A 60,948-nucleotide genomic window follows, 5' to 3' on the forward strand; every position below is an offset into this window, starting at 1 on the left:
GACAGAAGTATATTGGATATACATTATATGAATGTGTACTTTACTAGTACTCCTAGCAGCACCAGGGTATTAGATACCGGTTCGGTTGCTAAGTGTTAGTAACTCGAAATAAAAGCTGCGGAATAAACGGAGACTAGCTAAAGGTGAGATGACGATATGTGTTGGAAGTGATTCCAAGGTTGATGTGATCAAGCATTGCATGCTCCCTCTACCATCGAGATTGGTGTTAAACCTAAATAATTGTTATTTGGTGTTTGCGTTGAGCATAAACATGATTGGATTATGTTTATCGCAATACGGTTATTCATTTAAGGAGAATAATGGTTACTCTGTTTATTTGAATAATACCTTCAATGGTCTTGCACCTAAAATGAATCTCGATCGCAGTGATACACATGTTCGTGCCAAAAGATATAAAATAGTAATGATAGTACCACATACTTGTGGCACTGCCATTTGAGTCATATTGGTATAGAACGCATGAAGAAGCTCCATGTAGATGGATCTTTGGACTCACTCGTTTTTTTGAAAAGATTGAGACATGCGAACCATGTCTATTGGTATATATGCATGAAGAAACTCCATGCAGATGGATCGTTTGGACTCACTTGTTTTTGAATCACTTGAGACATGCAAATCATACCACATGGGCAAGATGACTGAAAGGCCTCGTTTTCAGTAAGATGAAACAAGAGAGCAACTTGTTGGAAGTAATACATTTGATGTGTGCAGTCCAATGAGTGCTGAGGCATGCAGTGGATATCGTTATGTTCTTACTTCACAGATGATTTGAGTAGATGCTGAGTGCATTTACTTGATGAAACACAAGTCTGAATTATTGAAAGGTTCAAGTAATTTCAGAGTGAAGTTGAAGATCGTCGTGACAAGAGGATAAAATGTCTATGATATGATCATAGAGATATCTGAGTTATGAGTTTGGCACACAATTAAGACATTGTGGAAAGTGTTTCACAATTAATACCGCCTGGAACACCACAATGTGATGGTGTGTCCGAACATCATAACTGCACCCTATTGGATATGGTGCATACCATGATGTCTCTTTACCACTATCGTTTATGGGTTAGGCATTAGAGACAACCGCATTCACTTTAAATAGGGCACCACACAATTCCGTTGAGACGACACCGTTTAGAGAAACCTAAGTTGTCGTTTCTTAAAAGTTTGGGGCTGCGATGCTTATGTGAAAAAGTTTCAGGCTGATAAGCTCGAACCCAAAGCGGATAAATGCATCTTCATAGAATACCCAAAACAGTTGGGTATACCTCCTGTTTCAGATCTGGAAGTAAACAAGTCCTTTCTCGAGAAAAAGTTTCTCTCGAAAGAATTGAGTGGGAGGATGGTGGAGACTTGATGAGGTTATTGAACCATGACTTCAACTAGTGTGTAGCAGGGCACAGGAAGTTGTTCCTGTGGCACCTACACCAATTGAAGTGGAAGCTTATGATAGTGATCATGAAACTTCGGATAAGTCACTACCAAACCTCGTAGGTCGATAAGGATGCGTACTACTTCGAGTGGTACGTAATCCTGTCTTGGAAGTCATGTTGCTAGACAACAATGAACCTACGAGCTATGGAGAAGCGATGGTGGGCCCGGATTCCGATGAATGGCTCGAGGCCATAAAATCCGAGAGAGGATCCATGTATAAAGCAAAGTATAGAATTTGGAAGAAATACTTGATGGTCGTAAGGCTGTTGGGTGCAGATGGATTTTAAAAGGAAGACAGACAATGATGGTAAGTGTCACCATTAAGAAAGCTCGGCTTGTCGTTAAGATGTTTTCCGACAAGTTCAAGGAGTTGACTACGATGAGACTTTCTCACTCATAGCGATGCTAAGAGTCTGTTGGAATTGTATTAGCAGTTACTGCATTATTTATGAAATCTTGCAGATAGGATATCAAAACATTGTTTCCTCGACGATTTTCTTGCGGAAAGGTTGTATGTGATACAACCAGAAGGTTTTTGTCAATCCTGAAAGATGCTAACAAGTATGCAAAGCTCCAGCAATCCTTCTAAGGACTGGAGTAAGCATCTCGGAGTTGGAATGTACGCTTTGATGAGATGATCAAAGATTTTGGGTTTATACAAAGTTTATGAGAAACTTGTATTTCCAAAGAAGTGAGTGGGAGCACTATAGAATTTCTGATAAGTATATGTTGTTGACATATTGTTGATCAGAGATGATGTAGAATTTCTGGAAAGCATACAGGTTTATTTGAAAAGTGTTTTTCAATGGAAAACCTGGATTAAGCTACTTGAACATTGAGCATCAAGATCTATAAGGATAGATCAAAAACGCTTAATAGTACTTTCAAATGAATACATACCGTGACAAGTTTTTGAAGGAGTTCAAAATAGATCAGCAAAGAAGGAGTTCTTGGCTGTGTTACAAGGTGTGAGTATTGAGTAAGACTCAAGACCTGACCATAGCAGAAGAGAGAGAAAGGACGAAGGTCGTCCCCTATGCTTTAGACGTAGGCTCTACAGTATGCTATGCTGTGTACCGCACATGAAGTGTGCCTTGCCATGAGTTAGTCAAGGGGTACAATAGTGATCCGGGAATGGATCACATGACAGCGGTCGAACTTTTCCTTAGTATCTAGTGGACTAAGGAATTTTCTCGATTATGGAGGTGGAAAAGGAGTTCGTCGTAAAGGGTTACGTCGATGCAAACTTTGACACTAATCCGGATGACTCTGAGTAGTAAACCGGATTCGTATAGTAGAGCAGTTATTTGGAATAGCTCCAAGTAGCGCGTGGTAGCTGCATCTACAAGATGACATAGATATTCGTAAAGCACACACGGATCTGAAAGGTTCAGACTCGTTGACTAATAACCTCTCTCACAAGCGAGATATGAACAAACCCCATGGGTGTTGGATTCATTACAATCACATGGTGATGTGAACTAGATTATTGACTCTAGTAAACTCTTGGGTATTAATCACATGGCGATGTGAACTAGATTATTGACTCTAGTGCAAGTGGGAGACTGTTAGAAATATGCCCTAGAGGCAATAATAAATTGGTTATTATTATATTTCCTTGTTCATGATAATCGTTTATTATCCATGCTAAAATTGTATTGATAGGAAACTCAGATACATGTGTGGATACATAGACAACACCATGTCCCTAGTAAGCCTCTAGTTGACTAGCTCGTTGATCAATAGATGGTTACGGTTTCCTGACCATGGACATTGGATGTCGTTGATAACGGGATCACATCATTAGGAGAATGATGTGATGGACAAGACCCAATCCTAAGCCTAGCACAAGATCGTGTAGTTCGTTTGCTAAGAGTTTTTCTAATGTCAAGTATCATTTCCTTAGACCATGAGATTGTGCAACTCCCGGATACCGTAGGAATGCTTTGGGTGTACCAAACGTCACAACGTAACTGGGTGGCTATAAAGGTGCACTACAGGTATCTCCGAAAGTGTCTGTTGGGTTGGCACGAATCGAGACTGGGATTTGTCACTCCGTGTAAACGGAGAGGTATCTCTGGGCCCACTCGGTAGGACATCATCATAATGTGCACAATGTGACCAAGGAGTTGATCACGGGATGATGTGTTACGGAACGAGTAAAGAGACTTGCCGGTAACGAGATTGAACAAGGTATCGGGATACCGACGATCGAATCTCGGGCAAGTACTATACCGGTTGACAAAGGGAATTGTATACGGGATTGATTGAATCCTTGACATCGTGGTTCATCCGATGAGATCATCGTGGAACATGTGGGAGCCAACATGGGTATCCAGATCCCGCTGTTGGTTATTGGCCGGAGAGTTGTCTCGGTCATGTCTGCATGGTTCCCGAACCCGTAGGGTCTACACACTTAAGGTTCGATGACGCTAGGGTTATAGGGAATAGATATACGTGCTACCGAATGTTGTTTGGAGTCCCGGATGAGATCCCGGACGTCACGAGGAGTTCCGGAATGGTTCGGAGGTAAAGATTTATATATGGGAAGTCCTGTTTTGGTCACCGGAAAAGTTTCGGGTGCTATCGGTAACGTACCGGGACCACCGGGAGGGTCCCGGGGGTCCACCAGGTGGGGCCACCGACCCCAGAGGGCTGCGTGGGCCAAGTGTGGGAGGGGACCAGCCCCAGGTGAGCTGGTGCGCCCCCCCCCCCCACCAGGGCCCAAGGCGCAGGGAAGGGGGAAGGGGGGAAACCCTAGGCTCAGATGGGCCTAAGGCCCACCTAGGGTGCGCCCCCCTCTCTCCCCCTCTGGCCGCCCCCCTAGATGCATCTAGGGCTGGCCGCACCCCTTGGGGGGGAACCCTAGATGGGGGGCACAGCCCCTCCCCTCCCCTATATATAGTGGGGGTTTTGGGGCTGCCATAGACATGAGTCTCCCTCTCTCTTTGGCGCAGCCCTACCCCTCTCCCTCCTCGTCTCTCGCAGTGCTTGGCGAAGCCCTGCTGGAGTACCACGCTCCTCCACCACCACCACGCCATCGTGCTGCTGCTGGATGGAGTCTTCCCCAACCTCTCCCTCTCTCCTTGCTGGATCAAGGCATGGGAGACATCACCGGGCTGCACGTGTGTTGAACGCGGAGGCACCGTTCTTCGGTGCTTAGATCGGATTCGGCCGTGATCTAAATCGCAACGAGTACGACTACCTCATCCGCGTTCTTGCAACGCTTCCGCTTAGCGATCTGCAAGGGTATGTAGATGCACTCCCCTTCCCTTGTTGCTAGATTACTCCATAGATTGATCTTGGTGATGCGTAGAAATTTTTGAATTTCTGCTACGTTCCCCAACATTAAGGATTGGTAACTACGTGTTTCCCTCAGACCTAATAGTATTGGAATCGCAAGGACTGGATGTGATATTACGCACGGATTGGTTATCGATGTATGGCGGAAACATCGACTGCGCTAGCAAGACGATTTTGCTTACCACCCCAGAAGGAAGAAGGATCAAGTATGTATCCCGGCATATGCCGAACAGGACTCAAGTAAATTCCTTATCAGGAGTTGTACAGGAGGAAGTACCAGTGGTGAAGGATTATCCTGACGTATTTCCATAAGAGTTGCCAGGTATGCCACCGGATAGAGACATTGTGTTTTTGATTGAACTTTTGCCAGGCACAGGGCCAATATCTAAGAGACCGTACAGGATGCCCGCAAAAGATTTGGAGGAGATTAAGAAGCAGATTAAGGAGTTACTGGATAGGGGATATATTCGCCCGTGCTCTTCACCTTGGGGATCGCCAGTGCTTCTAGTAGAGAAGAAGGATGGATCACTAAGGATGGTTGTTGATTATAGAGGATTGAATGAAGTGACCATCAAGAACAAGTACCCACTGCCAATGATTAACGATTTGTTTGACCGATTGCAAGGAGCTAAGGTATTTTCCAAGATCGATCTGCGATCGGGATACCATCAGCTGAAGATCCAAGAGCAGGATATACCTAAGACGGCTTTTACCACCAGGTATGGGCTGTACGAGTATACCGTTATGTCATTCGGTCTGACTAACGCACCTGCTTATTTCATGAACCTGATGAACAAAGTGTTTATGGAGTTTTTGGATAAGTTCATCGTGGTGCTCATTGATGATATTTTGGTCTACTCAAAGAACGAAGAGGAGCATAAGGAGCATTTACGATTGGTACTCGAGAAGCTCAGAGAACATCAGTTATACGCCAAGTTCAGCAAATGTGAGTTTTGGCTGAAGGAAGTTGGATTTCTCGGACACGTTATATCCGGAGAAGGAATAGCAGTAGACCCCACCAAAGTTGACATAGTAACTAGCTGGGAATCACCCACGTCAGTTGGAGAGATCCGAAGTTTCCTTGGACTTGCAGGGTACTATCGGAGATTCATTGAGAATTTCTCAAAGATTGCAAAACCCATGACGGAGCTGTTGAAGAAGGACACCAAGTTCAATTGGACTGAGGAATGTGAAGCTAGTTTCCAGGAGTTAAAGAAACGTTTGGTTACGTCACCAGTGTTGATTCTACCTGATCAGCGCAAGGATTATGAGGTATACTGTGATGCTTCTCGTCAAGGACTTGGAGCAGTATTGATGCAGGAAGGAAGAGTTGTTTCCTATGCCTCACGACAGCTTAAACCCCATGAGTTAAATTACGCTACGCATGATTTGGAGTTAGCAACCGTAGTGCATGCGCTAAAGACATGGAGACATTTCCTTATAGGAAACCACTGTGAAGTATACCCGGATCATAAGAGTTTGAAGTACATCTTCACGCAGAAGGAGCTGAATCTCAGGCAGAGGACATGGTTGGAGCTCATAAAGGATTATGACATGAGATTGCATTATCACCCCGGGAAGGCTAACGTAGTAGCAGACGCGTTGACCCGAAGAGCCATGTCAACACACTAATGACCGGAGAGTTACCGAAGGAATTAGCCGAGGATCTTCGCGAGTTATGTTTGGAGATAGTTCCGAAAGGTTATGTTGCCGCGTTAGAAATTCAGTCCACTTTGATGGATAAGATCAGGGAAGCTCAGAAGACAGACAAGGAGATTGCCGAAATAAAGGAAAGGATGAGGAAAGGAAAAGCCAAGGGGTTTCGTGAGGACGAGCACGATACCTTATGGTTTGAGGACCGCGTTTATGTGCCCAATGACCTGGAGATCAGGAAGTTGATTTTGCAAGAGGCCCATGATTCACCATATTCGATTCACCCAGGAAATACCAAGATGTATTTGGATTTGAAGGATACTTTCTGGTGGACCGGAATGAAGAAAGATATTGCGGAGTATGTAGCAGTTTGTGATGTATGTCAGAGAGTGAAGGCAGAGCATCAGAAGCCAGCCGGATTGCTACAGCCATTGCCGATACCCGAATGGAAGTGGGATAAGCTAGGTATGGATTTTATCACGGGATTGCCCAGGACTCGTTCAGGCTATGACTCAATATGGGTTGTAGTCAATCGTTTGACGAAAGTAGCTCATTTCATCCCAGTAAAGACCACTTACAGCAGTGCTAAGTTGGCAAAGATATACATGACCAGGATCGTATGTTTGCATGGAGTTCCAAGGAGTATCGTATCAGATAGAGGAACCCAGTTTACCTCAAAGTTCTGGCATCAGTTACACGAGACTTTGGGTACGAGACTAGAGTTCAGTACAGCTTTTCATCCACAGACAGATGGACAGACCGAAAGAGTGAATCAGATTTTGGAGGATATGTTGAGAGCCTGTGCGCTAGATTATGGATCTAGTTGGGATGACAATTTGCCATATGCGGAGTTTTCTTACAACAACAGTTATCAATCTAGTCTGAAGATGGCCCCTTTCGAAGCTTTGTACGGAAGGAGGTGTAGAACACCACTGTTATGGGATGAAGTTGGAGACCGCCAGTTGTTTGGACCGGATCTGATTAAGGAGTCTGAACATAAGGTGAAGTTGATTCGCGATAGGCTCAAGGTAGCCCAATCCAGGCAGAAGAGCTATGCGGATTCAAAACGCAAGGAGACAGCCTGCGAAGTCGGAGACAGAGTTTACCTTCGTGTATCTCCACTTCGAGGAGTTAAGCGCTTTGGAGTTAAGAGAAAGTTAGCGCCACGATTTGTAGGACCATACAAAGTTTTGGAACGTATGGGAGAAGTTGCTTACAAGTTGGAATTACCTGAAGGATTATCAGGAGTTCACGATGTGTTCCACGTTTCCCAGTTGAAGAAGTGCCACATAGAGATGGCTGATATACCGCTGAGAGATACCGTGCCGTTGGAAGCGATTCAGTTGGATAGTGATTTGACCTACGAGGAGAAACCAGTTAAGATTCTCGAGTATGCCAGCCGAGTCACCCGCAGCAAGGTTATCAAATTTTGCAAAGTTCAGTGGAGCCACCATACTGAGGATGAAGCCACCTGGGAGCGAGAGGAAGATCTACGGAAGGACCACCCTCACCTATTTTCTAGCCAACCCGAATCTCGAGGGCGAGATTCATCTTAAGGGGGGGGGGTAGGTTTGTAACATCCCAAATTTTCAATTTGGAATGTTATACATTAGAGCATCATTGCATATCATATTTTGTTCGCATTTTGGTTTGATCCTAGAAATTTCACGCAACTCAAGGACCCACGGAGAGAGTTGGGGATTTCGTTATTTTCATATTTGAGATTTATCAAATTTTGAAAATAGGATCGTTTGGTTTTATTTATTTTATCTTCAACTATTCCAATTATACAAATATGAGAGAGGTAATAAAATGACTTTCCCAAAATATAGGAATATCGAAGATTTAATAAAAAATCAAATAAGATTTTATTTCAGAGTTTTTCGATATTTTATTTGAATTTAGGAAAAATGTGCGTTTTTCAAAATTGCATCTAGGCCCCAAATAAATGTTCATCTGGTCGCTACAGGTCATCATGCCGGCTCTAGGTCTCTCGTGGCTAAAGCTTTTCGTCATGGATTTTATTGGCTGACGGCTCATGCTGATGCAGAGGATTTGGTCAGTAAATGTGATGGTTGTCAGAAATTTTCACGACGAGCTCATGTGCCGGCTCAAGAATTGAGGATGATTCCAATTACTTGGCCGTTTGCAGTATGGGGGCTTGATATGGTTGGGCCTTTCAAAAGGTCCAAGGATAAAAAGACCCACCTTTTGTTGGCAGTTGACAAATTCACAAAGTGGGTCGAAGTAGAGCCGGTCAGTAAGTGTGACGCGGCAACAACAGTTCAGTTCATTAAAAAATGATTTTCTGTTTTGGTTTTCCCCATAGCATTATAACTGATAATGGCACTAATCTGTCCAAGGGAGCTATGAAAGAGTTTTGTCAACGTGAGCATATTTGACTTGATGTATCATCATTGGCTCACCCCCAATCCAATGGTCAAGCTGAGAGAGCCAATCAAGAAATTTTGAGAGGCATCAGGCCCTGGCTTATGGTTCCTTTGCAGAGGACGCCGGGTTGTTGGGTAGAGGAGTTACCCTCCGTGTTATGGAGTATCAATACTACCCCCAACAGATCTACGGGTTACACGCCTTTCTTCATGGTTTACGGAGCAGAGGCGGTTCTCCCTAGTGACATCCGTCACGACTCGCCCCGTGTGGCGGCTTATGTTGAAGCTGACAATGAAAAAGCATGTCAGGATGCACTTGACCTGTTAGATGAGGAGCGTGACCTCGCGGCGGCTTGTTCGGCGATTTACCAGCAAGATTTACGCCGTTATCACAACCGCCGGGTTAAAACCAAAACCTTTCAAGAAGGCGATTTGGTGCTTCGGCTTATCCAGGATCAATCTGATATGCACAAGCTATCCCCACCTTGGGAAGGGCCCTTTGTGGTCAGCAAGAATCTGAACAATGGGTCATACTACCTTATTGATGTTCGAGGCTACAAAGACTCACGCGCGTCGGAGGAGGAGACCCGCCGGCCATGGAATATTGCTCATCTTTGGCCTTATTACACCTGAGCCACTGGCTCTTATGATGTACATATTTTGACAATGTATATGTTAGGATGAATATAATAAAGCCGGCATCCCTGATAAAGCAGGGCCTCTGTCGTTTCATTTCTGATAATAATGAGTCTTTATTGACACTTCATATGGTCACGTGGGGGCTTCCTGTTCATTGAGGGAAGCTATGATTACCCTTTGATCCGGCTTATACGCCATGCTTACAAAACACTTGGGGCCTTGCTACCTAGGATAAAGGGACCAATGAGAGTCTGTTGCAAAGCACAACTCAAACATGGTACCCTACTTTGATATCATTTGGGGCGACCTGCTTAATGAGCAGAGCCTTGATTACTCTCTTGATCCGGCTTGAATGCCCTTAATAAAATGTTACTTGGGGGCTGTTTGTTCAATGGACAAGAGTTTTTATGACCCTTGTAATAGGCTTAAAAGCAAGGCTTGGAAGCCAGGTGTATTCACCTAAAAACCCAGGCTATCCTGCCTTTTTAAGTCTGCCACTCCGCCCAGGTTGACTGGAATGACCCGCCGTACTTTTAACAGTCAATCTTATATAAGACCGTGAACTTGTCAAAGTTAAAATGACGATTGGTCATGTGAGGCCCGGCTTGTAAAGTTTGTATGAAGGTTTAACTCAGTGGCTGTGCGGCCCTTTGAAAGCACTTGAGATTTAGGCTTGGCGGCCTATGAAAGCCTTGTTTTTCTGCTTTATTATTTTTTCTATTCGAACATTTTTGGGTTCATCTTTGTACCATATTGACATATGGTTTAAAAACCGATTCAGGCCATGTAGCCTTAATTTCTATCGCTCATCTTTGAGTATATCCATGGTTTTTTGATAACCCAGCCTGGCTTTGGACTATAAGTCGCCAATATATGATGATATTAAATACTTGGAAGCATGGTGCTCTAAGTTTTGGGATATTACCCCTTGCTGCATACGGCGTTGTAAGCCGGCAGAATATGACAATTAAACACAACATTATATGCTCAATCTTTTGGGTTGTTACCCTTACTGCACTGGTATGATAAGCCGGCAGTGTGATCAAATATCACAGGTATGATATTTTTGTTATGATTATATATGGTTATGTTTAAACCGGCCCTGGTCATTAGCTGTTTTAGTCACCAGTAGTTTTATATTGGGTATTATGACCCGCCCTGCAGTAAACCGCCAGGGCACTTGTGATCTGTTTGGTGCGTTTGCAAAATTGTTCACGATTTTCAAAATAGTTCATGAATTTGAGAAATGTTCATGATTTAAAGAAAGTTCATGAATTTAAAAAAATGTTCACGGATTAGGAAAAGGTTCATGAATTTTGAAAAGGTCCACAAGTTTGAAGAAAAGTTCACAGATTTGGATTGAATTGCCAAAAAAGACCACATTTCAAGTTCATGTCCGGATTTGCCACCACATTTCTTGGGCACCCAAAAATCTACCGATTTCTTTACTAATTTTCTCAATCAACAACAAATAATCGATTTGGGGCCAATTAATTCAATTTCTGACATACTGGGCCCACTGAACAGGTCTACATGGCACTAAATGGTCAACACTGTCTGTTGACCGTTAAGTTGAACAGAGGGCCCACCTGTCAGCACTGTCATCTCCCCCAAACCTTATTCTCCTCCTCGGGGGAATTCCAACGAACACCTCTATGCAGCGACGTGAGTCGACCATGGCGAGGCCGTTAGCCACGGTGGCACGCGTTGCTGCCGAGCTGTGGCCATTGGAAACCCCAAGGCGCGACTGGCGGGCTCCGGTGCCGGCAGCGCCCCATGCATGAGGCTCGTTGCACGCCAGAGGTGGGGGCGGACCTCATCAGGCAAGGGCAGGGGGAGGATCTGCGTCGTGGGATCTACTCAATCTAGTGTGGGGCAACGCGGGCGAGGATGCAGTGTTGTGGATCTCGTTGGCACGGGGAGGGAGAAGCGATGGAGGAAGGTGGAGGGGTCAACATGAGGGAGAGGAGGCGGGGTGGCAGTGGAGAGAAAGGCGGCGGGGCGGTGTCAGCCTTGAGCGAGATGAGGTGGGGCATGGTGGATGCATGGGGATTTGTTTTAATAGTCAACAAACGGTGTTGACCATTTAGTGCCGTGTGGACCTGACCATTGGCCCGTTATGTTAGAAATTGAATTAATTCGCCTCAAATCGTTAGTGTTTATTAAGAAAATTAGTAAGGAAATCGGTAGATTTTTGGGGCGTCCAAAAATGTGGTGGCAAATCTAGACATGAACTTGAAATGTAGTGGTTTTTTGCAATTCACTCACGGATTTGAAAAGAAAAAAGAAGAAAATGAAAAAAATAACAAGATAAAAGAAAGAGAAAAAAAGAAATAACCGGTTGATGGAACCGGTGGGAAAAAAAACCAGCCAGGCGTATGGGCCGGCCAGATAGGGTGCGAGCGCGAACCAACCTGTGGTTGGATGGTTGGTTAGAGGGACTGTGGTATCCCCAGCCCACCAGCGTTCCAATCCTGGTGCTCGCATTTATTTCTGGATTTATTTCAGGATTTCCGGCGATGCGCATTCAGTGGGAGGAGACGTTCCCGTCGACGACGATTTTCCTACGGTGACTTCGTAAATTTCAAGATGTTATGCCAGCTCAATCTTTCGGAGGTGCTCATAGGGGTAGGGTGTGCGTGTGTGCGTTTATAGGGATGAGTGTATGCGCGTGTATATGAGCGCTTGCGTCTGTACTGTGTTCACACAAAAAAGATAGGGTGCAAGCGCCCTACTATCTCGGGGACCTGCTATATGGCGCCAGACGCACCGGAAGCCTAGGAGCGGCCACCCCCCCCCCCCCCCCCCCCCCCCCCATATTCCCCCGAGTGCCCTCATGGGCTGGCCCATTGCGGGGCGGGAAAGCGGGAAGCCCCTTTGTTTTATTAGGCTTTTTTTTCTCTGTTTTAAGTTTTTCTTTTTGAAAAATAATTCAGGATCTCAAAAAAAGTTGTAAATTGTGAAATGTTCGTGAATATAAAAGTTGTTCATGATTTGAAAAATGTTCAGAAAATGATAAATGCTTACGGATTCAAAAAATGCCCACGGTTTCAATAAAATGTTTGTCTATTAAAAAAATGTCTACAATTTCAAAAAAATTTAATAAATTTCTATAAAAAATGTTCACAATATTCAAAAAAATTCCGGAATTTCTAAATATGTTCGCAAATTTCAGAAATGTTGAACTTTTTTTGCTCATTCAAGAAGTATTCATGAACTCAAAAAAAGTTTGTAAAAAGGAGAAAAAGTACCTGAATTTCAAAAATTATTCCCAAAATTTAAAAAATGTTCACATGTTCCAAAGAATTTACGCAATTTCAAAAAATGGCGTAAATTTTAAACATGTTCAAGATTTATTATTTTCCACGAATTTACAAAATATTTTCATGAATTTGTTCGTGATTTTAAGAAATCCTTATGATTTTCGAATTTGTTTCATGATTACTAAAACTATTCATGAATTTGAAAAGATTTTTTCAAATTAAAAAATGAAAATAATAGGAAAAGAACAAAGAAATAAAAAATGGGATATGAAAAACTAAGAAACAAAAATAAAAAGTAAAACAGAAAAATAAGAAACAAAAATAAAAAGTAAAACAGAAAATGTTCACATATTCAGAAAATGTTCACATATTCAAAAAGTAAAATAGAAACTGTTCATGTTTTTGAAAAGATGTTAACATATTCAAAAAGTTCTGTGCAAAAAAGAAAAAGAAAATAATAAAGAAAAAAAATGAAAACTAAAAACGAAAAAGAAAGAAACGATTAGAACAAAAAACTAAGAAAAAAACAGAGAAAACCGGTTCAGGGTAGGTTCTAGATCCTTACCAAAGCTGGTGAGGAAATATACCTTGAGATGGGCCGGTCCATACACTGATCGTGCGCACTCGAGGGCTGCGCGCCAGCCAATGGCAATGGGAGGGTAGCCAGGGTGGGCTCTATGATTTGGAAATAGCTTTTATGCCATATACCTTAGGAGAAAGGCTAAAATAATTAATTAATTAAATATATATGTACAGTAGCACTGCTGGCCCACCCTGACCAAGTTGGCTAGGTCCGCCAATGGCGCTAGGTCGCTTGTGATGCAAGCGATCAGATAGGGGGCGCCCTATCGCGGTAAGCGGTAAATACTCTTCTTCGTAGGGGCGAGTGTTCCAGAAGGAACACACATCGGAGATTGGAGATCTTTGTGCTTCATTTCAAATTTCAACAAAGAAATGGGGCAAATAAAACTGTATTTATTAAATACTACACATTAACAGATGCTTCGACGAACAAAACTTACATCGAAAGAATAAATGTATCAATCCATCAGGCCTGCACTCCTACGCTTATACACAGCTTCCTTACAAATTTAAACAGATATCAAACCTTCCAACAGCAAAACACACACATGGCTTCCAAAATACATGTACACACACACCACTAACAAGTCATGCACGAAATCTGTAAGTAACAATCCCAACATATGTACGCTCTGTAGATCAAGAGTGCCGATGATGCGTTCCTTGATACACGGTCATCATGCTTTCAGGAGCCCGAAGAGCTTCGTTGGGGCCTCGCCTTTCGCACGGTACTTGGCGGCCATCTCCTCCGCCATGATTATCTCCTCACCTCGCTTCGCCTCCGCCATGGCTCTCTTCTCCTCAGCCGACTTGTGGAGCATCGCGAGCTTGTTCTTCAGCTTCTCCTTGTACGCGGCTTTCTTCTTCTCCAGTTGCTCCTGCCATGATAAATAGTGACCGTTAGTGAGCTGCTAGTTTTAGTGCAGATTACAGTGACAGCTAGGAACTTTGTCATCCTGGTTGCCTACCTCGAGCTTTTTCAGCTCGGCCTCCATCTCGGCTTCCTTGGCATGCTCCCATGAAGTGATGAAGGACAGATTCTTGGCAGCCCTGATATATCGTTGAAAAAGTTAGCGGCAGATGGTACAGTATGTTGGTGAGTGTGGAGCATCAGCTCTTGTAGCAGACATGAGTGGTACGCATGTTGAGTGCATTGTAAGATAGATCCTCATTAAATCTAGCCAAAGGTGATGTGCCATCTCAATCATATATAGTGTACTGATAGTACTGGTGATTCTTGTTACTTTTAAGCAACAGACAGTTGGGTGCCATGATTAATCACCTGTTCTCGGCTCTCGCCTTCTCGCTCTCCTCCCAGGCGTTGATCAGCGTCGTCCTCTTCTCGGACATTATCTTGGTGAGATAAGCATCTGAAGAAGGACAAAATGGAACGTTGTGCACATTAAGCATGAGTCGAAGACTTGTGGGCAGGGTAAAGTGAGTAATAGATTATTTTGATCTTCTTTTTTACCTCTTTCAGATGAACCTCTTGTACCTTCAGCATCTGGGGAAAAGGAAGAGAGATGTCAAGAATTTTCAGCAAATTATTGCAAGTCGTTTGCAAATGATGATTTGGATTGCTTAGTGTGGAACCACTGTGACTACTTATTAGGTTGTTATTCGTCACAGTGCTTAACAATCAATACAAAGGGGCAAATTTTGCACCGTCACATATTGCTTCCTCTTTGAGAATCTTGAATTTGCTCTCCTTTAAATTCATTGCTTGAAAAAGGGGAAATTGTTCTTAAAAATCCTTTACAGAGAGAAGAATTGAAGTAAAAAAAAAAAGGGTTAGTGGTGTTATCTCATACAGAATCATGATTGGAGTTGGACTTATGGGAAGTGTAAATTAAATGAGAGGACCTAGTAAACGTAAACATAGACCAAATAAAACCATATGAACCGGTAAGATGAAGACAAAACCATATACTAGTATATATATAAAAAAATGTTCATATACCTAGAACAAATAAAACCATGAGAAGTGGTGATACGAAGATAAAACATATCATAGATAATTACTCTCCGTCTCTCCGATCATCTAGCTACCAAGAGCCTGCCCACCTATTTTAATTTTAATTTCACAGTATGAATTTTAATTAAAACTGGTCCACTTGTAATTTCACACTATGAATGAAGAAGCAGAAACAAGATTTTCCAGAGGACAAGTATATGACAGGAGGATTCTAATTAAGAAAAAGCATATGGCAAGGACAATAATACACAACTACAACTCCAGCTGGTACAGCTAGGCATGGAGATGGACAGACAGACAGGGGCCCTTGCCGGGAGATGAGCTCCTCCTACTTGCAGCTGGTAGAAACAGTAGTTGCATGCGTACGTACCCTTGACGACGGCGACGATGGCCTTGGAGTTGTCGGGCACGGGCACGATGGCCTTCTCCTCGGCGATGTCCTTGGTGGCCGTGGTCGTCTCCACCTCCACCTTCTTGGCCTCCTCAGCCGCCATCTGCTCTGTTGCTAGCTTGGAGTTCGATTCGACCAAGAAAAGGCCTCGGCGATCGAGATCTCACAAGCAGCAGCAGCTAGCTTAAGCAGCTTATAACTCGCTGGGTGGTGGCAAGGAGGAAGATGAAGGCTTATGTTCTCTTCTTGAGCTGATGGATCGGCCGGCTATATATGATCTGTGGGGAGGGGGGGAGAGAGAAGAAAGGTAGACGGCCGGAGAGACGGGTTGAGAGCACTAGTGGCAGCTAGCTAGCTACCGTTGTAGTATCATAATCAATATATGGTGGCTTGGCTAATTGATTATCAAAAGAAGTGTAGAATCAAATGACGGGCCGGCTGTTCCAGGCTGGGGTGGGCCGGGTTCGCCAAGCAACAATATTCATATTCATGTCACACACGCATAGCCGTGCTGTTCATTCGTCCTGGCTGTTCACTGTTGGCGTTCAAAGCTTTTCTCTAAGTTTTGCGTGTGCTGGCCAAGGAAGAAAAATAATTAAGGCAGCAGAATCAAGCTAGCTAGCAAGATAGCGAGGAGCGCACCGGTACGGCGTTGGTGGCGGGTGCATGCATGTCAATGGCGTCACGGCAGCTCATCTCAACTCTAGGACTCCGGTGGCAATGCCAACAAAGTACGTACCAACCATCGCCGTCGTCGGGGTGGGGATGGCCCGGACGGACCGGGCCTGCATGCTACTTTGGCGAGGACAGCCGCCAGCTCGGGTGTTCCAGGTTGCCATGCATGCATGGGCCGCTTGATGACAGCCACTTGATGCTCCTACCAGGATATGGATACCACGCCTTGATACGTAGAGCGCACACATGCACAATGATGCGTCGTCGTTAGTGATGGAAACCTTTTTCGTCGATCAGGTTGCCTTTTCGCTCTCATGAGCGAGAATCATCGACGCATGATTAGTTTTTATTATACTAGGATATTTAGCCAGCCAGGTACTAGTTAGTTAGTGCTAGTTGCACCAAACTAACAATTAATGCAGCACTATCTGTCAACTTTTTCATGATATATACTCCAGCTAGTTGGCTCTGGAATATACCCCCTCCGTCCCATAATGTAGAGTAAATAGCATAAAACTACTACTTTACAGGCTATGGTTTCAAAAAACTACCGATTTTTAATTTTTCTCAGATAACTACCAAATGGGTGGTCGGCTGTTTCTAAAAATCCAAATCGCTGAGTGCTTATCAACTGATCACGATTATGACAGGTCAGGTCCACACCTAAACAAAGCGTTAGTTTGACTGACATGTGGGGCCCACATGTCAGTGTCTCTTCTTATCTTCCTCTTCTCCTCTCTGCCTCCCTTCTCCTCCACTCTCCCTGCTCGTCAAGAACAGCACAGAACCGCCATGGCCGCCGACCACACTCCACGCTGCCGTCCTGTGCCATGTCCGGCCGCCGCCCTATGCCACTTCGAACCCCACTCTGCTGCGGTTGATGGTAGGAGCTCGCCGGACCTCCTGGTGGCAAGGTGGAGACGAGGAGGCATGCCAGAGGCTGGCGACCCTGCCGCGCGCGCCGTCTGGAGTCTCCGCCGCGCGCCATGGGGCTTCGGCAGGGGTTGCCACGCTGCCGCGCGCCATTGGGAGGCGCTGAGGGCCGCCGCGCCGTCCGCCATGGAGCTCCCCTCGGGTCACTGCGCCGTCGCCCGCCATCTGGACCTGCTGGGGGTCGCCGCACGTCATGGGGTCACCACAGCTCGCCGCTCGCCATGGGGTCACCACGGCTCGCCGCCCGCCATGGGAGCCGGCGCAGAGAGGCGGCCACCGGCACTGCGGCGTCGTGCAGCACAGGTTGGTGGGGGCGTAGATAGGCAGGGAGAGAAGGAGGTGAGGCAAAGGAGCGACCAGGGTTGAGCCCCGGTGATCACCGGCGGTGGGCGCTGAGCGGCTCGCCGGCCGGAGGAGGTGACGTCGCGAGGTTCGGTCAAGATAGCTCAGGGGCGAGAGGAGTAGCGCCATGGCTGCCCTGATCTGGAGCAAGGACCTGATTGCTTTTTGCAAAGAAATGCAAGGACCTGATTGCTTTTTTAAATTTGTGTGAGGCCCACCCCTAACGGTCAGACAAACGGTCAAACAATCAGAGCTCTTACGCACGGGGCCGACTTGTCATAATCCTGATCAATTGCTAAGCACCCGGCGATTTGGGTTTTTTGAAACAGCCGACCACCCATTTGGTAGTTATCTAAGAAAAATTAAAAATCGGTACTTTTTTGGAACCATAGCCTGTAAAGTAGTAGTTTTATGCTATTTACTCTATAGTGTAAGACGTTTTTTGATACTAGAGTAGTATCAAAAAACGTCTTACATTATGGGACGGATGGAGTAACAAACATATACTACGTACTAGTATATACTATATGCCTTGTAGAGCTAAGCTAGTGCATGCCCCCTGGCGTGCGTGGATCATTAGCCAGCCAGCTAGTATAGCTAGCTGCTGCTCTCCTCGCTTTCTCCAAAGTATCCCCTAAACAAATTGACCAGTCCAACACATTATAAGATAATTAAGCACCAAGGGGAAAGCGTCGGTACATCTCTACGTGCGTACCTACGTGAGGCGTGAGAGAATCTCAGCTATGAACCGGGGGCCGGTTGGTTTAATTAGGAACGAAGCAATATACGCACATCAGCATCATCAGCTGAATTAATCAGCGTCCTCGCAAAAAAATATATAAGAAATCAGCGTAAGCTGTTTACCTTCGTTGTGCGTGCGTGCGGTGGCCGGCGACAGCGACGCTCGACGGCCAGCGAATCGGAGCTGTACGTGTTGGCCTAGCTCCGATCCGCCGCTTTTATGGCGCGGTGCCGCTTGCTGTTGGTTGGCACGGGCCCCTCCCTAATTACACTGTTATTAGGAGCCATGTCTCTGCTTAATTAATTAGAGCCCACCCTGCATGGCTACATATGATCGATGTGGGTGCATAGGATAAAGGTGTGGCTAGGTCTCAGTCGACTCAGACTTCACCAACTCACAGTCTACTTAGTATGTAGGAAGAAGAAAGAAAAAACTAAAAAAGGAAACGATCGTACGAATATCAATGCAAGATCAAAGAAATATGGCATCTACTGAGACATAATAAAGTCTCGGTCCAACTGAGACTTGGCAAAACTGGTAGGATAAAACACAAAAATTCGACCAAGAAAAACTCAAACGCCGATCCGAACATTTTTCAAAAATTCGAACACAAAACATTTTTTTCAAAAATAAAAACGTGAATGTTTTATCAAACGTGAACAATATTTTTTTTCACAAATTTTGAGAAAACTCAAACATTTTTCAACACACAAACGAATTTTGGAGACGCGAACATATTTATTAGAACAGAAACATTTTTTAAACTACCCAAAAAACTTAACAGGAACAATTTTTCAAATTCAAAAAAAAAATTGGAAACACGAACAACTTTTGCAGGCGAACATTTTCTGAAACTCCAGAACAAAATTTGAAAAAACGAACATTTTTAAAAATTTGCAACAATTTTGGAAACGGAATAATTATCAAAACTCCGAAGAAAACTTGTAAATAAGAACATTTTTTGAAATTTGCAAACAAATTTTGGAACAGGAACATTTTTTCAGACTCCCAAACAAATTTATGGAATTTACGAACATTTTTCAATTTGTTAACAAAATTTGAAAACATGAACATTTTATGAATTTGTGAACAAATTTGGAAAGCTGGAACACTTGTTGAAATTCCTAAACATTTTTCGAATGCAAACAAAATTTTAAAACATGGAAATTTTTGAAAAATAGAAACATTTATTGAAACTCATGAAAAAAAATTGAAAAACAAACATTTTTCTAAAATATGCGAACAAATTGTGCAAAGTTGTGGAATTTTGAAAAAAATAAAGAAAAGAAACAGAAACAAAAAAAGAAAAGAAACAGAAAATGAAAAAAAGGAAATAAAAAACAATAAAAGCCGAAAAGAACTAGAAAAAAACGATACAGAAAAGAACTCGGTTCAGGGAACCTTTTAGAAGGTTCCTAAAACCGGTTGGACGCACTATGTATAAGTGGGCCGGCCCATGTCGGTCGCTCGCAGCGCTCCTCTGTGCGATTCCTCGACAGTTCGCTGCAGAGAGCGGCGAATAGGATTTTCCGTTGGCGACGTGCTCCTCACCCAGCAGCATCGTCGGACGCCCGCGACGAGTTGTGAGGCAGCAGCTGAAACAACCATGGCCACAAAATCGTAAATAGGCATATATAAGCCCAATAGGCCCAGTTCATGTCTTCCGGAGCAGCCCCTACTTCTCCACGCAAGCTCGTACGGGACGAGAGAAAGAGACTCACGCATCCAACTTTTCTTCCCCGCATGTATAGAGTGAGAGAGACACGTGTAGAGATTGAAAAAGAGTTGGAGATACAACACGATCAATTCCATTGCAATCAGCGGTGTACATATACACAGGATGAGCAACTCTCGACGCTCAACTAATCTCTACAATAAGCTATTAGCTGAGTGGAGCTAGGAGATGTGGGAGAGCTAGCTAAGAAATAAGAATAGGGTGCAGCTGTTACAATTCCAATGGAATAATATACTGCCTTTGTAACTTTTTATAAGACATTTTTAGAGTCTATGACAGTCAGTGTCAAGAAAGTCTTATATTGAGTTACACAAGGAGTAATATACATGCATGCACACGATTCAGCACCACGGACAAGGCGGAGTTGCTGCAACCACAACACCCACATGTTGGAACCAACCGATGAAGAGATGCAAAACGGCAGAAGCTGAATCTTCACAGGCAGCCGTGCTGCAATTCCGACTGCCCCGCGGTGAGAGGCGACAAGTCGGCAGTGCGGCTGAGCACGCGGCGGTGCTGCAACAGGAAGGCGAGGCGGTTGTCACGCTGGGGATTGGCGGCCATGAGCAGTGGAGAGAAAGGAGGGGATGCACGACGTGTTTTACCTAACGAGGTGGAAGAAGACCAATTCGGGGCTGCATCCAATGGCTAGGAAGGGGCCAATCCGACCATAGCAAGCAATTCCTGAACGGCCGGCCCTAATGTTGGCCTAAAGTATATCGGCATCTTGCCGCTGGCTAATCCGACCATAGCAAGCAATTCCTGAGCATTAATTCAATTTTTTCCCACACATCTTTGATCTGGAGATGGTGGAACTGCTAGCGTGTCGACGAGCGATCCTCCTAGCTCGAGAGATGAACATACATAATCTATATATATCTATATCTATATCTATACCTACTAATAAAAGGACTATTGCTTCTTATTACCATGATTTCGTCCGTTTTTGGTCTCACCGTCAAACGTCCGTCCGTATGGTTCATCCCGTATGTTACGCAATGTGGTACTAAACGAACGGTTCGTTTTTGCCTCCCTATGTAGCACGTCGACGCTCGCTGCATTGGGGCTGCTTTGGCCTGGCCCATCCCTGTGCAACTTCCCGGCCCGTCATTTATGCCGTCATCAATTTGTGCTAGCCCACAAAGAGGGTCCTTTCTACAGTCAAAATAATCCCACATTGCTCACTTACATCTAATCTCGCCGGTTTATATACGTACGACCAAGATAATCAACAAGCCGCCCTGAAATCGGGAAGGGAACGAAGGAAGGGAAAAAGGACACAACAAATGGCCCGAATCAACAAACGCCCATGAACTTTAGAAGGAAGGAGGGGCTGGCGGAGTAGGACGGAAGAGAGAGAGGGGAGAGGAGGGATCAGAAAGAAAAGATCAAAGGGAGTGGGAGAGAGGCGCAGCGACGGAGCTCACTCACCTCGCCGGCGGCGCTGGAGGGAGAAAAGGCCGAGCGATGGCGAGCTTTATGGAGCAAGGAGATAAGGCCGAGCGCTGGGCTAGCTAGATGCTGCTTTGTTTAATCGAACTTGATGGCCGCACCGATTAGAAGCTGCTGGTTTTATGGATCGAGTACTACTTGGCTGCTATTTGTTTGTAGGACCATGGTTTTTTTAACACTGTAGGACCATGGTTTAATGTTCATGAATGCATTAGTATTTACACTAATTAAAATACATGTGACGGAAATATTAGAAAGAAATATTTATTAAAGGAAAAATGGTTGGCGCGGTCGGTGTGCTCCTATTGCTGACGACAACATATGAACAAAAGAGCACCAAACAACGTAAGCACTTTACTGTCTAACCGGTCATCTTATCTTCGAACTGGGTAGGTATGAAAATGAATTCATGATAAGACGAGGAAGAATCTAACGGATAGAGAGATATAGTTTAGTACTTTCCAATATCACATGAACTCTGAAATTTATTTTATACTGTTGCAATAAACGGGGTCTTTTGCTAGAACACTTCTGCCAATAATTTGAACGCGGGTAATCAGGGCCTAAAAAGGATGGTGCTCTATCAGTTCCATTTGTTCACTAAGAGATAAATACGCAGATAGCTGGACCCCGGTTATGGAATATGCAAGACATAGAAGGAACCCGGTTTCATAACAACCAAAAAACTGTTTCCAATTTCTCGATTCCATAGAAGCCCAAAGAGGTGCATATGGTACCCAATGTCAAAAGCAGGTCACATTACACCTATTGCTAATCCTAAATAGAATGTAACAACGTAGGGATTTCTATGTAAACATAGTATCGTATTTTCATAGGCTCGAATGACCCCTTCTCATAATAAGAATGTGCACGGTCTGGTTCGGAATGGAATGAACTTATAGTCTGATGACCGAGTCGTTTGCATGATTATAAGTTCATAACCCTAGCGCCCATTCCGTAAAAATTATATTTCATTTCCCGCTTTGAAATTGCATTGTACATCTTGATAAGTAACTTTAGTGATTTGGTTTTGCATAGATTTATAAAAAGATTTGCTCACATTGAGCATCATGTGAGTGGTAATTATGCATTTCGAAGAAGTTATTTTCTTGGAAAGCAAAGGTAGTAGATTTTGATCCAAACCCAGTAATATAAATTTTCTCAATTGCTTGTGCAATATATGGAAGTGGCATATATTTGATTGATAATCTGGTGAAAACTTTATAAGACAATGTCACATGTATATCTAAATCGTATCATTTTCTATTTTTTTAAAGATCGGCATTGCATGCCAGCAGTTTCACACCAAAGGAAAGATAAGGTAGGCAGAAGCGGACTGGACGAGGTAAACTATCGAGTACCACACAAACTCTCAACTTTTTTTTTATAATATCCATTGCAAAACAAGGGATATTTTGTATGCACAATTTTCATGAACAACATATGTGTTTTGCACATAATCGAATACACATCAATTGTTCTCCCATTGCAACGCACGGGCATTTGTGCTAGTCTTATCTTAGAGACGGATTCTCAGGCGGTGGTGAGAAAGATTGTGGGCGAGCGAAAGGACCTCTCGACTAATGTGCAACTAGTTGAAGAGGCGAAAGATTTTAAGAGTTTAGGGTTGCTTGGGGGCGGCGTTGGGCCAAATAAAGTCGCACATATATTAGCTAGGAAAGGTTGCATGAACACGTAATGTAAAACTTGGCTACATGTCCCTCCGGATTGTGTTAGCTCGGAGGTTACGTCTGATCTAGTCATGAACTAGGAATAAATAGCAAATATTTCCCCTTAAAAAAATGCATCGACATGACTGCGCGAGCCCCCTTACCTATACTAGCCTGTTACAAGCGCACAATAATCCTACAACTACGGACGACGTTTTAAGGATCTTTCCAACTATTTTTCTTCCCCTCAAAATGCTACGGCGATGCTACCGCCAACCGGCGGATAACCGAGAAAAATTGATCGTCTCTCCGATCATTGGATGGACACGGTAATGACCTTTGCAACAAGAGTGGTGTTGCAGTATTTTCTGTAACAGAGGTCTTCTTGCATGATTATTTTTTCGAGATTTTTTGTTTTGAGGCTGAACAAGGCCCTTTTGCAACGAGAGGCTTATTGCAATTGCAACATCCCCTTTGTTGCAAAAACAAAACAATCTCCGGTCGATCGTTTTCTCAAGCATGCCATCGCGGCCAGTCCACCGTCTTTCCACCGCTTGTGCTTGAAGTGAGAGCCACACGAGCAGTGCTACCGCCTCTGGCGACCACCACAAAAACTCGTGCACATCGCCATCCCAAGTTCTCTGTTCTGGCCATCCCCGAGCGCCGCTATGACTGGCTTCCTCCCTCCATCAACAGGCGCCGCCTCCTCAGATTCTACAACTCTTGCCTTGCTCGGATCCGATGGTGTCTGGTGAAATTCGACGCCTAGACATGTGCCTCGTTCACCTCCGATGCCGCAACCACTTCAACCTGCCGCGTCGCTCGTCGGCCCGTGACAACCGCTGTGAGATCCAATGTGCCCGCCGACGGAAAGTGGTTGTGGTCGTCGCCGCGTTGCGAGGACGCCACCGCAGGATCCAGCCTCCGCCGCACGTGGTTGGTCTGCAACAGAGGGGTGGCTGTGGTCCGGCCTGCTGAAACACACACCAATTTGCAGAAAGTACTATGGTATAGGTTACACCCAAGCCACTCGATCAAAGTTAGACCCGACGGCCAAAAAGGGGATCGATGTGAGCAGAAACATCAGTCGGTTGAGCCAGAGCATTTCCCCAAATGATATGTGTCACCCTGCTAGTAGTACCAAGTGGTCCCCTACTTGCGTTCGCTAGCAGGCCGGTCCAAATGTCTCTGGTTTTGGGAAGCTTTTAGACCAGGTTTTTTGTTCTTTCATTTTCTGCATTCCCTGCTTTTCAGTTTTCTTACATTTGTCCCCTTTTAATTATTTTATATTTTTATTCATTTCCTTATTTATTTTCATTTTTTACTATTCTTCAATTCATGAAAATATTTGCAGTTCGTAAATAGTTTTTTAAATTCCAGCACGATATTATATCTGTGAATGTTCAAATTCCAAAACAATTTTTAATACCATGAATAAAATTGTGAACATTATTTTAAAATTCCTGAACGCTTTTGGATTCATAAATATATCTTCAATTTTGGTAACATTTTTAAAATTAAGGAACATTTCTGAAATTAGTGAACATTTATTAAATCCTTGATTACTTTTTTAAAATCTAAAAGAATTCTTTAAAATACGAAAAAAATTAAGTTCATAGAAATTTTTACTAATTTTTATTTGTTGAAAACATTTTTGAAATTTGCTGAAAAATTTAACTTTGTAAACAATTTATGATTATTTTTTAATTCATTAAATTTCAGATTCACAATTTTTACCAAATCAATGAACATTTTTTATTAAAATAAACCTTCCGAAATAAGAATATATTGTGGAAAAAATGAAAAGAAAATAAATAAAAGCGTTGGCTCGCAGGAGCTTCACGCTTGCTCGCTAGGCCGGGCCATGTAAGGGGTCTAGGAGAGATGATCCTCGGCCTTGCTATAAGCGATCGATCAGTCCATTTTTTTTAATTTGCTTGTTGTATTTTCGGTGCGTATTTTTGTTTTTTCAATATTTTCTTTGGTTTTCTTCGTTTCTTTATTTGTTTTCTTCAGTTTTTTGCTCATCTTTTTGTTGGTCGTTTGTGTTTTTTATTTATTTTCCTTTTTGACCGATTTATACATTTTTCTGGGTACAGAATGTACATTTTTAGAGAAAACCCGAAATATGTTTCTGTTAAATTTTGCACATTTTTTTAAATAGATGATGTACATTTAAAATATACATAAAATGAACGCTATTTCGAATATGCAGGACATTTACAAAATACACATTGTACATTGTTTTAATGGCAATAATTGTTTTTTGACTACACAAACTTTTTTTACATTGTACATATATCTTTTAATTTTCCGCGGACATTTTCTGGAAACACTTGGATATTTTTTTAAAATGTCCCGGACTTTTTTTTAATGGAATAGCCCTGTCCTCTCTACGGAAAAAAATATTTTACATTGCATAAATAATTTTTCAAATACCAGGCATATTTTTTTGAATTGCCAGAGTTTTTCTTTAAAATGACATGTACATTTTTTAAGCGTTCGAAACATATTTTTACAGTGCACAATTTTTTTTACATTTTACGGAATTTTTTTAAATGCCACAAAACATTTTTGGACAAGTGAACATTTTTAAAAATGTAACATAATTTTTTTGAACTGCTGATCCTTTTGTACATTGTATAAACACTTTTAAAAATGGCACGTTCATTTTTGTTAACCACCTGACATATTTTTAATGTCACAAACATTGTTCGTACACATGATTAACCTTTTTCAAATGGGTGTTTAATATTTTTCTAAAAATTATGTAAAACATTTTATGTAATATATATGGGGAAATACATCATACCAGCCAGTGGTAGTTACCGACATGTCTCATATAGTATCACGTGGTAGTATATATGCCACTTTATCATTCTATATATGTATATTATATCTAAGATTTCTCAAAGTGACCTATATGAAAAAATTGCATGTGACTGCAATTTTTTTATGTATTTTGAAACTATCTTCATATTTGCACACATAAAGTAATATAACAGAAAACTATCATATACTACCTAAATAGTGGGATATATGCTACCCAAATAGTCTTATATACTACATACTAAACATACACACTCTCGGTTCTGACAGATACTACATACAACATATAAAACTCACGGGAGGATATTTGGTCTTTCCTCTTCCCTCTTTTTCATTTCCTCTATATTAGATGATCACTTAGTACTTCCTCATATAGACAAACTGAACCACGCACCACGGTTTGTACAACAATTTTGTAGGCTGGCAAAGTGACAGGGTGACAGTCCTCGGCCCAAGCACACATTTCCAAAAGTGGCAGGGTGATCCAAAAAAGGAGAAGGAATGTGAAGTAGAGATTGTTATATGTAATATACATTTCTGTATTTGGTTGAGAAGCTATTATAATTTTCTTGCCAGACTTTTGTTTTCATTTAAGTAGTATCCTAAAACCAATCTTATCATCATCGATCTACAAAATGATATATTAAATGGCTAACCTTGCGGAAGGCAGCTAGCGCATGAAACGCCCCCTTTTAGTCCACAAGATAAGCAAAAAGCCATGCACACCAGGAGGCGTGGGTAGATCCATATATCTTATGCCAGCTTTTTGAGCAAAAGCAAACGGGTTGGAAGATCATGTCGCACATACTTAACTACACCGGTCCACGACGATCTGAAAAGTGAGTAAACCAAGAAATTGATGTATATCTCCAAGCAAATGACTGTGGCGAGTGTTTGTGTACATACAAGCATGTGTGTGTGTGTGTGTGTGTGTGTGTGTGTGTGTGTGTGTGTGTGTGTGTGCATGAATTGTACCGGTCCCTCTTATGCATGCGGGAATTCGGCGTTGGTTCACGCCTGCCCCTTTTGCTCGGTGGTAACCAATCCAAGGGTGTTGTTTTCATAGGGGGATAGATGAGAGAGATCGATGTGACTACTACTGACACACGTAGGCACGACCTTGTACCCACCATATTAAATCATCCATCGAAGCTCCTCTCCTTGACACACATTGTCTAGAGAAGGCACACGGTTTTCGTGTAATCCTATAGAGGCTATATATAGTATGTGAATGCATAGGCTGGAATATATAAACTCGCAAATTTCACCTCCAGGTCTTGTATATAGATATGAAAGTATAGGGTGGAATGCATACATAGGATACATAGTAAACAACACATGGTTGCTTTGCAGTGCAAAGCTAGGCATCAACCGCAAAGCAGGGCATATCATGAGGAGTACATATGCATACGTTAATGAGAATGACAAGAAACCAAAAGATTTTAATCAGGCATGCATGGCTTGGACAGGTTCGAGAAACCTAGCACTTGTCACCACCTAGACATGGCCCCCACAACAAGACAAGCATCATACAATTGTAAAGGATAGGGAGGCATCTCTATCTATCTACAGAGCTCGCATACATCCATCCACTGCCAATAAAAAATTAAACAAAGCCCAGACAACGTCAAAGCTTCTCTGGAAAGTATCTTGCCAGTACATGCATTCGGTCCTATTTAAGCATCTCACTCCTATATCTCTCTATATCATTGGATTCCTTCCATAGATAGAAACATCTCTATCATTGCCCCCAACATTTCTTCCACCCCAACACACATTTCCCAAAGAGCCTTCGCCATGGCAAGCCACCTTAAAGTTCAGCAACAGAAACAAAAGCCGAATCTACCGCCGGGGTTCAGGTTTCACCCGAAAGACATGGAGATCATCATCTTCTACCTGATCCCCAAGGTTCTGAAAAAAGACTTCGACACGACGGTGGTCAGGGAGGTGGATCTGAAAAAATACGAGCCATGGAATCTCCCAAATGAGGTAAACATGGGGGAGAAGGAGCGATACTTCTTCTCCCAGAAGGACCTCAAGTACCCCAACGGGATACAGACCAACCGGGCCATGAATGCTGGCTATTGGAAGGCTACCGGAAAGGACAAGGAGATCATTCTACCGCCGACCAAAAGTCCCATCGGCATGAAGAAGACACTGGTCTTCTAGAAGGGCAGGGCCCCTAGAGGGAGAAGACAGACTGAATCATGCATGAGTACAAAATCGAGATTAACAAGCAGCCGACACCCAACTTGCCCACCAACATCATCGTAGCCGCCAACATTAATGTGTCTTCCAAGGTATTTTTAGTCCTTGACTAGCAGTACTCAGGTCTGATGAATTCGACTGTACATGCATATCTAGCTTGTGACAATTATTGACTTTCACTAATTTAGTTTATGTATGTTGGTAGGAGGAGTATGTGGTTTGCAGAATTTTCCATAAGAGCACAGGACTGAAGAAGGTGTTGTGATGCCATCATATGCCCTGCCCATTCCTATGTGCATGGGGGCAGAGCAACATCGGGGCTTCCTCGAATCCAGTACATTGGCTCCTCTCATGGACTACGACATGTTGTCGTCACTGGCGCCACCGCCGCTGCTGCCTGCAACTTCTTTGTACCAGATGCATGCCATCGAGGCCGGATCATCCATGATGGGTAGTGTGGCGCTCCCAATGATGAACAACCACTACTTTGGGAACCACCACCACCAGTTGATGGTCGCCCAGCCACAGTCGTCGATGTCATTCAACAACCACACCCAGCAGCAGCAGATGATGCATATGAGTGCAGACCAGGGCTTCATGGTCGGGGTGGATCCTAGGAGTGGTTCATTGTGCATAGTGTCACAGGAGGACGTTATGACTGGCCCGAGCAACAACAACGATGGCAATGGTGGCGCATCAACGTCCAACGAGATGTCGTCGGTCAACATGGGTATGGATGACATTTGGAACTACTAAAGATCAGCTGATCTGAGAGAACATATACTTGTGTGCTTTCATAAAATAATTATCCACCAGAAGATTGGTTGATATATACCAACATCTATATTAGTTTGCACCGCATTTTTGTTTTCAGCATGGTCACAAGAGAGTATGTATGCATTGTCTTGTTGGCCTGCCTCTCTTTTTCTAGTATTGTGTGTGTGTGTGTGTGTGTGTGTGTGTGTGTGTGTGTGTGTGTGTACTGGCTTCTATATGCACCACCCATTAGTGTGTACTTAGCTAAAGTTGCATGTGTTGTAAAATACTTGCCAGTGTCTATATCGTACATGTTTTAAACTTGTGTGGAATAAACTGTTTTTAAATAATGAATATTTTACTGAATGTATTAATGCTCTTCTTGTTTTGGTTGTTTGTGTTTTTAATTGATTTTCTTTTTTAACTCATGTATACTTTTTTCTGGATACACAACGTACATTTTTAGAGCACATGCGAAATATTTTATGGATACACTTTGGACGTTTTTTGAATACATGATGTACATTTAAAAATATACATATTATTGTCGGTACTATGACAAAATGCGTCAAGCACCCAACCGTCCGCCCCACGGTCGCCCCTGGATCAAGCTCAAGGAGGCAGAAGAGATGCATACCAATATCCTCTTCGGTGGTGGTATGCAGAACTTCGTCAAGAAGAACATCAACAATCATATACATCAAGCAAAGCTTGTGCTTGGTGGTGGCATGAGGATCTTTGTCCAAAGGTTCTGCATGAACATCAAACGCTCTCAAGATCAGTAAGTACCAGATCAAGACGCACAACAACGATCGCCGACCAAGACCCGGGAAAGATCCCACCCGACAACAGCTGTCCATAGCTAGCGCGCACTCAGCCAGACATCGACAACAAGCTACTGCCTCACTTACGCGTGGCGCAGTGGTTCTACGCTCGCAGCGCTCTCGCGCCACGGGACCAGCGGGCAGTCATGCCGGACGATGGTGAAGATGCAAGGGGTGACTCACTCACCCACGCCGCCGCATGGTGCACACGCCTATGCCGAGACATGTCGCGCCTCAAGCATGTGTCACCAAGGTCGTTGTTGACAAGACATGGGTCCGTTCCCAGAAGACAGAATACGATGACACATCATCACTCATTTAATGAATCCACCTACCTGGTCGGATCGAGACCACTTTCTTAGCCACAAAGCCATCTGTGGCACCCCTTGGATATAAAAGGAGGGCCGGGCCACATGAAAGGAAGGAGGAAGGAAATGAAAAGAACGAGAGCAAGTAGAACAACGTTGGACACTTGTTAGATCGTCAGTAGGAGCACACTGACTTGTCCATTCCTGAAAAGATTTGTAGCTCTAATCCAGCCGTAAACACACACAAAAAGCAGGAGTAAGGTTTTACGCACCATCCGGCCCGAACCTGGGTAAATCATCATGTCGATTGTGTATATTTTAGTGCGCAGATCCATGCCTTCATGCCCCAATGCCGAACTACCAGAAGGATGTCGCCAGTCCATTGTGTATATTTTCGTGCGCAGATCCATGCCTTCGTGCCCCAATCCCGAACTATCAGAAGGATGTCGCCAGTCCATAGTGTCACGCGTGTGTTCTGCACACGTGTCTCGACAATTATGAACACTTTTTTGAATATGTAGTAACATTTTCCAAATACACGGTGTACATTGTTTTAATGGAAATAATCATTGTTTAAGCATACAAACATTTTTTTACATTGTACATATATTTTCTAATTTTCAAAGGTCATTTTTTGGAAACACTTGAATATTTATTAAAACATTGCGTACATTTTTTTAATGGGATAAACATTTTCTACCTACGGCAAAATTAGTTTTACATTGTATAAATATTTTTTAAATGCCAGACATATTTTTTTGAATTGTCATATTTTTTCTATAAAATGTCAAGTACATTTATAATAGTACTAAACATATTTTTACATTACATGAACATTTTTTTTACATTGTATCCAATTTTTATAAAATGTCACAAAACATTTTTGGAGTAGTGAATATTTTTTTAAATGTAACATACATTTTTTTAATGTATGAAACATTTTTTGAGTTGTCCAAACCTTTTGTACATTGTATAAACACACTTTAAAATGGCACACACATTTTTTAAACACGTGACATTTTTTCAATGTCATAAACATTGTTCGCACACGTGATTAGCATTACTCAAATGCATATTTAACATTTTTAATAAAATGATGTAAAGTGTTTTATGTAATATATATGGGGAAAATACATCATACCACCCGGTGGTAGTTGCCCACATGTCTCATATACTACCATGTGGTAGTATTATGTACCACTTTATCATTCTATGTATGTATACTATATCTAAGATTTCTCAAAGTGACCTATATGAAAAAGTTGCATGTGACTCCAAAGATTTTGTGTATTTTGAAACTACCTTCATATTTGTACACATAAATAATATACTTGAAAACTAGTATATAGTACCTAAATAGTCGAAAATGGCGTTTGGTGGCCGAGCACCCTGCAGGCCGGAATCAGCCTCGTCAGTGCTCGGCGCGATCGGTGCCCAGCGTGCATAAAGCTACCGTATAGCGACTGTATTCATTGAATAGTCTGGTGTACAACACCCGTATTTGCTAGTATTAAATAATCACTGCTGGCTCACGTACACTAGCAGGCACGCGAGTGCAGCACAGCTGCATGTCTCGTTCACGCGCGCAACAGTCCCTGCCTCATGTACACGGCACGGAATTGACTCGGTCAACATGTTTGGTTTTCTTGTTTTTCTTTGAATTTCTCTTATTCAACATTATATTTCAGTTTTCACCTTTTTTTTCACTTGGTTTTTATTTTTTTCGTTTTTCATTATACTTCTTCCCATACACGAAAAACATTTTTTCCTTTCGTTTTTCATTATACTTCTTCCCATACGCGAAAAATATTTTTTAATAAGCGATCAACATTTTTGGGTATACACGTGCAACGTAGTCTGAACGTTTATTCAATATTTTTCACAAACTTGTTCAACACTTTGATACTTTATTCAACATTTGTTTAAAATACTTGGTCGACATTTTTATATATTCGTTCCGCATTGTTTAGTATGTCTTCAACTTTTCGAATAATTTATTCAGCAATTTTCAAATTCTAGTTTAACATTTCCCATACACTCGTCAAGATTTTTTAATACATGTTCAATAGTTTTAAATGCTTATTAAACATTTTCAAATTTTTTGTTCATCATTTTTTTCATATCTCTGGGTCAACGTTTTCTATTACTTATTTCAGCATTTTTTTCAAAATTACTTGTTCAACTTTTTTTCCAAATCGTTGTTCAACATTTTTTAATATTTATTTCACCGTTTCTTCAAATACTTGTTCAACGTCTTATAAAATACATGATCAACTTTCTCATTCACATATGTATTCCATTGTATCATTTTGTCTAGATGATACTGATTTTTCAGGTTTGCATTCCCCCCCTTATTTTTAGAATGATTACTTAACTTTTCTTAACCTGAAGCAGAAAACTCCACATTAAGCGAACCTTAGTCAAAGAGAAAACTACAGTTTTGGGTTAATTTTTTTTGGGGGGGGGGGGGGGGGGGGGCTGCATATTAGGTGATACACCAAGCAAAAGCAACACAAATACAGGACCAAACAAAAGATTTCACATTTGGAAACAGATCATGTCCAACTAAATTCTTCTGACAACAAACGATACTACGGATTCTGAGATTTCGCTAAACAGGTGAAAAAGTTACTATCAGTCTGAGGGCAAGCCGTTGCAATCAAACAGCCGCTCGACAAGGTGTGGATGCGGCACATTGATGCAGGTGCTTAGATCAGATTATAAGGGGTGGTACATATGTGAACACAAAACAGAGCACAACCATGCACTATCAGTTAACCGCATGGACAAGCTGCACTGGAAGTCGCACCGGCACATAGATAGGTATACCAGAGACTTGGTGAAGCAGCTAAGAGAAAACAATATCAGCAGCTACGCTTACTCTGGCTAGGAAGCGAACTGGGAAAGATCACATCGCATGGTCCCTCCGGCCAGTTAACAAACCATGAGCTGCGCCACTTCGTCCAACTTGGTGTATCAAATTTCCAGGACAAATCGTCACTGTGTAACCACCAACTTAATATGCCCATTTTAGTGCACGAAATCACCTGAAAACATCATTTCTTTCTTTCTTTCTTTCTTTCTTTCTTTCTTTTCGAGTCATGAAAACATCATTTCTTGCTTGACGGGTTTAAAGAAAAGAGAAATTGTGCATAATTCAAATTGTTTTGCCTGCCACATCTCTGAATGACATTTTTCCTTCAAATGCATTAATTGTCTAGATGCATTTTCCAAATTACTTTTGCATCACAATTTTTTGTTAGAAAATTCTGGTGACAAATTTCCTTTTTAACACGTAAACACAGCCACCCTCGCACGGATTCAGATTTTGATGAAATTTTCACACGCTATCAACAAAAATGCGTTCGGATTGTTTGTCGTTTTATACAAGCATTTTTTTAAAACAACCGCTCCCCTAGCACTAATAATTTCGTTACCAATTGAACAGACACCTCCCCCCTTAGTTCTTTGATGTCATACCGTAATTGCGGCTCATGTCAACCCCATGGCACTCCAAGTGTACTAATCGGCATTTTCTAGGTGTGAAAATTCCAAGAAATCCTCATATTTTATATGCACATGGGCAGAAGATAAATCACACATATGGAATAATATTTATTGTCGACCCCTTTAACAAAGGATGGAAACCGTTTGACTATTTTTTGCCAACCACAGATGTTACCCAATGTTCCTAATCATTTCAATAAGATGCACTCTACCATTTTTTATGGCGACTTTTTTTCCAGAGGAAGCTAGACAAAAATTATGCTATTTTTTCATTTTAAATAATATTTCTTATTTCTTAAGCAGCTAAAAAAACACGTTGTGTGCTCATATTCTATTTTTAAATGAATTGCGGTCACCAGGTTTGTCACCGGTTTTATTTGTATTTTCTAACTAGCACTGCATTAACTTGTACGAAGAACCGTTTTTGGGTTTGTTGCATCATAGTAGTTGATATTCCCCGCACACCCAACCAAATCCCGAAACTAGAAGAAGCAGAAATTTTGACAGATCTGCCAAATGATTACCTGAATGGCACTCCACGGAGAAGAATTCCATCCCATCGATGACGAAATCGCTCATGTCCAATGTGCCAGATTTTTCCTTTTAGAATATTCAGTGTGCCAGATGAAGGGGACGACCCGTGCATCGCCTCCAAATAAATGTAACAGTATCATTAGTTGGGCCATCCCATAGCATTTAATGACACACCAGGCCGGCCCTAGCACCACATGTGAAAAAAATCGGTTACACACACGGCCCCCGTACAACACTAGCACAGCAGCGAGGCCCCGATGTATTTCAACTTTAGCAGTCCCCGTATAGTTACGTGGAAACGGGCGCGCGCACATCGCGACGCTGCATTGCGCGACGCGAGATTCCGGCCTGCACGGTGCTCCGCCACCAAAACGCCACACCCCTAAATAGTGGGATATATACTACCCAAATAGTCTTATATACTACATACCACACGTACACACTCTTGATTCTGACAGATACTACATACAACATATAAAACTCACGTGAGAATAACTACCACTGGGTGGTAGGAAACATTTGTCATATATATATTTTTTGCTCAGGCGGTGGCATCAAGGACGCACGTTGTGTGTTGGGATTTGGTCTTTCCTCTTCCCTCCTTTTCATTTCCTCTATATTAGATGATCACTTAGTACTTACTCATATAGACAAACTGAACCATGCACCACGGTTTGTGCAACAATTTTGTAGACTGGCAAAGTGATAGGGTGACAGTCCTCGGGCCAAGCGCATTTGTTACCTAGCCCACAAAAGGTGCTTGTTTTTTCCACTGCCTGCAGTGCCTTAGAGCATATCTAGCAGATCCTCACGTCCCGTGCAAATTTAGCCCCCCCCCCCCCCCCCCCCCCCCGCGCTATAATTATCTGAACTACAACAAATGTTCGAATCCGAATAATTAAAACAATAACGAATGGCCCCGAATGAAAAAAACATACTTGTTGAAGGGCATATATGCGAAGTGCCTGTTTTAAATTACCCAAGAATATATTTTGTTTTTGCTCCAAAATTATCATAAAAACAATATGACAAGGTTTTTTCTTACTTGTTTAGTAGTCTCAAAAAAGGTTATCTCATTGTCTTTCCGTTTAGTGCTATAGTTAAAAATATGGTAAATGCTACTAAAATAATTTTGGCATTTGTCTAAAGAGGCACTTTTACTATTTATCTGTTTTCCAAATTACTACCGAGTGATGGCGTGCAGGTTAATGAGTAGTGAATATAATGTGAAGATGGCATGTGTCTGTTGCGACGAAAATAGATTGTTAGTACTATTTCCATATATTCTTTTTCGCAAACTAAGGTATCTACATGTATCAATGCCTATCTTATTTTGATCACGAATGCAATATTCCTTTTCTGCTCGTATATGTACATTTTATGATCAAAAAAAGGAGAAGGATTGAGAAGTAGATATTGTTATATGTAATATATATTTCTGTATTTGTTTGCTAGCTATTATAATTTTCTTGCCGGAATTTTGTTTTCATTTAAGTTGTATCCTAAAACCAATCTTATCATCGTCGATCTACAAAATGATATATTAAATGTCTAACCTTGTGGAAGGCAAGTAGCACATGTAACGCCCCATTTTAGTCCACACGATAAGCACAAAGCCATGCACACCTGGAGGCGTGGGTAGATCCATATATCTTATGCCAGATTTTTGAGTAAAAGAAAACATGCCGGAAGATCATGGCACACAGACTTACCTACAATGGTACACGACGATCCGAAAACTGAGTAAAAACCAAGCAACTGATGTATATCTCTAGGCGCATGACAGTGACGTGCGTTTGTGTACATCCATGCATGTGTGTGTGTGTGTGTGTGTGCATGCAGAGCATGAATTATACCGGTCCCTCTTATGTATGCGAGAATTACTGACACTCGTAGGCACCACCTTGTACCCAACATAATAAATAATCCATCGAAGCTCCTCTCCTTATCACACATTGTCTAGAGAAGGCACACGGTTTTCGTGTAATCCTACATAGGCTATATACAATATATTAATGCATAGGATGGAATATATAAACTCGCAGATTTCACCTCCAGGTCTTGTATATAGGGTGGAATGCATACATAGGGTACATATTAAACAACACATGGTTGCTTTGCAGTGCAAAGCTAGGCATCAATAGCAAGGTAGGGCATATCAAGAGGAGTACATATGCATACATTAATGAGAATGACAAGAAACCAAAAGAGTTCAATCTGCCATGACATGGCTTGGATAGATTCGAGAAACCTAGCACTATTCACCAACTGGGCATGGCCCCCATGGCAAGAGAAGCAACACACAGTTGTAAAGGATAGGGATGTATCTTTATCTATCTAGCTAGCTAGCATACATCCATCCACTGCCAATATAAAAAAATTAAACAAAGCCCAGTAAACGTCACAGCTTCTCTGGAAAGTGTCAATGCCAGTACACGCATTCGGTCGTATTTAAGCATCCCCCTCTCATATATTTCCAACTTATAAAGGTTGGAGTTGGTCGTGAGTTCACATGCGGGAACATGCAAATACACAAATGCACTTCTATCCACATGTGAGACTAGCAACTTTCTAAAAGATAGAATAAACGAATGTTATTTTTGTGAGACCTATCCCGAATAAACAAATACACTACTACCCTAATATGAGAATAACACTTATTAAAACACATATTATAAATGCATACGACTCCAGTTCAAAATCATGTCATTTATATTAATTTCTCCGCCCAACCAATTCTTCCAGTTCTATAGCATCACAGAAGTGAGTGAACACATTTTTTTTTGCAGGGGAGAGAGTGAACACATTGCAATTTCAACGTGGTCATACACGTTGTCCTCCTACGAGATCCACGATCTTGTGCATTCGAATTACTCACGACCATTCACCTATATTTTAATATTTCAAATGTTATCTCACTGTAAATCTCGTGAATGACCTACAATGACCGTTTAAAAATCATCAATGGGTACAAAATGACTTTTGTTATATTTACGCTCTCTTTTCAATTATATAAACCATGCAATAGTTGTACGACATCATCACATTTTGATGATATCTTAATGCAGCAGTATCTCGTCATCTTTTTATGGTTCAGTAGCAACGCACGGGCATTGTGCTAGTCTCTATATATCATTGAATTCCTTCCATAGATAGACACATACCTATCGTTGCCCCCAACATTTGTTCCACGCCAGCACACATTTCCAGAAGAGCCTCCGCCATGTCAAGCCACCTTCAAGTTCAGTAGTAGAAACAACAGCTGAATATGCCTACGGGTTTCAGGTTTCACCCGACGGACATGAATATCACCATCTCCTACCTGATCCCCAAGGTGTTGAAGAAATCCTTTGACACGACGATGGTAAAGGAGGTGGATATGAAAAAAATACGAGCTATGGAATCTCCCAAATGAGGTAAACATGGGGAGAAGGAGCAACACTTCTTCTCCCATAAGTACCTCAAGTACCCCCACCGGGATACGGACCAACCGGGCCATGAACGCTGGCTATTGGAAGGCTACCAGAAAGGAAAATGAGATCATTCTACCCCGACCAACAGTCTCATCAGGATGAAGAAGATACTGGTCTTCTACAAGGGCAGGGCCCCTAGGGGGCAAGGGGGAGAAAATAAAATCGATCATGTACGAGTATAGAATCGAGATCGGCAAGTAGTCGGCACCCGACTTGCCCACCGACTTCGTCGAAGCCGCCACCATTAATGTGTCTTCCAAGGTATTTTTAGTCCTTGACTAGTAGTACTAATGACTGATGAATTCTCTTGTACATACATATCTAACTAGTGAGAATTATTGATTTTCACTAATTTAGTTTATGTACGTTGGTAGGAGGAGTATGTGGTCTGCAGAATTTTCCATAAGAGCACGGGACTGAAGAAGGTGGTGATGCCGTCATATGCCCCGCCTAGTCTTATCTCCATTGGGGCAGAGCGGCATCGGGACTTCCTCGAATCCGGTACATTGACTCCTCTCATGGACTACGACGTGTTATTGTCACTAGCGCCACCGCCGCTGCTGCCTGCAACTTCTGTGCACCAGATGCTTGCCATCGGGGCAGAATCATCCATGATAGGTAGTGTGGCGCTCCAAACTTCTGTGTACATATTTTTACATTAGACAAACATTTTGTTTTATGTTTCATCCAATTTTTTTTAAAATATCACAAAAACATTTTGGACTACTGAACTTTTTTTAAATGTAACATACATTTTTTGAATGTATGAAATATTTTTTAAATTGCATGAACCTTTTGTAAATTGTACAAAAACTGTTTAAAGTGGCACTTATAATTTTTTAAACACGTGACATTTTTCACCACCTGGACATGGCACCCACAGCAAGACAAGCGGCAGACAGTTGTAAAGGATAGGGAGGTATGTCTATATATCTAGCTAGCTCGCATACATCCATCCACTGCCAATAATAACAAATTAAACAAAGCCCAGACAACGTCAAAGCTTCTCTAGAATGTATCTTGCCAGTACATGCATTCGGTCCTATTTAAGCATCTCCCTCCTATACCTCTATATATCATTGAATTCCTTCCATAGATAGACACATATCTATCATTGCCCCCAACATTTGTTCCAAACCAGCACACATTTGCCAAAGAGCCTTCATCATGGCAAGCCACCTTCAAGTTCAGATGCAGAAACAACAGCTGAATTTTCCGCCAGGGTTCAGGTTTCACTCGACAAACATGGAGATCATCATCTTCTACCTGGTCCCCAAGGTTCCAATGAAAGCCTTCGAGACGACGATAGTAAGGGAGGTGGATATGAAAAAATACGACCTATGGAATCTCCCAAATGAAGTAAACATCGGGGAGAAGGAGCGATACTTCTTCTCCTATAAGGACCTCAAGTACCCCACCGGGATACGGACCAACCGGGCCATGAATGCTGGCTATTGGAAGGCTACCCAAAGGACAAGGAGATCATTATACCGCCGACCAAAAGTCTCATCGGCATGAAGAAGACACTGGTGTTCTACAAGGGTTGGGCCCCTAGGGGGAGGAAGACAAACTGGATCATGCATGAGTACAGAATCGAGATCGACAAGCAGCCGACACCCAACTTGCCCACCAACATAGTCGAAGCCACCACCATTAATGTGTCTTCCAAGGTATTTTTAGTCCTTGACTAGTAGTACTCATGACTGATTAATTCTCTTGTACATGCATATCTAGATAGTGACAATTATTGATCTTAACAATTTTGGTTTGTGTATGTTGGTAGGAGGAGTATGTGGTCTGCAGAATTTTCCATAAGAGCACGGGACTGAAGAAGGTGGTGATGCTATGCCCCGCCCAGTCTTATGTTCATTGGGGCAGAGCAGTTTCGGGGCTTCCTCGAATCCAGTACATTGGCTCCTCTCATGGACTATGACGTGTTGTTGTCACTGACGCCACCACCGCCGCTGCCTGGAACTTCTGTGTACTAGATGCTTGCCATCGGGGCCGGATCATTCATGATGGGCAGTGTGGCGCTCCCAACTTATGTATACATATTTTTACATAAGACAAACATTTTGCTTTACATTGCATCCAATTTTTTTAAAAGGTCACAAATACATTTTTGTACTAGTGAACATTTTTAAAATATATGAACTATTTTTTAAATGACGCGAACCTTTCTTAAACTCTATAAACACTTCTTAAAATGGCACTTACATTTTTTTATAGACGTGACATTTTTCACCACCTGGATATGGCCCCCACAGCAATACAATCAGCGTACAATTGTAAAGGATAGGGAGGCATGTCTATCTATCTAGCTAGCACGCATTCATCCATCCAGTGCCAATAAAAATAAATTAAATGCAGCCCGGACAACGTCAAAGCTTATATGGAAAGTATCTTGCCAGTACATGCATTCGGTCCTATTTAAGCATCTCCTCCTATATCTGTATATATCATGGAAATTCCTTCCATAGATAGAAACTTCTGTATCATTGCCCCCAACATTTGTTCCACCCTAGCACAAATTTTCCAAAGAGCCTTCGCCATGGCAAGCCACCTTCAAGTTCAGCAGAAAAAAGAACAACTGAATCTTCCACCAGGGTTCGGGTTTCACCTGACGAACATGGAGATCATCATCTTCTACCTGGTCCCCAAGGTTCTGAAGAAAGCCTTTGACACGACAATGGTAAGGGAGGTGGATATGAAAAAATACGAGCTATGGAATCTCCCAAATGAGGTAAACATGGGGGAGAAGGAGAGATACTTCTTCTCCTAGAAAGACCTCAAGTACCCCACCGGGATACAAACTAACCGGGGCAAGAACGCTGGGTATTGGAAGGCTACCGGAAAGGACAAGGAGATCATTCTTCCGCCGACCTAAAGTCTCATCGGCATGAAGAAGACACTGATCTTCTACAAGGGCAGGGCCCCTAGGGGGAGGAAGACAAACTGGATGATGCATGAGTACATAATCGAGATCGACAAGCAGCCGACACCCAACTTGCCCACCAACATTGTCGAAGCCGCCACCAATAATGTGTCTTCCAAGGTAATTTTAGTCCTTGACTAGTAGTACTCATGACTGATGAATTCTCTTGTACATACATATCTACCTACTGACAATTATTGATTTTAACTAATTTAGTTTATGTATATTGGTAGGAGGAGTATGTTGTCTGCAGAATTTTCCATAAGAGCACATAACTGAAGAAGGTGGTGATGCCTTCATATGCCCCGCCCAGTCTTTCGTCCATTGGGGCAGAGCGGCATCGGGGCTTCGTCGAATCCAGTACATTGGCTCCTCTCATGGACTACGACGTGTTGTTGTCACTAGCGCCACTGCCGCTGCTGCCTACAACTTATGTGTACCAGATGCGTCCCATCGGTGCCGGATCATCCATGATGGGTAGTGTAACGCTCCCAATTTATGTGTACATATTTTCACATTAGACAAACATTTTGTTTCACATTGCATCCAATTTTTTTAAAATGTCACAAAAACAGTTTTGGACTAGTGAACATTTTTAAATTGTAACACACATTTTTTGAATTGTGAAACATTTTTTTAAATTGGGTGAACCTTTCTTAAAATGTATAAACACTTTTTAAAATGGCACTTACATTTTTTTAAACACGTGACATTTTTCACCACCTGGACATGGCCCCCACAGCAATACAATCAGCGTACAATTGTAAAGGATAGGGACGCATGTCTATCTATCTAGCTAGCACGCATTCATCCATCCAGTGCCAATAAAAATAAATTAAATGCAGCCCGGACAACGTCAAAGCTTATATGGAAAGTATCTTGCCAGTACATGCATTCGGTCCTATTTAAGCATCTCCTCCTATATCTGTATATATCATGGAAATTCCTTCCATAGATAGAAACTTCTGTATCATTGCCCCCAACATTTGTTCCACCCTAGCACAAATTTTCCAAAGAGCCTTCGCCATGGCAAGCCACCTTCAAGTTCAGCAGAAAAAAGAACAACTGAATCTTCCACCAGGGTTCGGGTTTCACCTGACGAACATGGAGATCATCATCTTCTACCTGGTCCCCAAGGTTCTGAAGAAAGCCTTTGACACGACAATGGTAAGGGAGGTGGATATGAAAAAATACGAGCTATGGAATCTCCCAAATGAGGTAAACATGGGGGAGAAGGAGAGATACTTCTTCTCCTAGAAAGACCTCAAGTACCCCACCGGGATACAAACTAACCGGGGCAAGAACGCTGGGTATTGGAAGGCTACCGGAAAGGACAAGGAGATCATTCTTCCGCCGACCTAAAGTCTCATCGGCATGAAGAAGACACTGATCTTCTACAAGGGCAGGGCCCCTAGGGGGAGGAAGACAAACTGGATGATGCATGAGTACATAATCGAGATCGACAAGCAGCCGACACCCAACTTGCCCACCAACATTGTCGAAGCCGCCACCAATAATGTGTCTTCCAAGGTAATTTTAGTCCTTGACTAGTAGTACTCATGACTGATGAATTCTCTTGTACATACATATCTACCTACTGACAATTATTGATTTTAACTAATTTAGTTTATGTATATTGGTAGGAGGAGTATGTTGTCTGCAGAATTTTCCATAAGAGCACATAACTGAAGAAGGTGGTGATGCCTTCATATGCCCCGCCCAGTCTTTCGTCCATTGGGGCAGAGCGGCATCGGGGCTTCGTCGAATCCAGTACATTGGCTCCTCTCATGGACTACGACGTGTTGTTGTCACTAGCGCCACTGCCGCTGCTGCCTACAACTTATGTGTACCAGATGCGTCCCATCGGTGCCGGATCATCCATGATGGGTAGTGTAACGCTCCCAATTTATGTGTACATATTTTCACATTAGACAAACATTTTGTTTCACATTGCATCCAATTTTTTTAAAATGTCACAAAAACAGTTTTGGACTAGTGAACATTTTTAAATTGTAACACACATTTTTTGAATTGTGAAACATTTTTTTAAATTGGGTGAACCTTTCTTAAAATGTATAAACACTTTTTAAAATGGCACTTACATTTTTTTAAACACGTGACATTTTTCACCACCTGGACATGGCCCCCACAGCAAGACAATCAGCGTACAATTGTAAAGGATAGGGACGCATGTCTATCTATCTAGCTAGCACGCATTCATCCATCCAGTGCCAATAAAAATAAATTAAATGCAGCCCGGACAACGTCAAAGCTTATATGGAAAGTATCTTGCCAGTACATGCATTCGGTCCTATTTAAGCATCTCCTCCTATATCTGTATATATCATGGAAATTCCTTCCATAGATAGAAACTTCTGTATCATTGCCCCCAACATTTGTTCCACCCTAGCACAAATTTTCCAAAGAGCCTTCGCCATGGCAAGCCACCTTCAAGTTCAGCAGAAAAAAGAACAACTGAATCTTCCACCAGGGTTCGGGTTTCACCTGACGAACATGGAGATCATCATCTTCTACCTGGTCCCCAAGGTTCTGAAGAAAGCCTTTGACACGACAATGGTAAGGGAGGTGGATATGAAAAAATACGAGCTATGGAATCTCCCAAATGAGGTAAACATGGGGGAGAAGGAGAGATACTTCTTCTCCTAGAAAGACCTCAAGTACCCCACCGGGATACAAACTAACCGGGGCAAGAACGCTGGGTATTGGAAGGCTACCGGAAAGGACAAGGAGATCATTCTTCCGCCGACCTAAAGTCTCATCGGCATGAAGAAGACACTGATCTTCTACAAGGGCAGGGCCCCTAGGGGGAGGAAGACAAACTGGATGATGCATGAGTACATAATCGAGATCGACAAGCAGCCGACACCCAACTTGCCCACCAACATTGTCGAAGCCGCCACCAATAATGTGTCTTCCAAGGTAATTTTAGTCCTTGACTAGTAGTACTCATGACTGATGAATTCTCTTGTACATACATATCTACCTACTGACAATTATTGATTTTAACTAATTTAGTTTATGTATATTGGTAGGAGGAGTATGTTGTCTGCAGAATTTTCCATAAGAGCACATAACTGAAGAAGGTGGTGATGCCTTCATATGCCCCGCCCAGTCTTTCGTCCATTGGGGCAGAGCGGCATCGGGGCTTCGTCGAATCCAGTACATTGGCTCCTCTCATGGACTACGACGTGTTGTTGTCACTAGCGCCACTGCCGCTGCTGCCTACAACTTATGTGTACCAGATGCGTCCCATCGGTGCCGGATCATCCATGATGGGTAGTGTAACGCTCCCAATTTATGTGTACATATTTTCACATTAGACAAACATTTTGTTTCACATTGCATCCAATTTTTTTAAAATGTCACAAAAACAGTTTTGGACTAGTGAACATTTTTAAATTGTAACACACATTTTTTGAATTGTGAAACATTTTTTTAAATTGGGTGAACCTTTCTTAAAATGTATAAACACTTTTTAAAATGGCACTTACATTTTTTTAAACACGTGACATTTTTCACCACCTGGACATGGCCCCCACAGCAAGACAATCAGCGTACAATTGTAAAGGATAGGGACGCATGTCTATCTATCTAGCTAGCACGCATTCATCCATCCAGTGCCAATAAAAATAAATTAAATGCAGCCCGGACAACGTCAAAGCTTATATGGAAAGTATCTTGCCAGTACATGCATTCGGTCCTATTTAAGCATCTCCTCCTATATCTGTATATATCATGGAAATTCCTTCCATAGATAGAAACTTCTGTATCATTGCCCCCAACATTTGTTCCACCCTAGCACAAATTTTCCAAAGAGCCTTCGCCATGGCAAGCCACCTTCAAGTTCAGCAGAAAAAAGAACAACTGAATCTTCCACCAGGGTTCGGGTTTCACCTGACGAACATGGAGATCATCATCTTCTACCTGGTCCCCAAGGTTCTGAAGAAAGCCTTTGACACGACAATGGTAAGGGAGGTGGATATGAAAAAATACGAGCTATGGAATCTCCCAAATGAGGTAAACATGGGGGAGAAGGAGAGATACTTCTTCTCCTAGAAAGACCTCAAGTACCCCACCGGGATACAAACTAACCGGGGCAAGAACGCTGGGTATTGGAAGGCTACCGGAAAGGACAAGGAGATCATTCTTCCGCCGACCTAAAGTCTCATCGGCATGAAGAAGACACTGATCTTCTACAAGGGCAGGGCCCCTAGGGGGAGGAAGACAAACTGGATGATGCATGAGTACATAATCGAGATCGACAAGCAGCCGACACCCAACTTGCCCACCAACATTGTCGAAGCCGCCACCAATAATGTGTCTTCCAAGGTAATTTTAGTCCTTGACTAGTAGTACTCATGACTGATGAATTCTCTTGTACATACATATCTACCTACTGACAATTATTGATTTTAACTAATTTAGTTTATGTATATTGGTAGGAGGAGTATGTTGTCTGCAGAATTTTCCATAAGAGCACATAACTGAAGAAGGTGGTGATGCCTTCATATGCCCCGCCCAGTCTTTCGTCCATTGGGGCAGAGCGGCATCGGGGCTTCGTCGAATCCAGTACATTGGCTCCTCTCATGGACTACGACGTGTTGTTGTCACTAGCGCCACTGCCGCTGCTGCCTACAACTTATGTGTACCAGATGCGTCCCATCGGTGCCGGATCATCCATGATGGGTAGTGTAACGCTCCCAATTTATGTGTACATATTTTCACATTAGACAAACATTTTGTTTCACATTGCATCCAAATTTTTTAAAATGTCACAAAAACAGTTTTGGACTAGTGAACATTTTTAAATTGTAACACACATTTTTTGAATTGTGAAACATTTTTTTAAATTGGGTGAACCTTTCTTAAAATGTATAAACACTTTTTAAAATGGCACTTACATTTTTTTAAACACGTGACATTTTTCACCACCTGGACATGGCCCCCACAGCAAGACAAGCAGCATACAGTTGTAAAGAATAGGGACGCATGTCTATCTATCTAGCTAGCACGCATTCATCCATCCAGTGCCAATAAAAACAAATTAAACGAAGCCCGGACAATGTCAAAGCTTCTCTGGAAAGTATCTTGCCAGTACATGCATTCGGTCCTATTTAAGCATCTCCGTCCTATATCTGTATATATCATTGAATTCCTTCCTTAGATAGAAACATCTGTATCATTGCCTCCAACATTTGTTCCACCCCAGCACACATTTTCCAAAGAGCCTTCGCCATGGCAAGCCACCTTCAAGTTTAGCAGAAAAAACAACAACTGAATCTGCCACCAGGATTCGGGTTTCACCCGACGAACATGGAGATCATCATCTTCTACCTGGTCCCCAAGGTTCTGAAGAAAGCCTTCGACACGACGATGGTAAGGGAGGTGGATATGAAAAAATACGAGCTATGGAATCTCCCAAATGAGGTAAACATGGGGGAGAAGGAGCGATACTCCTTCTCCTAGAAAGACCTCAAGTACCCCACCGGGATACAGACTAACCGGGCCATGAACGGTGGCTATTGTAAGGCTACCGGAAAGGACAAGGAGATCATTCTACCACCGACCTAAAGTCTCATCGGCATGAAGAAGTTACTGATCTTCTACAAGGGCAGGGCCCCTAGGGGGAGGAAGACAAACTGGATGATGCATGAGTACATAATCGAGATCGACAAGCAGCCGACACCCAACTTGCCCACCAACATCGTCGAAGCCGCCACCAATAATGTGTCTTCCAAGGTAATTTTAGTCCTTGACTAGTAGTACTCATGACTGATGAATTCTCTTGTACATACATATCTACCTACTGACAATTATTGATTTTAACTAATTTAGTTTATGTATATTGGTAGGAGGAGTATGTTGTCTGCAGAATTTTCCATAAGAGCACATAACTGAAGAAGGTGGTGATGCCTTCATATGCCCCGCCCAGTCTTTCGTCCATTGGGGCAGAGCGGCATCGGGGCTTCGTCGAATCCAGTACATTGGCTCCTCTCATGGACTACGACGTGTTGTTGTCACTAGCGCCACTGCCGCTGCTGCCTACAACTTATGTGTACCAGATGCGTCCCATCGGTGCCGGATCATCCATGATGGGTAGTGTAACGCTCCCAATTTATGTGTACATATTTTCACATTAGATAAACATTTTGTTTCACATTGCATCCAAATTTTTTAAAATGTCACAAAAACAGTTTTGGACTAGTGAACATTTTTAAATTGTAACACACATTTTTTGAATTGTGAAACATTTTTTTAAATTGGGTGAACCTTTCTTAAAATGTATAAACACTTTTTAAAATGGCACTTACATTTTTTTAAACACGTGACATTTTTCACCACCTGGACATGGCCCCCACAGCAAGACAAGCAGCATACAGTTGTAAAGAATAGGGACGCATGTCTATCTATCTAGCTAGCACGCATTCATCCATCCAGTGCCAATAAAAACAAATTAAACGAAGCCCGGACAATGTCAAAGCTTCTCTGGAAAGTATCTTGCCAGTACATGCATTCGGTCCTATTTAAGCATCTCCATCCTATATCTGTATATATCATTGAATTCCTTCCTTAGATAGAAACATCTGTATCATTGCCTCCAACATTTGTTCCACCCCAGCACACATTTTCCAAAGAGCCTTCGCCATGGCAAGCCACCTTCAAGTTTAGCAGAAAAAACAACAACTGAATCTGCCACCAGGGTTCGGGTTTCACCCGACGAACATGGAGATCATCATCTTCTACCTGGTCCCCAAGGTTCTGAAGAAAGCCTTCGACACGACGATGGTAAGGGAGGTGGATATGAAAAAATACGAGCTATGGAATCTCCCAAATGAGGTAAACATGGGGGAGAAGGAGCGATACTCCTTCTCCTAGAAAGACCTCAAGTACCCCACCGGGATACAGACTAACCGGGCCATGAACGGTGGCTATTGTAAGGCTACCGGAAAGGACAAGGAGATCATTCTACCACCGACCTAAAGTCTCATCGGCATGAAGAAGTTACTGATCTTCTACAAGGGCAGGGCCCCTAGGGGGAGGAAGACAAACTGAATGATGCATGAGTACATAATCGAGATCGACAAGCAGCCGACACCCAACTTGCCCACCAACATCGTCGAAGCCGCCACCAATAATGTGTCTTCCAAGGTAATTTTAGTCCTTGACTAGTAGTACTCATGACTGATGAATTCTCTTGTACATACATATCTACCTACTGACAATTATTGATTTTAACTAATTTAGTTTATGTATATTGGTAGGAGGAGTATGTTGTCTGCAGAATTTTCCATAAGAGCACATAACTGAAGAAGGTGGTGATGCCTTCATATGCCCCGCCCAGTCTTTCGTCCATTGGGGCAGAGCGGCATCGGGGCTTCGTCGAATCCAGTACATTGGCTCCTCTCATGGACTACGACGTGTTGTTGTCACTAGCGCCACTGCCGCTGCTGCCTACAACTTATGTGTACCAGATGCGTCCCATCGGTGCCGGATCATCCATGATGGGTAGTGTAACGCTCCCAATTTATGTGTACATATTTTCACATTAGACAAACATTTTGTTTCACATTGCATCCAAATTTTTTAAAATGTCACAAAAACAGTTTTGGACTAGTGAACATTTTTAAATTGTAACACACATTTTTTGAATTGTGAAACATTTTTTTAAATTGGGTGAACCTTTCTTAAAATGTATAAACACTTTTTAAAATGGCACTTACATTTTTTTAAACACGTGACATTTTTCACCACCTGGACATGGCCCCCACAGCAAGACAAGCAGCATACAGTTGTAAAGAATAGGGACGCATGTCTATCTATCTAGCTAGCACGCATTCATCCATCCAGTGCCAATAAAAACAAATTAAACGAAGCCCGGACAATGTCAAAGCTTCTCTGGAAAGTATCTTGCCAGTACATGCATTCGGTCCTATTTAAGCATCTCCGTCCTATATCTGTATATATCATTGAATTCCTTCCTTAGATAGAAACATCTGTATCATTGCCTCCAACATTTGTTCCACCCCAGCACACATTTTCCAAAGAGCCTTCGCCATGGCAAGCCACCTTCAAGTTTAGCAGAAAAAACAACAACTGAATCTGCCACCAGGGTTCGGGTTTCACCCGACGAACATGGAGATCATCATCTTCTACCTGGTCCCCAAGGTTCTGAAGAAAGCCTTCGACACGACGATGGTAAGGGAGGTGGATATGAAAAAATACGAGCTATGGAATCTCCCAAATGAGGTAAACATGGGGGAGAAGGAGCGATACTCCTTCTCCTAGAAAGACCTCAAGTACCCCACCGGGATACAGACTAACCGGGCCATGAACGGTGGCTATTGTAAGGCTACCGGAAAGGACAAGGAGATCATTCTACCACCGACCTAAAGTCTCATCGGCATGAAGAAGTTACTGATCTTCTACAAGGGCAGGGCCCCTAGGGGGAGGAAGACAAACTGGATGATGCATGAGTACATAATCGAGATCGACAAGCAGCCGACACCCAACTTGCCCACCAACATCGTCGAAGCCGCCACCAATAATGTGTCTTCCAAGGTAATTTTAGTCCTTGACTAGTAGTACTCATGACTGATGAATTCTCTTGTACATACATATCTACCTACTGACAATTATTGATTTTAACTAATTTAGTTTATGTATATTGGTAGGAGGAGTATGTTGTCTGCAGAATTTTCCATAAGAGCACATAACTGAAGAAGGTGGTGATGCCTTCATATGCCCCGCCCAGTCTTTCGTCCATTGGGGCAGAGCGGCATCGGGGCTTCGTCGAATCCAGTACATTGGCTCCTCTCATGGACTACGACGTGTTGTTGTCACTAGCGCCACTGCCGCTGCTGCCTACAACTTATGTGTACCAGATGCGTCCCATCGGTGCCGGATCATCCATGATGGGTAGTGTAACGCTCCCAATTTATGTGTACATATTTTCACATTAGACAAACATTTTGTTTCACATTGCATCCAAATTTTTTAAAATGTCACAAAAACAGTTTTGGACTAGTGAACATTTTTAAATTGTAACACACATTTTTTGAATTGTGAAACATTTTTTTAAATTGGGTGAACCTTTCTTAAAATGTATAAACACTTTTTAAAATGGCACTTACATTTTTTTAAACACGTGACATTTTTCACCACCTGGACATGGCCCCCACAGCAAGACAAGCAGCATACAGTTGTAAAGAATAGGGACGCATGTCTATCTATCTAGCTAGCACGCATTCATCCATCCAGTGCCAATAAAAACAAATTAAACGAAGCCCGGACAATGTCAAAGCTTCTCTGGAAAGTATCTTGCCAGTACATGCATTCGGTCCTATTTAAGCATCTCTGTCCTATATCTGTATATATCATTGAATTCCTTCCTTAGATAGAAACATCTGTATCATTGCCTCCAACATTTGTTCCACCCCAGCACACATTTTCCAAAGAGCCTTCGCCATGGCAAGCCACCTTCAAGTTTAGCAGAAAAAACAACAACTGAATCTGCCACCAGGGTTCGGGTTTCACCCGACGAACATGGAGATCATCATCTTCTACCTGGTCCCCAAGGTTCTGAAGAAAGCCTTCGACACGACGATGGTAAGGGAGGTGGATATGAAAAAATACGAGCTATGGAATCTCCCAAATGAGGTAAACATGGGGGAGAAGGAGCGATACTCCTTCTCCTAGAAAGACCTCAAGTACCCCACCGGGATACAGACTAACCGGGCCATGAACGGTGGCTATTGTAAGGCTACCGGAAAGGACAAGGAGATCATTCTACCACCGACCTAAAGTCTCATCGGCATGAAGAAGTTACTGATCTTCTACAAGGGCAGGGCCCCTAGGGGGAGGAAGACAAACTGGATGATGCATGAGTACATAATCGAGATCGACAAGCAGCCGACACCCAACTTGCCCACCAACATCGTCGAAGCCGCCACCAATAATGTGTCTTCCAAGGTAATTTTAGTCCTTGACTAGTAGTACTCATGACTGATGAATTCTCTTGTACATACATATCTACCTACTGACAATTATTGATTTTAACTAATTTAGTTTATGTATATTGGTAGGAGGAGTATGTTGTCTGCAGAATTTTCCATAAGAGCACATAACTGAAGAAGGTGGTGATGCCTTCATATGCCCCGCCCAGTCTTTCGTCCATTGGGGCAGAGCGGCATCGGGGCTTCGTCGAATCCAGTACATTGGCTCCTCTCATGGACTACGACGTGTTGTTGTCACTAGCGCCACTGCCGCTGCTGCCTACAACTTATGTGTACCAGATGCGTCCCATCGGTGCCGGATCATCCATGATGGGTAGTGTAACGCTCCCAATTTATGTGTACATATTTTCACATTAGACAAACATTTTGTTTCACATTGCATCCAAATTTTTTAAAATGTCACAAAAACAGTTTTGGACTAGTGAACATTTTTAAATTGTAACACACATTTTTTGAATTGTGAAACATTTTTTTAAATTGGGTGAACCTTTCTTAAAATGTATAAACACTTTTTAAAATGGCACTTACATTTTTTTAAACACGTGACATTTTTCACCACCTGGACATGGCCCCCACAGCAAGACAAGCAGCATACAGTTGTAAAGAATAGGGACGCATGTCTATCTATCTAGCTAGCACGCATTCATCCATCCAGTGCCAATAAAAACAAATTAAACGAAGCCCGGACAATGTCAAAGCTTCTCTGGAAAGTATCTTGCCAGTACATGCATTCGGTCCTATTTAAGCATCTCCGTCCTATATCTGTATATATCATTGAATTCCTTCCTTAGATAGAAACATCTGTATCATTGCCTCCAACATTTGTTCCACCCCAGCACACATTTTCCAAAGAGCCTTCGCCATGGCAAGCCACCTTCAAGTTTAGCAGAAAAAACAACAACTGAATCTGCCACCAGGGTTCGGGTTTCACCCGACGAACATGGAGATCATCATCTTCTACCTGGTCCCCAAGGTTCTGAAGAAAGCCTTCGACACGACGATGGTAAGGGAGGTGGATATGAAAAAATACGAGCTATGGAATCTCCCAAATGAGGTAAACATGGGGGAGAAGGAGCGATACTCCTTCTCCTAGAAAGACCTCAAGTACCCCACCGGGATACAGACTAACCGGGCCATGAACGGTGGCTATTGTAAGGCTACCGGAAAGGACAAGGAGATCATTCTACCACCGACCTAAAGTCTCATCGGCATGAAGAAGTTACTGATCTTCTACAAGGGCAGGGCCCCTAGGGGGAGGAAGACAAACTGGATGATGCATGAGTACATAATCGAGATCGACAAGCAGCCGACACCCAACTTGCCCACCAACATCGTCGAAGCCGCCACCAATAATGTGTCTTCCAAGGTAATTTTAGTCCTTGACTAGTAGTACTCATGACTGATGAATTCTCTTGTACATACATATCTACGTACTGACAATTATTGATTTTAACTAATTTAGTTTATGTATATTGGTAGGAGGAGTATGTTGTCTGCAGAATTTTCCATAAGAGCACATAACTGAAGAAGGTGGTGATGCCTTCATATGCCCCGCCCAGTCTTTCGTCCATTGGGGCAGAGCGGCATCGGGGCTTCGTCGAATCCAGTACATTGGCTCCTCTCATGGACTACGACGTGTTGTTGTCACTAGCGCCACTGCCGCTGCTGCCTACAACTTATGTGTACCAGATGCGTCCCATCGGTGCCGGATCATCCATGATGGGTAGTGTAACGCTCCCAATTTATGTGTACATATTTTCACATTAGACAAACATTTTGTTTCACATTGCATCCAAATTTTTTAAAATGTCACAAAAACAGTTTTGGACTAGTGAACATTTTTAAATTGTAACACACATTTTTTGAATTGTGAAACATTTTTTTAAATTGGGTGAACCTTTCTTAAAATGTATAAACACTTTTTAAAATGGCACTTACATTTTTTTAAACACGTGACATTTTTCACCACCTGGACATGGCCCCCACAGCAAGACAAGCAGCATACAGTTGTAAAGAATAGGGACGCATGTCTATCTATCTAGCTAGCACGCATTCATCCATCCAGTGCCAATAAAAACAAATTAAACGAAGCCCGGACAATGTCAAAGCTTCTCTGGAAAGTATCTTGCCAGTACATGCATTCGGTCCTATTTAAGCATCTCCGTCCTATATCTGTATATATCATTGAATTCCTTCCTTAGATAGAAACATCTGTATCATTGCCTCCAACATTTGTTCCACCCCAGCACACATTTTCCAAAGAGCCTTCGCCATGGCAAGCCACCTTCAAGTTTAGCAGAAAAAACAACAACTGAATCTGCCACCAGGGTTCGGGTTTCACCCGACGAACATGGAGATCATCATCGTCTACCTGGTCCCCAAGGTTCTGAAGAAAGCCTTCGACACGACGATGGTAAGGGAGGTGGATATGAAAAAATACGAGCTATGGAATCTCCCAAATGAGGTAAACATGGGGGAGAAGGAGCGATACTCCTTCTCCTAGAAAGACCTCAAGTACCCCACCGGGATACAGACTAACCGGGCCATGAACAGTGGCTATTGTAAGGCTACCGGAAAGGACAAGGAGATCATTCTACCACCGACCTAAAGTCTCATCGGCATGAAGAAGTTACTGATCTTCTACAAGGGCAGGGCCCCTAGGGGGAGGAAGACAAACTGGATGATGCATGAGTACATAATCGAGATCGACAAGCAGCCGACACCCAACTTGCCCACCAACATCGTCGAAGCCGCCACCAATAATGTGTCTTCCAAGGTAATTTTAGTCCTTGACTAGTAGTACTCATGACTGATGAATTCTCTTGTACATACATATCTACCTACTGACAATTATTGATTTTAACTAATTTAGTTTATGTATATTGGTAGGAGGAGTATGTTGTCTGCAGAATTTTCCATAAGAGCACATAACTGAAGAAGGTGGTGATGCCTTCATATGCCCCGCCCAGTCTTTCGTCCATTGGGGCAGAGCGGCATCGGGGCTTCGTCGAATCCAGTACATTGGCTCCTCTCATGGACTACGACGTGTTGTTGTCACTAGCGCCACTGCCGCTGCTGCCTACAACTTATGTGTACCAGATGCGTCCCATCGGTGCCGGATCATCCATGATGGGTAGTGTAACGCTCCCAATTTATGTGTACATATTTTCACATTAGACAAACATTTTGTTTCACATTGCATCCAATTTTTTTAAAATGTCACAAAAACAGTTTTGGACTAGTGAACATTTTTTAAAATGTAACATACATTTTTTTCATTATGAAACATTTTTTAAATTGGGTGAACCTTTCTTAAACTGTATTAACACTTTTTAAAATGGCACTTACATTTTTTTAAACACGTGACATTTTTCACCACCTGGACATGACCCCCCACAACAAGGCAAGCATCATACAGTTGTAGAGGATAGGGAGGCATGTCTATCTATCTAGCTAGCACGCATACATCCATCCACTGCCAATAAATTGAAATTAAACATAGCCCGGACAACGTCAAAGCTTCTCTAGAATGTATCTTGCCAGTACATGCATTCAGTCCTATTTAAGCATCTTCCTCCTATATCTCTATATATCATTGAATTCCTTCCATAGATAGACACATCTCTATCGTTGCCCCAACATCTCTTCCACCGTAGCACACATTTCCCAAAGAGCCTTCGCCATGGCAAGCCACCTTCAAGTTTAGCAGAAAAAACAACAACTGAATCTGCCACCAGGGTTCGGGTTTCACCCGACGAACATGGAGATCATCATCTTCTACCTGGTCCCCAAGGTTCAGAAGAAAGCCTTCGACACGACGATGGTAAGGGAGGAGGATATGAAAAAGTACGATCTATGGAATCTCCCAAATGAGGTAAACATGGGGGAGAAGGAGCGATACTTCTTCTCCTAGAAAGACCTCAAGTACCCCACCGGGATACAGACTAACCGGGCCATGAACTCTGGCTATTGGAAGGCTACCGGAAAGGACAAGGAGATCATTCTACCGCCGACCTAAAGTCTCATCGGCATGAAGAATGGAGATGATGTTTACCCACGTTCGAGCCCTCTCGAAGAGGTAAAATCCTACGTCCTTCTTTGATTGTATTGATATGCTAGAGTATCAAGTACAAGATGATCTACCTCAAGATCGTACGTTGTGTTTTAAACCCTAAGGCAAGTAATAGTGCCTCTATGGACAAAACCCCTTGGCTTATATAGCCACCGGTGTTACCTAGGGTTATAGATGGTCGTGGCCAATCCAGGAATAAACACACCAGTTATTAGAGTAGTCCTTGAAGTATACACCTAGTCTTCGGCGGTGTTTGTCTTGGTCACGCCAGGGTTCGTAGCTTCTGGAGTCTTTCCTTGTGGATATCGGCGGGCCGTAAGCTTGGCCCTTGAACTGTGGGGCGTATAGGTAAGTAGCCCCTAGTCCAAGACACCGTCAGTTGAGTTGTAGTTTTTTCACGAAAAAATGAGATTGGTTTTAGCTTTATATGACCATGCTTTGTGTATAAATCTTAATGAAGTTTTCCTAGCGATCATATATTGTGTACATGTCATCGAGCCGATCTTTTTAAATTGGGTGTGGCTGGATCTCAGTTGACTGAGACTTAATCAAGTCTAAGTCAAGTAACATAACATGTAAGAAAGAAGAAGAAAAACTAAAAAGATAATTTTGCACGGATGTTGACATAAAATCCCATGAATATAGCATCGACCGAGACTTGGTTAAGTCTTAGTCAACTCACATTTAGCAATCCCATTTCGAATTATGTAATATGGATCACAACTAGTATCACGTCGAGTGCTCTTGCATGTGCATTTAATTTTCTACACATACACTTTGACCTGGATCACATAAGTTTAATTGAATACTTGTCATAGTTTTTACATAATAAAAGGACAAACCTCTTTATCATAAGATGCACAGTGTGCACAACCAAATTTATTAAAAATAAATGGTAAAATGGCATCAACAAGTCGACTCTTTATGGAACCTTTGAGCTACTGGCGTAGAAGACAAGAGTAATAAAGCTCATCTTGGACACACGCCCCTCCCCTCCCTCGCGTCGGCCCGCTCGGGCGACACGAGGGGCGAAACCTAATCACGCCGCCGCACCTCCCCCCTCCTCGATCTCCCATTGCCGCCATCGGAGGCAGCCGCCGGGCAAGCTTGGTGTGCTGCTGATGATGGTGGCGGCGGGGTCCTCGCTGCCTCGCCTCACTCGCGGGGGGCTGCGGGATCTGGGGCGGCGGCCCCGATTGGTGTGGCGCCTCCAGCCCTTCGGCTTCTGGTGGCGCGGGCGTGGGCCTGCGGTCTTGACCGTGAGGACGGTGAGACCTCCGGAGGATGCGGATCTGGGCGCGGCGACGGCTCCGGCTTTAGCGGTGTCAGATCTAGCCGCCTCCACACCAACTCTCCAGCGGCGTGCTTCGCCCCCTTCAGATCCGGTCTGCTACGACATGGGGGGCTGGTTTCGGTGGGTGGGAGCGGATGGTGGGGTTCCAGGACCGGGGGAAACCCCTAGCCAGCCTTGCTGGCGCGACGGCGGCGACGCCCGCGGGCGCCGCTCACCTCCTTGGAGGCACCGGTCAGGTCCTGTCCTCCCCATCCCATGCCCCCTTGCTTCCCGGGTGAAAACCAAAACTTTGTTGGACAGCGGCGACGCCCCAGGTGCCGTAATCTTCTTGAAGACGTTGTTTTTGGGAACAAGTGCGGCGGTGGGCTTTGGTGTGGTGCGGTTTGGTGTGTGGCGGCGGCGGCAGCAAGTCTCCAGCAGCAGCCATGCCTTCCCTGGTGCGGGGTTCAGTTATGGTGGTGCTCTTTGTGCGACTGTTGTGAGGGCCTCCGGTGCCGTGGATCTCCAGGAAGGGAGGGGATAGGGTTCCCCTCCTCCGGTGGTTCCCTCTCCAGCTCGCCGAGGGTGCCAGAGCTTCTGAGTTTTGGTCTTGGCCCTTGCTATTGCCCTTCATCATGGCAGCTCACCCTCTTTCTCGCCCGATCTTCGGTTTTGGGGCTGCTTGGCTCTAGGTGAGTCGCCGTCGACAAGTGAGGAACACCTGGTTCTGCTCCTGTGGCTGCCTTGGGTGCCATTCAGGCAGGTTCTAGGGTGAACTAGTCCATCTCTCAACGGTGTGGCGCCTTTCGAGCCAGGAGAGGAGGCAGGGGCCTTCTTTGACGATGGAACTGTCTGATTGTGTTCTCCACAAGTCCCTGGTGTTCTGGCAATGGCATGCCTCTCATCGTCGTCGTTTCCTTGCCCTGAGCCGGCAGTTGCCTTCCCCTTGGTGGCGTGTGTGCAAGAGGTCCCTAGCATCTCCTAGCTATTAGCTTCATGTTGATCTGGTATCTAGCGGGTTGTGTGCTATGTGAGTTGTCTCCCAGCGCCTTTGTATCTTTTTCCTTTTCTTTGTGTGGTTCGTGGTTGTAATCTCTGTACTCTTGGCCGGTTGATGGCTTTGTTAATTCAAAGCCGGGCTCTTCTTGAGCCTTCGTTCCAAAGCTCATCTTTAAAAAATAATTAGACCAAATGTATACTGAACACAGTACATACATAGGCGTGCATATATAAGAGCATACACTCATCCCTACGAACACACACGCATTCAGATCAACTACCATCCAGACGCGGAAAGCCGCCGCGTTGTCCTACGACCGACTTGGGCGGCAGAGCTGCCAACACCGTTCTAGCTTTCCTCTTGCTCTCGCCGCCGCTAGCCAGGGACGCCGGAGGAAAGCCCCTCGCAATGGTCGGCGGCAACAAGCACTCTCCAGCACGTCCATCTGCTCCTCCACATTCCTCTCTCTATTGGATCTCGATATCCGTGCAAGGCTCATGCCGCCGCCGCCGTCCTGGCTGGGCCTCCTTCCCACGGCTCTTCCCGGGCTAGGCCTATTCCAATGTCAACGTCCATCCACGTGGACATGGTCCCTGCCTTCGGCGTGGTTGGGTAATGCCTTGTCATATAGGGATCGACACGACAATGTTTGCCAGGGGCTTCGGCTGCCGCCGGCTGTACAATGGTGTGCTGTAGCTGGGAGGCTCCATGGTTTTTCTGGGGTAGTCGTGTCCTCGTAGATGCCGGCTAGGATCGGATTTTTTCGGATTCGGCTTCTTCATCTCTGATGGCTGTGATGGCATGGATGACCAATGCGGCAGCAGGGACATCACTGCTGATTTCGGTGACCATGAGAAGATCTGCGTGAGGGATCCCCTCCTTAGATCCAGTGGTTGCCTTTGGCGGTGAGAGGCAATCTATGGACGACGACTTGACGCAAAGGATATGACTATGCAGCGACGACGGTCGGTTTACAAGCTTTGCTGCATGTAGCTACTGGGATAGTGGAAAGGTGGTAGCGGCAACACATGATTGACTTCGACGAGCTCCAATGTGAAAACCTAGGCCTGATCCGAGTTGGTTATAGCTGGCAATGATCATGTTTTTGTATCGTTACCTTGTTGAAGAGATTGCTCTGATATGCTCGGACTAGTTCTTCAGGGTGAAAACCTAGAATCTAACCTTTGTTAGTTGGATACAGTGACGGCGACACTTGAGCATGACTCCCTTCCTGAAGGTGTTGCTGTTAAAGAACTTCATTGTCCTTGTGGTGTCATGAGATGATTGGTGCGAATATGATCTTTGTAGTAGTTTCTTGATTGCGGATTAGATCCCTTCGGGATACTTTTCCTCGCTTAGGAATAGCTATGGTCTTATATGATTTTGCTATTTGCCAGCGTGTTCTTTTTGTTTGTGTTTGGGGTTGGTTGTGTGCATCTTAATTATGCATAGGCCGGGTATATTTTTGTTATGTTTTTATCCACCTGATGCTTCATTTTGAATTAGTAAAATTCACCCTTTGTCGAAAACAACTATTCATTAGATGTTGGGTAAACCCAAGAGATTAGCTGTGTTATTAATAATACACCAACAAAGTGGTCGATTGATCATATAAATGGAAAACAAAGGGACACATAAGGCATTACGACTAGGAAGAAGTAACATTATCAAAAACAAAGTGAATATTCAAAAGATAACTTAGACAACAGATATGTTAATCTCGTTGTCGACATCTCTGCCGGCGCCATCTTCATGGCCTTCTTCTTCTTTATCATCATCAGGTGCTTCTTTTCTGATCATGACGTGCCACGGCTTCTGAAACCTGTCTGCGAATGTCTCCATCCCCATGTTTGACAAGAGTAGCCAGACACGGGACAAGAGTTCCACACCATCGCTCATTTTTTGGGCGTGCAAGTATCCCCTGCACTTACAGGCAGAGTAGCATAGCATCTCAACCCATACCCCCTGGACGACCTCCCACCTCTCCCCTTCGTCCTGCAGCTCCAACAACTCTTTCTGAAGTCTTACTGCATTGTGGACAAGATTTCCCAAGGGTGACTTGTCGCCCAGTATCAGCTCGACATTATGGCAGGCAACGTTGAAGATACTGTTCCTTGTCCCGGGCATCAGCATCTCAGGATGGATGCAGAGCAGGTAAGCCATGTAGCGTGATATCACCGCACTCCCAGTGGCGCACTCAGGAATGTTACCGGCGGTGGTGTAATCATAACAGAGGAGGTCCGTGGTGATGTGCCAGAGCAGGACGCTTCTATCAAACGCCATGTTCAAGCTCCACCTCAAGTGAGGAAGGCTCCTCTTCTTCAGAGTCCAGTGGCCCTTGCGGCCATTGAAGTTCCTGAAGCTAGCAGCATTGTGGATGTACTCTTTCCACCCACCCCTCACATATCCATGAACAAACTGTAAAATTAGGGCAGAGCATCCTGGTGGTGCTTCTTCTATATAACAATGCATGTTAACATAGTCCTTGCAGGAGACAAGTGTGGCAAGCTTCATCAAAACAGTTGGCCGCTTGGCGCGATAACCACACGACAAGAGGCTATGCTGGGAAACCTTGACTGATTCTGTGAAACTGATGAAAGGATCGAGCAAGAGAATTATGACTTCTAGCAACGTCGTACAAGAGAACAAGATGTAAGTTACCTTGACATCGGTTGCATTGTAGTCATGGTAGTATTTGTGGCCTATGGAGAAGAGGATGACAGAAGCTAAGGCTAGGAATGGGAGCAACAAATACGAACATAAGCCAAGGCCACTATTTAGCATCGTCTTTCTCGTGTAGAAGTGCTCAAAGGAGGAAAGGAGCATCATGTCCAATATGTGATGTGCATGTCGGAAATCAAGGGCAATGAATTCCCGTAAGATTTTAATCCGACTAGAGTATGGAACTGGTATGTCTGCAAGTAGCCTGTAGACATACTTGTCCACCAAGCAGTGTTGAGCTAGTTTTACCGTTGCGTCTTGATCATGGGCTAACTCTGACTCCAGTACACACTTTCTTGCTTCTTGTGCAAATTCTTGAAGATAAATGTCCTTCTCTTCGGCTGCTGCTTCTGGTAATCTAGTTGACTTAGATCCATAGCTGTATCCGGAAGTGCAGACCTGCCAAAAACGTGCAACCATACCTTGTTTCCTTAGCGCGGACGGAGACAAATAGGCAACCATGGCACTGATACTGGCGCTCTGGAGAGCCCATGGCTTCTGGCAGGATCTGATGATCCCAACGACAAACATCAAGATTGCGGCCTGCAGCAACTTCTTCTCGCCAGACCACGACATACAGAAGACGTAGAGGGCGACGGTGATCTGGGATGCCACGGTTATGGCATGCCGCACCCACAGCTCGTTGTCTTGGATGCTGTAGGCAGTCATGGTGTGCTGGCCGCCGAGGTGGACGAGGAGGACAGGCGCCCATACGACCTCCAGGCCGCTCCCGCTCCCATCGCCGGGCGGCTGCCTGTGGCGGTTGAAGAGGGTGGCCAGCGAATATATCGCCAGAGCATCGCCGCCTAGATAGGCAAGCCACATGAAGAGTCTGAACCAAGCTGGAAGAGCACGCCTCCGCACCAAGGAGGAGAAGAAGAGGAAGTACTGGATGAAGAGGCTGCCCAGCACCAGAATGCGCAGATGCCAGTCATCCCACCATTGCACAGCACCAGAGAAACCCATTTCCCCTTATTCCCCACGCCTTCTTCCGTGGCTCTCACCGCCCAAAAAAGATGCATATATACATGCCCTCAAAAAGACAAAGCACATGCGTGTCTTCTGTACCTTGCGTGCTCGTGGCGAGATCTTAACATGCTCCTGATGATCTTCATTATATTCCAGGCTTAATTCACAGTGCCCCTTACTTTATCTAGCTAGGGAGATGGAGTGCATGCATCCCACTCGGTGGTTTCCCTTCCTTGAAAAGGAGTTTAAGCATCTGCTGCCCACCATTGACCGCTAGGTATATATGGCCCTTTTGCACGCTACACCTT

General features: G+C 43.4%; 2 protein-coding genes and 13 pseudogenes across 2 annotated transcripts; 13 read left to right on the forward strand and 2 right to left on the reverse strand.

Annotated features, from left to right (window-relative positions):
* Window positions 1–13,655: 13,655 nt before the first annotated feature.
* LOC109783080 (uncharacterized) lies at window positions 13,656–15,978 on the reverse strand. Its single transcript, XM_020341687.4, has 5 exons — window positions 15,628–15,978; window positions 14,754–14,786; window positions 14,565–14,652; window positions 14,251–14,332; window positions 13,656–14,160 (listed from the first exon to the last, which is right to left on the reverse strand). The coding sequence occupies exons 1-5, from the start codon at window positions 15,749–15,751 to the stop codon at window positions 13,960–13,962; spliced, it is 528 nt and encodes a 175-aa protein (XP_020197276.1). The 5' UTR covers window positions 15,752–15,978; the 3' UTR covers window positions 13,656–13,959.
* An 11,628-nt stretch (window positions 15,979–27,606) lies between these two features.
* LOC109783072 (NAC domain-containing protein 92-like) lies at window positions 27,607–29,450 on the forward strand (annotated as a pseudogene).
* Window positions 29,451–37,386: 7,936 nt separating this feature from the next.
* LOC109783054 (NAC domain-containing protein 100-like) lies at window positions 37,387–38,298 on the forward strand (annotated as a pseudogene).
* Window positions 38,299–38,803: 505 nt separating this feature from the next.
* Window positions 38,804–39,873, forward strand: LOC109783044 (NAC domain-containing protein 79-like; annotated as a pseudogene).
* Window positions 39,874–39,999: 126 nt separating this feature from the next.
* On the forward strand, window positions 40,000–41,276 carry LOC123493816 (NAC domain-containing protein 92-like; annotated as a pseudogene).
* Window positions 41,277–41,409: 133 nt separating this feature from the next.
* On the forward strand, window positions 41,410–42,122 carry LOC141021422 (NAC domain-containing protein 92-like; annotated as a pseudogene).
* A 795-nt stretch (window positions 42,123–42,917) lies between these two features.
* On the forward strand, window positions 42,918–43,532 carry LOC141021420 (NAC domain-containing protein 92-like; annotated as a pseudogene).
* A 795-nt stretch (window positions 43,533–44,327) lies between these two features.
* On the forward strand, window positions 44,328–45,797 carry LOC141021421 (NAC domain-containing protein 92-like; annotated as a pseudogene).
* A 30-nt stretch (window positions 45,798–45,827) lies between these two features.
* Window positions 45,828–47,046, forward strand: LOC123493817 (NAC domain-containing protein 92-like; annotated as a pseudogene).
* Window positions 47,047–47,237: 191 nt separating this feature from the next.
* LOC123493818 (NAC domain-containing protein 92-like) lies at window positions 47,238–48,142 on the forward strand (annotated as a pseudogene).
* A 505-nt stretch (window positions 48,143–48,647) lies between these two features.
* On the forward strand, window positions 48,648–49,172 carry LOC123493819 (NAC domain-containing protein 92-like; annotated as a pseudogene).
* Window positions 49,173–50,057: 885 nt separating this feature from the next.
* On the forward strand, window positions 50,058–50,603 carry LOC123493572 (NAC domain-containing protein 92-like; annotated as a pseudogene).
* Window positions 50,601–52,126, forward strand: LOC123493754 (NAC domain-containing protein 92-like; annotated as a pseudogene).
* A 751-nt stretch (window positions 52,127–52,877) lies between these two features.
* LOC123493571 (NAC domain-containing protein 92-like) lies at window positions 52,878–53,788 on the forward strand (annotated as a pseudogene).
* Window positions 53,789–58,328: 4,540 nt separating this feature from the next.
* LOC109783041 (uncharacterized) lies at window positions 58,329–60,712 on the reverse strand. The gene has a single exon (XM_020341666.3). The coding sequence runs from the start codon at window positions 60,635–60,637 to the stop codon at window positions 58,649–58,651; it is 1,989 nt and encodes a 662-aa protein (XP_020197255.1). The 5' UTR covers window positions 60,638–60,712; the 3' UTR covers window positions 58,329–58,648.
* Between the last annotated feature and the right edge of the window lie 236 nt (window positions 60,713–60,948).

This window comes from Aegilops tauschii, chromosome 4 (genome assembly GCF_002575655.3).
Source record: "Aegilops tauschii subsp. strangulata cultivar AL8/78 chromosome 4, Aet v6.0, whole genome shotgun sequence".
NCBI classification, from domain to species: Eukaryota; Viridiplantae; Streptophyta; class Magnoliopsida; order Poales; family Poaceae; genus Aegilops; species Aegilops tauschii.

Coding starts and splice junctions, on each gene's coding strand:
- LOC109783041 (XM_020341666.3), bottom strand. CDS start 60,637: ATGGGTTTCTCTGGTGCTGTGCAATGGTGGGATGACTGGCATCTGCGC.
- LOC109783080 (XM_020341687.4), bottom strand. CDS start 15,751: ATGGCGGCTGAGGAGGCCAAGAAGGTGGAGGTGGAGACGACCACGGCC. Junction 14,653..14,753: donor AAGAGGTTCATCTGAAAGAG/GTAAAAAAGAAG, acceptor GTCCTTCTTCAG/ATGCTTATCTCACCAAGATA. Junction 14,333..14,564: donor AAGGCGAGAGCCGAGAACAG/GTGATTAATCAT, acceptor ACGATATATCAG/GGCTGCCAAGAATCTGTCCT.